This window comes from Danio rerio, chromosome 4 (genome assembly GCF_052040795.2).
Source record: "Danio rerio strain M-AB ecotype USA chromosome 4, GRCz13ab, whole genome shotgun sequence".
Classification (NCBI taxonomy): Eukaryota; Metazoa; Chordata; class Actinopteri; order Cypriniformes; family Danionidae; genus Danio; species Danio rerio.
The window spans coordinates 66,979,777-67,051,865 of NC_141024.2; the positions used below are offsets into that span (position 1 = coordinate 66,979,777).

The window sequence follows — 72,089 nt, forward strand, 5'->3', positions numbered from 1 at the left end:
AGAATCATGCTAACAACATGCTAATTCATGCTAGAATCATGCTAGTAACATGCTAATTCATGCTAGAATCATGCTAACAACATGCTAATTCATGCTAGAATCATGCTAGTAACATGCTAATTCATGCTAGATTCATGCTAACAACATGCTAATTCATGCTAGAATCATGCTAGTAACATGCTAATTCATGCTAGAATCCTGCTAGTAACATGCTAATTTACGCCAGAATCATGCTAGTAGCATGCTAATTCATGCTAGAATCATGCTAACAACATGCTAATTTATGCTAGAATCATGCTAGTCACATGCTAATTCATGCTAGAATCATGCTAGTCACATGCTAATTTATACTAGAATCATGCTAACAACATGCTAATTCATGCTAGAAACATGCTAGTTACATGCTAATTCATGCTAGAATCATGCTAGTCACATGCTAATTCATGCTAGAATCATGCTAGTCACATGCTAATTTAATATAGAATCATGCTAACAACATGCTAATTCATGCTAGAATCATGCTAATAACATGCTAATCTATCTATCTATCTATCTATCTATCTATCTATCTATCTATCTATCTATCTATCTATCTATCTATCTATCTATCTATCTATCTATCTATCTATCTTTTCATAGTTTTAAAAACTGTTTAAACTAAATAAACTATTACCGTCAGGCTTTCACAAGCCAGCCTCAAAGTTTGTTCTCAAACTTTAAGAATCTAGTTATTATTCTATATTATTATTCTTCTTCTGAGACTAAAAATTAAACTCTATCTCGTCCTAGGCCTTTCAAGCTATGACCATCAAACTTGGGTCAGACCTCCGAACTATTCTGACTCGAGTTGCTATATCTTTTCCGACTGATCCGACTTTCGGTTTTCCGAAAAACGTCCCGGGACCGTCGGAAAAATCCCATAGACGTAACATTGGATCAAACTTTGCGACCTCATAACTCCGCGTCAGAATGTCACACAGACTTCTAACTAGGCTCATTTAACTCAGACCATCAATCTGCCAATGACTGATCACCTTTAAACTTTCTGGCCACGCCCTAGCAACCACTTTTGGACCCTAGAAACCGTCCCATAGACTTCCATTGCAAAAGACTCTCATTGACTTTACATTGGATCAAACTTTGTGAGCTCATAACTCTGCATCAAACTGTCCTACAGACTAATGGCTGAGCTCATTTAACTCAGTCTAGCCAGCAGCCAATCACCGATGGCCTTTTAACTTTCTAGCCACACCCTAACAACCAGATACTGCACCCTAGCAACTGTCCCATAGACTGCCATTAAAGAGGTTCAGACTGATATTGTCATGCTGCAGTGTGATAGAGACATGGGGATTGTTTTTAACTGTTCATACTGGCAAGAAGCTTGTATACATCATCAGTCTTAGCTGTCAATCAACTCCATAGCAACAAAACAGACTAACCTAGCAACGATATGACACCAGCTATATCTCAGCATCAGAACATCGTAGAGAGGCGGGGGTTGGCTTGTTTGACTCATGCTCATACACCATCTATCTATCTATCTATCTATCTATCTATCTATCTATCTATCTATCTATCTATCTATCTACATCTTTCTATCTATCTATCTATCTATCTATCTATCTATCTATCTATCTATCTATCTATCTATCTATCTATCTATCTATCTATCTATCTATCTATCTATCTATCTATCTACCTCTACCTATCTATCTATCTATCTACATCTTTCTATCTATCTATCTATCTATCTATCTATCTATCTATCTATCTATCTATCTATCTGTCTGTCTGTATCTGTCTGTCTGTCTGTCTGTCTGTCTGTCTGTCTGTGTCTGTATCTATCTATCTATCTATCTATCTATCTATCTATCTATCTATCATGCTAACAATATGCTAATTCATGCTAGAAACATGCTAGTTACATGCTAATTCATGCTAGAATCATGCTAGTCACATGCTAATTCATGCTAGAATCATGCTAGTCACATGCTAATTTATACTAGAATCATGCTAACAACATGCTAATCCATGCTAGAATCATGCTAGTAACATTCAAATTGATGTTAGAATCATGCTAACAACATGCTAATTCATGCTAGAATCATGCTAGTAACATGCTAATTCATGCTAGAATCATGCTAACAACATGCTAATTCATGCTAGAATCATGCTAGTAACATGCTAATTCATGCTAGAATCATGCTAACAACATGCTAAATCATGCTAGAATCATGCTAACAACATGCTAATTCATGCTAGAATCATGCTAGTAACATGCTAATTCATGCTAGAATCATGCTAACAACATGCTAATTCATGCTAGAATCATGCTAGTAACATGCTAATTCATGCTAGAATAATGCTAGTAACATGCTAATTTATGCTAGAATCATGCTAGTAACATGCTAATTCATGCTAAAATCATGCTAGTAACATGCTAATTCATGCTAGAATCATGCTAACAACATGCTAATTCATGCTAGAATCATGCTAACAACATGCTAATTTATGCTAGAATCATGCTAGTAACATGCTAATTCATGCTAAAATCATGCTAACAACATGCTAATTCATGCTAGAATCATGCTAGTAGCATGTTAATTCATGCTAGAATCATGCTAGTAACATGCTAATTTATGCTAGAATCATGCTAGTAACATGCTAATTCATGCTAGAATCATGCTAACAACATGCTAATTCATGCTAGAATCATGCTAACAACATGCTAATTCATGCTAGAATCATGCTAGTAGCATGCTAATTCATGCTAGAATCATGCTAACAACATGCTAATTTATGCTAGAATCATGCTAGTAACATGCTAATTCATGCTAAAATCATGCTAGTAACATGCTAATTCATGCTAGAATCATGCTAACAACATGCTAATTCATGCTAGAATCATGCTAACAACATGCTAATTCATGCTAGTAGCATGCTAATTCATGCTAGAATCATGCTAGTAACATGCTAATTCATGCTAAAATCATGCTAGTAACATGCTAATTCATGCTAGAATCATGCTAACAACATGCTAATTCATGCTAGAATCATGCTAGTAACATGCTAATTAATGCTAGAATCGTGCTAACAACATGCTAATTCATGCTAGAATCATGCTAACAACATGCTAATTCATGCTAGAATCATGCTAATTCATGCTAAAATCATGCTAGTAACATGCTAATTTACGCTAAAATCATGTTGTAACATGCTAATTCATGCTAGAATCATGTTAAAAACATGCTAATTCATGCTAGAATCATGCTAATAACATGCTAATCTATCTATCTATCTATCTATCTATCTATCTATCTATCTATCTATCTATCTATCTATCTATCTATCTATCTATCTATCTATCTTTTCATAGTTTTAAAAACTGTTTAAACTAAATAAACTATTACCGTCAGGCTTTCACAAGCCAGCCTCAAAGTTTGTTCTCAAACTTTAAGAATCTAGTATTATTATTATTCTTCTTCTGAGACTAAAAATTAAACTCTATCTCATCCTAGACCTTTGAAGCTATGACCATCAAACTCGGGTCAGACCTCCGAACTATTCTGACTCGAGTTGCTATATCCTTTCCGACTGATCCGACTTTCGGTTTTCCGAAAAACGTCCCGGGACCGTCGGAAAAATCCCATAGACGTAACATTGGATCAAACTTTGTGACCTCATAACTCCGCATCAGAATGTCACACAGACTTCTAACTGGGCTCATTTAACTCAGACTATCAAACTGCCAATGACTGATCACCTTTAAACTTTCTGGCCACGCCCTAGCAACCACTTTTGGACCCTAGAAACCGTCCCATAGACTTCCATTGCAAAATACTCTCATTGACTTTACATGGGATCAAACTTTGTGAGCTCATAACTCTGCATCAAACTTTCCTTAAGACTAATGGCTGAGCTCATTTAACTCAGTCTAGCCAGCAGCCAATAGCTGATGGCCTTTTAACTTTCTAGCCACATCCTAACAACCAGATACTGCACCCTAGCAACTGTCCCATAGACTGCCATTAAAGAGGTTCAGACTGATATTGTCATGCTGCAGTTTGATAGAGACATGGGGATTGTTTTCAACTGTTCATACTGGCAAGAAGCTTTGTTACATCATCAGTCTTAGCTGTCAATCAACTCCATAGCAACAAATCAGGCTAACCTAGCAACGATATGACACCAGCTATATCTCAGCATCAGAACATCGTAGAGAGGCGAGGGTTGGCTTGTTTGACTTATGCTTGCACACCATCTATCTATCTATCTATCTATCTATCTATCTATCTATCTATCTATCTATCTATCTATCTATCTCTATCTATCTATCTATCTATCTATCTATCTATCTATCTATCTACCTCTTTCTATCTATCTATCTATCTATCTATCTATCTATCTATCTATCTATCTATCTATCTATCTATCTATCTATCTATCTATCTATCCATCATGCTAACAATATGCTAATTCATGCTAGAAACATGCTAGTTACATGCTAATTCATGCTAGAATCATGCTAGTCACATGCTAATTCATGCTAGAATCATGCTAGTCACATGCTAATTGATGTTAGAATCATGCTAACAACATGCTAATTCATGCTAGAATCATGCTAGTAACATGCTAATTCATGCTAGAATCATGCTAACAACATGCTAATTCATGCTAGAATCATGCTAGTAACATGCTAATTCATGCTAGATTCATGCTAACAACATGCTAATTCATGCTAGAATCATGCTAGTAACATGCTAATTCATGCTAGAATCCTGCTAGTAACATGCTAATTTACGCCAGAATCATGCTAGTAGCATGCTAATTCATGCTAGAATCATGCTAACAACATGCTAATTTATGCTAGAATCATGCTAGTCACATGCTAATTCATGCTAGAATCATGCTAGTCACATGCTAATTTATACTAGAATCATGCTAACAACATGCTAATTCATGCTAGAAACATGCTAGTTACATGCTAATTCATGCTAGAATCATGCTAGTCACATGCTAATTCATGCTAGAATCATGCTAGTCACATGCTAATTTAATATAGAATCATGCTAACAACATGCTAATTCATGCTAGAATCATGCTAGTAACATGCTAATTGATGTTAGAATCATGCTAACAACATGCTAATTCATTCTAGAATCATGCTAGTTACATGCTAGAATCATGCTAACAACATGCTAATTCATGCTAGAATCATGCTAGTAACATGCTAATTCATGCTAGAATCATGCTAACAACATGCTAATTCATGCTAGAATCATGCTAGTAACGTGCTAATTCATGCTAGAATCATGCTAGTAACATGCTAATTTATGCTAAAATCATGCTAGTAACATGCTAATTCATGCTAGAATCATGATAACAACATGCTAATTCATGCTAGAATCTAGCTAGTAACATGCTAATTCATGCTAAAATCATGCTAGTAACATGCTAATTCATGCTAGAATCATGCTAACAACATGCTATTTCATGCTAGAATCATGCTAGTAACATGCTAATTAATGCTAGAATCGTGCTAACAACATGCTAATTCATGCTAGAATCGTGCTAGTAACATGCTAATTCATGCTAGAATCCAGCTAACAACATGCTAATTCATGCTAGAATAATGCTAGAAACATGCTAATTCATGCTAGAATCATGCTAACAACATGCTAATTCATGCTAGAATCATGCTAGTTACATGCTAATTCATGCTAGAATCATGCTAGTAACATGCTAATTCATGATAGAATCGTGCTAAATCATGCTAGAATCATGCTAACAACATGCTAACTCATGCTATAATCATGCTAGTAACATGCTAATTCATGCTAAAATCATGCTAACAACATGCTAATTCATGCTAGTAACATGTTAATTCATGCTAGAATCATGCTAACAACATGCTATTACACGCTAGATCTATCTATCTATCTATCTATCTATCTATCTATCTATCTATCTATCTATCTTTTCTTACTTTTTAAAACTGTTTAAGCTAAATAAACTATTACCGTCAGGCTTTCACAAGCCAGCCTCAAAGTTTGTTCTCAAACTTTAAGAATCTAGTTATTAGGCTGGCTTGTGTAGCAAGCCAGACTACTGAAATCCTATTTAAACTTATTATTATATTTTCTTCTTCTGAGACTAAAAATCAAAACTCATCTCCTCCTAGAGCTTTCAAGCTATGACCATCAAACTCGGGTCAGACTTCCGAACTATTCTGACTCGGGTTGCTATGTCTCCTCAGACTGATCCGACTTTCGGTTTTCCGAAAAACGTCCCGGGACCGTCGGAAAAATCCCATAGACGTAACATTGGATCAAACTTTGTGACCTCATAACTCCGCATCAGAATGTCACACAGACTTCTAACTGGGCTCATTTAACTCAGACTATCAAACTGCCAATGACTGATCACCTTTAAACTTTCTGGCCACGCCCTAGCAACCACTTTTGGACCCTAGAAACCGTCCCATAGACTTCCATTCAAAAGACTCTCATTGACTTAACATGGGATTAAACTTTGTGAGCTCATAACTCTGCATCAAACTGTCCTACAGACTAATGGCTGAGCTCATTTAACTCAGTCTAGCCAGCAGCCATTCACTGATGGCCTTTTAACTTTCTAGCCACGCCCTAACAACCAGATACTGCAGCCTAGCAACTGTCCCATAGACTGCCATTAAAGAGGTTCAGACTGATATTGTCATGAGGCATTATGATAGAGACATGGGGATTGTTTTTAACTGTTCATACTGGCAAGAAGCTTTGATACATCATCAGTCTAAGCTGTCAATCAACTCCATAGCAACAAATCAGACTAACCTAGCAACGATATAACACTAGCTATATCTCAGCATCAAAACATCATAGAGAAGCGGGGGTTGGCTTGTTTGACTCATGCTCGCACTCCATCTATCTATCTATCTATCTATCTATCTATCTATCTATCTATCTATCTATCTATCTACCTCTATCTATCTATCTATCTATCTATCTATCTATCTATCTATCTATCTATCTATCTATCTATCTACCTGTATCTATCTATCTATCTATCTATCTATCTATCTATCTATCTATCTATCTATCTATCTATCTATCTATCTATCCATCCATCATGCTAACAATATGCTAATTCATGCTAGAAACATGCTAGTTACATGCTAATTCATGCTAGAATCATGCTAGTCACATGCTAATTTATACTAGAATCATGCTAATAACATGCTAATTCATGCTAGTATCATGCTAGTAACATGCTAATTGATGTTAGAATCATGCTAACAACATGCTAATTCATGCTAGAATCATGCTAGTTACATGCTAATTCATGCTAGAATCATGCTAGTAACGTGCTAATTCATGCTAGAATCATGCTAGTAACATGCTAATTTATGCTAGAATCATGCTAGTAACATGCTAATTTATGCTAGAATCATGCTAACAACATGCTAATTTATGCTAGAATCATGCTAGTAACATGCTAATTCATGCTAAAATCACGCTAGTAACATGCTAATTCATGCTAGAATCATGCTAACAACATGCTATTTCACGCTAGAATCATGCTAGTAACATGCCAATTAATGCTAGAATCGTGCTAACAACATGCTAATTCATGCTAGAATCATGCTAGTAACATGCTAATTCATGCTAGAATCGTGCTAACAACATGCTAATTCATGCTAGAATCGTGCTAGTAACATGCTAATTCATGCTAGAATCGTGCTAGTAACATGCTAATTCATGCTAGAATCGTGCTAGAAACATGCTAATTCATGCTAGAATCATGCTAGTCACATGCTAATTCATGCTAGAATCATGCTAGTAACATGCTAATTCATGCTAGAATCATGCTAGTAACATGCTAATTCATGTTAGAATCATGCTAACAACATGCTAATTCATGCTAGTAACATGCTAATTCATGCTAGAATCATGCTAACAACATGCTAATTCATGCTAGAATCATGCTAACAACATACTAATTCATGCTAGAATCATGCTAGTCAAATGCTAATTCATGCTAGAATCATGCTAATAACATGCTAATTCATGCTAGAAGCATGCTAGTAACATGCTAATTCATGTTAGAATCATGCTAACAACATGCTAATTCATGCTAGAATCATGCTAGTAGCATGCTAAATCATGCTAGAAGCATGCTAACAACATGCTAATTCATGCTAGAATCATGCTAGTAAGATGCTAATTCATGCTAGAATCATGATAACAACATGCTAATTCATGCTAGAATTATGCTAACAACATGCTAATTCCTGCTAGAATTGTGCTAATTCATGCTAAAATCATGCTAGTAACATGCTAATTCATGTTAAAATCATGCTAGGTACATGCTAATTCATGCTAGAATCATGCTAGGTACATGCTAATTCATGCTAGAATCATGCTAGTAACATGCTAATTCATGCTAGAATCGTGCTAACAACATGCTAATTCATGCTAGAATCATGCTAACAACATGCTAATTCATGCTAGAATCATGCTAGTAACATGCTAATTCATGCTAAAATCATGCTAACAACATGCTAATTCCTGCTAAAATCATGCTAGTAACATGCTAATTCATGCTAGAATCATGCTAATAACATGCTATTTCACGTTAAAATCCTGCTAATAACATGCTAATCTATCTATCTATCTATCTATCTATCTATCTATCTATCTATCTATCTATCTATCTATCTATCTATCTATCTTTTCATACTTTTTAAAACTGTTTAAACTAAATAAACTATTACCATCAGGCTTTCACAAGCCAGCCTCAAAGTTTGTTCTCAAACTTTAAGAATCTAGTTATTATTCTTCTTCTGACTCTAAAAATCAAAATCTATCTCCTCCTTGAACTTTCGAACTATTACCACCAAACTCACACCAGACCTCCAAACTATTCTGACTCGGTATGCTATATCTCCTCAGACTGATTGGACTTTCGGTTTTCCGAAAAACGTCCCGGGACTGTCGGAAAAATCCCATAGACTTAACATTGGACCAAACTTTGTGACCTCGTAACTCTGCGTCAGACTGTCGCACAGAACTCTAACTGGGCTCATTTAACTCAGACTATCAAACTGCCAATGACTGATCACCTTTAAACTTTCTAGCCACGCCCTAGCAACCACTTTTGGACCCTAGAAACTGTCCCATAGACTTCCATTCAAAAGACTCTCATTGACTTAACATGGGATCAAACTTTGTGAGCTCATAACTCTGAATCAGACTATCCTACAGACTAATGGCTGAGCTCATTTAACTACGACTACCAAACTGCCAATAACTGATGAGCTTTTAACTTTCTTGCCACACCCCTAACTACCACATACTGCACCCTAGCAACTGTCCCGTAGACTTCCATTACAAAAGACTCTCATTGACTTTCCATGGGATCAAACTTTGTGAGCTCATAACTCTGCATCAGACTGTCCTACAGACTAATGGCTGAGCTCATTTAACTCCGACTACCAAACTGCCAATAACTGATGAGCTTTTAACTTTCTAGCCACTCCCCTAACTACCACATACTGCACCCTAGCAACTGTCCCGTAGACTTCCATTCAAAAGACTCTCATTGACTTAACATGGGATCAAAATTTGTGAGCTCATAACTCTACATCAGACTGTCATAGAGACTAATGGCTGAGCTCATTTAACTCAGACTACCAAACTGCCAATAACTGATGAGCTTTTAACTTTCTAGCCACACCCCTAACTACCACATACTTCACCCTAGCAACTGTCCCGTAGACTTCCATTACAAAAGACTCTCATTGACTTAACATGGGATCAAACTTTGTGAGCTCATAACTCTGCATCAGACTGTCATAGAGACTAATGGCTGAGCTCATTTAACTCAGTCTAGCCAGCAGCCAATCACTGATGGCCTTTTAACTTTCTAGCCACACCCCTAACTACCACATACTGCACCCTAGCAACTGTCCTATAGAATGTAATTAGGTGTGCTATCGAATGCTTATAATTCTAACATGCTAATGACATGCCAATCATGCTAGCAACATGCTACTCATATGCTAATCATGCTAATGACATGCTAACTCATACTGGAAACATGCTAATGACATGCTAATTTGTACAAGAATCATGCTAGTAACATGCTAATTCATACTAGACTCATGTTAATAACTGGCCTACATGCATATCTTTGCTTAGCAGTGTCCTATTGACTTGGGGGATGGCTCATCTGACTCAGACAACCAATGAGCATCTCAATATGATAATGAAGCTCACAAGCCACGCCCCCAAATTGATTCCATAGACTTCCATTAAAATAGGCCAAGATGCATATCTTTGCATAGCAGTGTCATAGAGACATGGGGGTTGGTTCATTTGACTTAGACAGCCAACCACATTCAAGTGCACTCTGTAACCTCGCCCATAGCAACAAAACAGAGTACCCTAGCAACCATTCATCAACAGCTATATCTCAGCATCAGAACATCGTAGAGACTTGGAGATTGGCTCGTTTGACTCATGCTAGCAAACGGAACTTCCTAAATGCTACACATGCTAGCAGTGATTAGCTACATGCTAATATTGACTAGCCAAGTACTGTAACTTGCTAGAAATGCTTACTAAAAATAAATGTTTTATCAAGCATGTATGTAAGGCTTGCCTAGTAACCAACCAGGGTACCCTAGCAACTGCCTAGCAACCACCCAATTTACCCTAGCAACCGCCTAGCAACCACCTAGCAACGGCCTATTAATGCCTTAGTAAGGGCCTAGCGACCACTCAGGACACCCTAGCAACCGCCTAGCAACGCCTTAGCAACCACTCAGAATACCCTAGCAACCACATAGCAACACCTTAGCAACCACCTAGCAACCACTTGGGACACCTTATCAACCGCCTAGCAACACCTTAGCAACCACCTAGCAACCAGTCAGAACACCCTAGCAACCGCCTAGCAACGCCTTAGCAACCACCAAGCAACCACTCAGGACACCCTAGCAACCACCTAGCAACACCTTAGCAACCACCTAGCAACCACTCAGGACACCCTAGCAACCGCCTAGCAACGCCTTAGCAACCACTCAGAACACCCTAGCAACCACCTAGCAACACCTTAGCAACAACCTAGCAACCACTTAGAACACCCTAGCAACTGCCTAGCAACACCTTAGCAACCACTCAGAACACCCTAGCAACCACCTAGCAACATCTTAGCAACCACTCAGAACACCCTAGCAACCGCCTAGCAATGCCTTAGCAACCACCTAGCAACCACTCAGAACGCCATAGCAACCACCTAGCAACAGCCTAGCAACCGCCTAGCAACATCTTAGCAACCACCTAGCAACCACTCAGGACACCCTAGCAACTGCCTAGCAACGACTTAGCAACCACTCAGAATACCCTAGCAACCACCTATGCATGCTATGTGACATGCTAATTCATACTAGAATCATGCTAGTTACATGCTAATTCATACTACAATCATGCTAATAACATGCTAATTCATACTAGAATCATGCTAGTAACATGCTTATGCATGCCAGAATCATGCTAATAACATGCTAATTCACGCTAGAATCATGCTAGTAACATGCTAATTCATACTATAATCATGCTAATAACATGCTAATTCATGCTAGAATCATGCGAGTAACATGCTAATTCATGCTAGAATCATTCTAGTAACATGCTAATTCATACTAGAATCATGCTAATTCATGCTAAAATCATGCTAATAACCTGCTAATTCATACTAGAATCATGCTAGCAGTATGTTAATTCATACTAGAATCATGCTAGTGACATGCTAATTTATTCTAGAATCATGCTAGTAACATGCTAATTCATGCTAGAAGCATGCTAATAACATGCTAATTTATACTAGAATCATGCTAATAAAATGCTAATTTATACTACACTCATGCTAATAACATGCTAATCCATGCTAGAATCATGCTAATGCATGCTAGAATCATGCTAATAACATGCTACTTATACTTTTTCAAACTTTGAAAAAACTTTTTCAAACATGCTAATTTATACTAGAATCATGCTAATAAAATGCTAATTTGTACTACACTCATGCTAATAACATGCTAATCCATGCTAATCCATGCTAGAAACATGCTAATGCATGCTAGAATCATGCTAATAACATGCTACTTATATTTTTTCAAACTGTTTTTAAACTAAACAAACTATTACCAACAGGCTTTGTCAAGCCAGCCTCAAAGTTTGTCTCGACGAACTTTACTGTCTAGTTGTTTTTAAATCACACAACATATACAGTCCTTTTTTATCCTATAATATAAAATGATAATTCTTTTAAACTCACTCTTATTGCAACCATATTTCTAAACACAATCATACTTCTCACTCATCCTAACTCATCTCTTACACTGTGTAACCTGAACCTCACCTCTATTCTAGTCTCTCTAGAGCAAGGGTGGTAGCTTCTGCATACCAGTATCTTCAGTCCAACACAGACAAATACACAAATACTTACAATTAAATAAATACAATCACAATACAATCCTCTTGAGTGACCTGTTACTTCTGCTCCCGTCTTTACTGCTCTTCAGTAAAAATAGCATTTCACAGGATTTTTGCCTTTTTTCCCCCAGCCTCCTGCATAATATTTATTATTATTAAAACAGAACGGGTACTCCGAGGTCTTTGCGCGCTTCTCTCTATACTTTTTTAATCTGTTTTAATCTCTTATCTGTCACCACTCTTTAAGAACTTCCTCTTAAAACTTAAAAATGCTCTATGCATATTCTTCATCATTAAAAAATTTCCCAAACATGAGTAACAGTTACTAGTTAACGTTTATCCTATCCGTCAAGGCCCTCTTATGAAAACACAGATCATTTGCATGCAAATTGTTATTTTCTTCTGGTATTCAAAACCCCTTTGTTTCCTTTTATATCTTTTTAGTTTTATTTGTAGTTCGTTATAGCTGGAGAAACAGTTCAAGTGACTTTTTACCATTACAAGCAGGTCCTTGGTAGAAAAAACACAAACGTATAAGCTTAAAATTGCTTACCGTTTTTTATTGTGGCCACATATTTGTGTTTTTCCTCCAAGCCCAGCATGTCCAGTGTCACCTGTCCATCTCTGTCCAGCCCCACGTTGGGCGCCATTTGTCGTGAATTCGACTTCTCATCAATTAGAAATTATCAGACCGGAGGTTTTGAATATCAGACAATAGACTTTATTCTCCATAATAAAGCCGAGAAAGAGCAGAGCAGACCCCAGAGCATTCTGAAGTCTCTCCTGGACACCTTCCAAAGTCTCTCCTGCTCCTTCTAAAGTATCTGTGTTCTCCATAATCTTTATACAGGTAATTATGACACACCCCTTTGTGTCTCTTTTTAACTCTTGACCATTTTTGAATAGGTTTTCTAGTCTAAGGGGTCCTGCTATTCTTGGCTCTCAGCCCACTAGCTCATGTCAACAGAGATGTTACAGGTCTATGTCAGCAAAGTATAGATTCAACTTATGCAAAGGAACTAAGTGTTTACATACATTGTTATGATAGGATAATAACTTGATAATATGTTACTCATTCTAACTTCTGCAACATATAGCTTCATACAAGTATTTAACATATATGATCAGTGCTTTACATATTCAGTTATTCTACACAATCAGCCATTCAGTAATGGCCTTCTCCTAGTGTTGCTCCTGAGCAGGCATACTCATATTACACAGTATTTTTAACACATGCTGGCATGTTTGCTGCAAACACTACACACATTTTGTGAAGAGAAAATTAACTGCTTTACACTTAGAAAATACTACACACTGAGACAATAAAATCTTCTTCAAATTTATATACACTGAAGAAAGACCTTGATACTCTTAATGTGGAGACGTGATTATTATTGACATGTTTCAATAATATCCGTCTTGTTTTAGACCTTTTAGATTGCTCAGAGTTGGTGAACGATGATGCTCTCATTTTGTGTTTAGACTTTTACAAGGCCTTCGACGCTGTCGAGCATCCCTTCATGCAGACACTTTGAAGCATTTTGGCTTTGGTCAAGAGTTTGTGAGAACTGTTCAGACTCTGTATAAAGACTTCACTAGTAATGTGTCTTTGCCTCATGGAGCTTCTCCACGTTTTGTCATTGGAAGAGGAATCAGACAAGGTTGTCCTGTTTCCCCTTTTCTGTTTCTGGTGGTTGCAGAGCTTCTTCATCTTTATGTGGTCAATTGCTCAAATGTTGAAGGTATTCAAATAGTGCAGATGATGCATGTGTCTCTATACATAATAAAAACAAGTCCCTGAAATATCACAGCCATTACAATGATTGTCGAATGCTTCTGGCCTTTCTGTTAATCAGAAAAATCTGTTGACAATTCTTCATTCTGATATCTTAGATGTTTGTCGAATTAAGGTCAGGCACACCATCACATATTGAGGTATTACAATTAATAAATGTTCTTCTGAAAGGATCAGAACTTTTCTAAATGTTTAAAGAAAGTCAACTTTGTTTAATTGCTGGTCTCAGAGGACTATCCATGGACGTCTTCTACTTTCCAAAGCTGAAGGAATATCAAGGCTGGTCTATTCCGCTCTCTCCTTACAGTATATGCTAATCCCGAAATGTGTACAGAGATTAATAGAGCTATATTTCAGTTCATCTGGAAAAACAGGACAGAATATGTCAAAAGAAAAACAATAAGCTTTTCTAAAGGTGGACTCACTGTTCTTGATTTGACAATGTTTAAAATGAATTGGATGAAACATTGCCTTTACCAAAGTCATTCACTGGTTTTATATTACAAATCTCTTCTTTGACAAATGTGCTGGATTAAAACGGTCATGTTCTCTATTGTGTTTAGTGTTGGTCAACTGTGGCAGCATCTTTTAATTAGGAAAAAATATTTTATTATTATTTTAACTATTTTTTATTTTTGCTCTTTTATTGATAATTTTTCTAAGTTCCTTCCTATTATGAGCCTATTGCTATTTTTACTGTTTTATGCTCACATCATGTGTTTATTTTCTCTCTGTAAAGCACTTTGTGCAGCCCTGTGGCAGTTGGAAACGTGCAGACAATCAGCAGTCCCGTGCGGACACACATAAGAGATACGAACGTGCTCGTGGAGTGAGTGTGTGTTACAGCAGTTTGGCTGATGGATATGAATTTGTAGCTAAATCGTTTGCCCGCAAAGCAGCATTTCGCATTGTTTACATCATTGCTACAGCATACCGTTAATGCTAGACACTGTACATGTCATGATCAATTTTAACAAATAAAAACACTTACTTGTAGCTTACAACTTCTGCTTTGAGGAGATTTTAGCCGAATCCAGCACTGAACTGGGAGAGATTCTGGAGCTGTTTTGTCAAATCATGCTTGCTGAGTATTTAATAATTCTCTGGAAGATAAGTAATATTGAACTTTAGGCACTTTTTTCTTTGTGTCGTGTCCTTTGGAAGCCCAAATACAGAAACAGACGAAGCTCTGTGGAAACAGCCGTGTTTAGACGCATTTTTAGCTTCATCTCGCTATAACGTTAAAGTGCTTCTGGCCACGGCCTTTACCTGCATGCGCAGTGTGGGATGCACAGTAAATGAACTTGTGATGTCACAGGGGGCGGAAGTATTTTTTTGTAGTCCCTAAAATTTGTTCATTGTAGGATTTGCTAAGCTAACTCTGTAAAAAACAAGGCCTCCCTTTGCATTGAACTTAGAACTTTTTACATTCAGAGACGTTGTTTATGTTCACACAGCTACATTACACATCGACTTAAGTTTAAAATATGAGATCATAGTGGACCACCCCTTTAAATTAAACACACGTGGGAACAAATCAATGATTTCTACAACCGTATCAAAAGTCTGTAATGTTAAACAGGGTGCGGGTCGTGACCTATGCGCATAACACTATGCACAAAACTGTGAACTTAGGGTGACTTTTGTTAAAACTCTTGTCATACAATAATAAATCAGTGTAGGAGGCCAAGACTGTGACATAACAAAAGACTACAATCGACAAAACAGCTTTTATCAGTAGATTTAAATGATGACAAAAAGAACTTACCTTGATCTGTTATATTGTGCTGTGCACTCATGAGAATACAGCGGTGTTGTTATTCATTTGCATATGCCGCGACGCGATTGGCTCTCATCCATTCTGACAATAAAGAGCGAGAGCGGCGATTGGCTCCAGTCCATTCTCACGATGGAGAGCGAGTGCGGTGATTGGCTCTCGTCCATTCTCACAATGGAGAGCAAGCGCAACAATTGGACGAGGAGAGAGGCTGAGACAGACGATCCTGATCCAGGTAGCGCCACAAGGACTTAGTGAAAGGTCACCTACAGTGGTAGAAACGCTGAACTTTGCTATATGAACCCAAATTAAAGTTTGCTGAAAGAGAGTCAAAAAGGTCACATAAACGTGGAGCTTGAACATAAGACCCTGTGATTAAGAGTCTCATGCTCTACCAACTAAGCTAGCGGGGTTGTTGAGGATTTTGTTCAAGAGCTAGTTACCATTTACATCAATACCTTCCCTACCCATACAAATTTTCAGCTACATCCTGATTTCATCTTGCAACGCTGGACAGAATATGGCCCAGGATCTATGCTGAGTGCACATGTTAGCAGTTGCAAGGCAGGATCATTTTTAACTCGTCACTGGATGGGCTTGAACCACCAAACTTTCAGGTAACAGCTGAACACGCTAACCAAATGCACCACAGAGACTTAGTAAAAGGTCACCTACAGTGGTAGAAAGGCTGAACTTTGTCTCTAAAGGTCTGCTATATGAACCCGAATGAAAGTTTGCTGAAAGAGAGACAAAAGGTCACAGAAACGCCCAACGTGGGTCTCGAACCCACGACCCTGAGATTAAGAGTCTCATGCTCTACCGACTAAGCTAGCAGGGTCGTTGAGGACTTTGTTCAAGAGCTAGTTACCATTTACATCAATATCTTCCCTACCCATGAAAATTTTTCTGCTTAATCCTGATGTCATCTTGCAACGCTGGACAGAATATGGCCCAGGATCTATGCCTAGGTCACATGTTAGTAGTCGCAAGGCAGAAAAATGCTTAATTCGTTTCTGGGTGGGCTTGAACCACCAGCCTTTCAGTTAACAGCCGAACGTGCAAACCGATTGCACCACAGAGACTTATTGAAAGGTCACCTACAGTGGCAGAAATGCTGAACTTTGTCTCTAAAGGTCTTCTATATAAACTCGATTGAAATTTTGCTGAAAGAGAGACAAAAAGGTCACAGAAGCGCCCAACGTGGGGGATAAGGCCACAACCTTGAGATTAAGAGTCTCATGCCCTACCAACTGAGCTAGCCAGGGTGGTGAGCACCTTGTTCAAGAGCTAGACACTCTTTACATCAATACCTTCCCTACCCATACAAATTTTCTGCCACATCCTGATTTCATCTTGTAACACTGGACAGAATGTGGCCCAGGATCTATGCCCAGTGCACATGTTAGCAGTTGCAAGGCAGCAAAACGCTTAACTCATCGCTGGATGGGCTTGAACCACAAACCTTTCAGTAAAGAGCCGAACTCGCTAACCAATTGCGCCACAGAGACTTAGTAAAAGGTCTCCTACAGTGGTAGAAATGCTGAACTTTGTCTCTAAAGGTCTGCTACATGAACCCAAATGAAAGTTTGCTGAAAGAGAGACAAAAAGGTCACAAAAACGCCCAACGTGGGGCTCGAACCCACGACCCTGAGATTAAGAGTCTCATGCTCTACCGACTGAGCTAGCCAGGCTGGTAAGAACTTTGTTCACGAGCTAGTTAGCGTTTACATCAATACCTTCCCTACCCATGAAAATCTTCTGCTTAATCCTTATTTCATCTTGCAACGCTGGACAGAATATGGCTCATGATGTATGCCCAGTGCACGTGTTAGCAGTTGCAAGGCAGCAAAATGCTTAACTCCTCCCTGGGGGGGCTTGAACCACCAACCTTTCAGTTAACAGCAAAACGTACTAACCGATTGCGCCACAGAGACTTAGTGAAAGGTCTCCTACAGTGGGAGAAACGCTGAACTTTGTCCACCAGGTGGCTCTGTTGTGCGTAATTTTTACACATTTTTGTATCTAGTTAAGTCTGGTTTCTAATGATAAAGAAATTTTCATTTTGTTGTAACTGTAGAGGAAAAAAGTGTTTTCCTATACATTTTAAATTGATAATTTCTCAAAGTGTAAAATTATAAGAGATTATGTGTGTAATTGTGTATAAATTGTCAAATTTACCAAATGTAATTACATCAATTATTAAGAAAATAATTCATTCGACCTCACAATGCTGCTCTGTATTGATGAGGGGGTGGAATGTGCAGTAAAGCCAAAAGACAACGTGTTTGTGTTAAATTGTCTTCTGCAGGACTAAATAAAGTGGAGGAAAGCAGCGCTTGGTGTCATTTGAAGTTATTGAGTGAAAAGCAGATCAGTTACAAATGGTAATACACAGGTCTGTGCTTATAAACATATAATGTACTGCTGTACAGTAACGTGTCATTTGTTTGTTTCGGTTGTCTTCATTTTAATGGTTTTTAATTTGTTTTTTAATTCGTGGGTCTTTCTGGGGACGCGCTGCGACTACTAGCCCGACAGTGGAAACGCAACATAATTTTGGCCTCATTACTCATCTCCCGGGCGATTGGCCCGGCCCGATAAAAGCCCTGGCTCGCACTGGCCCGATAGTGGAAATGCGGCTACTGGCACTTCCCCGCCAACACTTCAAGAACTGTACTCTTCCAGAGTGAGTAAAAGGGCTCGCAAAATCACCCTGGATGCCTCATTTGATGTTTGATAAGTAAATTAATAAACAATTCGGAAGTGTGGAATGTGCACAAATATGGTTATCGGTTCATAATAGGTTGAAACACATTGTTAGATTTTGCTGTATTTGGCTTAACCGTTCTTGCATGTCTTGTCAATGTATAGAATGTTATGTGTTGGTTTCATTTGAGGATTGAACCCAGTTTCTTGGACTCAAAGCTGGGGCTTGTCCCAGCTGAGCTAACTCCTCAACATATGAACCCAAGAGCACAAAATTAAAAAGGGAACTTGAGGCGTTTAGCTTCAGAAACAACTGATCTTTATTTGAAAAATAGAATACAAAGTACAACAGAAATGACGGAAGCAGAGCTTCCAGTGAACAGGCAAAACAAATCTGACACAAGGGTAAAAAAAACAACAACAACAACAACAACAATAAAAATAAAGTGTCACTTAGCTTCTCAAGAGAATCGGGCGAGCACTGGGCAGAAATGGCTCAAGACTGAACACACTAGCTTTTTACACACAAACTTTTATAGGGCAAAACACAGGTGTTGCTAATCTAGCTTGAGTGGTGGCACAATGTAGATGGGAAGAGGAGTAATACAGCTTAATTAATTTTTACATAGATGACTTCAATACATAAAATAAGTAAGCTGACCAAAACTCTTACGGGGAGAAGACTTTATCGAAGACAATGAATAGTGCAGTTCCTCAGCAGCGATGTTAACTCGTTGGTAACTTAACCCAAAGTGAGACATTACTTTATAACAAAGGATGTAACCCTCGAAGATCAGCCTACTTCTTTGGTTGGGTCACAACTCTTGAGTTCCTGTAGGTCATTTGGTTCACACCTTTTCAGATGCAGATACTTGTTTGCATATGAAACAAGTCATACAATCTATCAACATATAGTTATTTTGGGTTCTTGCAGCCCTGCAGGTGTTCAAAGGGTTTCATCTTCAGAAAACTTGATATGTATTCAAAAGTTCACACTTGTCCTGGTAAGAAACTCTGGTTATTTATAGTGAGTCAGGAATCATCTGATTGGTAAATCATGTGTTGGCTAATGCAGGACCAGCCGTAGACAATCATAAGCATGTGATCCTCTCAAAAGTAGTATAAATAAACTTCACTTGAATGAACAGCCAAACTACATGAAAAAGCTGCTGTTTTGAATATACCCGTGTTTGTGTGGACAAGGCCTCAATTTTGGGGACTCTGCTCTCCATTGTGAAGCTTTAGGTGAGTGTTGAGGCTTCTTTTACGTTTAAAGCCCTTTCCACACTCACTGCATCTAAAAGGGTCCTCTCCTGTGTTAATCTTCCTGATGTGTTTCCTGATGGATTCTTTGCGTGTGAGACTCTTTTCACACTGATCACATGTCAACACTATGGTTCCAGTGTGACCATCCATGAGGTTCTTGAGGCTAGCTTTGGTTGTGAAGCGCTTTCCACACTGAGTACATGCAAACGGCTTCTCTCCAGTGTGAGTTCTCATGTGGTGTTTGAGTGAGCTTTTATGTGGGAAAGTTTTCCCACACTCTGTGCATCTGTAAGGTTTCTCTCCAGTATGAATACTCATGTGGTTGTCAAGACTTGTTTTTTGAGTAAACCTTTTCCCACACTGTGTGCATGTGTGAGGTTTTTTTCCAGTGTGAATCCTCATGTGGATGTTAAGGTCATGTTTTTGAGAAAAACGTTTCCCACAGTGTGTGCAAATAAAACTTCTGTCTCCAGTGTGTGTTCTCATGTGGACTTCAAGGGTGCAATTTTGTTTAAAACTCTTTCCACACTGGATGCAAGAGTACGGCCTCTCCCCAGTATGAATTCTCATGTGCACTGCAAAATTTCCTGATTGGTAGAAGCTTTTTCCACACTGTTGGCATGTATACGCCCTCTCTCCAGTGTGAATTCTCATGTGCACCGCAAAGTTTCCTGGATGATAGAAGCTTTTTTCACACTGTTGGCATGTGTACGGCCTCTCTCCAGTGTGAATTCTCATGTGGGTTGTAAAGCCTTGTTTATAAGTAAAACTCTTTCCACACTGTTCGCAGGTGTAAGGCCTCTCCTTCGTGTGAACTCTCATGTGAACATCAAGGTTTGCCTTTTGAGTGAAACTCTTTCCACACTGTTTACAACTGAAAGGCTTCTCTCCAGTGTGAATTCTCATGTGGTTTTTAAAGCCTTGTATGTGACCAAAACTCTTTCCACACTGTTCGCAGGTGTAAGGTTTCTCCCTAGTGTGAACATCAAGGTTTGACTTTTGACTAAAACTCTTTCTACTCTGTTTACTGCCGAAATTACACGCAGATTTGGATTTCCGAGGTCTTCCACGTGATGAAGTTTTTTTAGTTAGTGTAGGTTTTTCATCAGTCGTTATTTCTTGGAGTTTCTCTTCCATTTCATTCTGTTCATGAGCTTATTCTTTCAACACCATCAGGTCTTAAAAAAACAAAAAAAAAAAACGTTAACTTTAGTACGAAGACACAAAGTGACAAGCAAAAGATGGATGTTTCATCCAGATATAAAAATGAGCTTACCATTTACTCTGCGTCATGTGGTTTTAAACATTTCCTTTCTTATGGAACACAAAGTAAGCCAGAATTTTTTTCACAATATCTTCTTTTGTGTTCAACAGAATCAAGAAACTCAAAGGTTTAAAACCACATGTAAACATGAGAGTAAAATGGTATCCCTTTAAAGAGTTCCTTTTATGAGCCTTTTTTTACAAGATGTAAAATAAGTCTTTGGTGTTCTCAGAATGCGTCTGAGGTTTTAGTTCAAAATCAGATTATATACCTTGAAGAAAATATAATTTTGGCGGTCAGAGGAAAACCAAGCTCTTTTTGTGCCTGTGGCTTTAAATTCAGATGATCAAATGCACTCGCTCTAGATTATTCATGTTGTGTTCCCTCATATGCATCTTTCACTGGATTTAAACATTTGTAACTTGCTTGGAAGACCTGATTGAGACAAATACTGCATGTTCATAGCAAGTACACATAACTTACGCCTATATTTCTGAGTTTGAATTATTGTAGATAAATTATGTTATATAACAAATGTTTCCCAGTACTGGGTTGCAGTTGGAAGGGCATTCACAGTTTAAAATAAATGCTGGAGAAGTTAGTTGTTCATTCCGCTGTTGCGACCCCTAATGAATAAAGGGACTAAGCCGAAGGAAAATGAATGAGTGAGCACATGCAAATGCTTAATGCCATGTTTGCTGTAAACTGGAGTGATGATGAGATGGCAAGATGACATACTTTACTACTTCATTTCATTTATTTCAAAAGTTTACACTTAACGAGCCTAGGGCTCCCATTTGCAAGACGAAAGGGGAGTTCTCGAGAACTCTTCTGTAGTAGCTAATGAACAGAAAGTTATTGTTCTTAAGAGATGACTACTTACTAGGAGTATGTCTATGGTGCCGATTTGGATTAGTCAAGTAACTTAAGTTGCATGTTTTTAGCCAGTGGAAAGAAAACCCATGTGAGCACCGGGAGAATGTGTAAACTCTGCACAGAAACGTCATGAGGCAACAGTGCTAACCACTGGGAAATCGTGCCACCCTTCTAGGAAAGGAGGAGTAGGGGTGGAAGGGGGATTCTCTAAACGAAGATGGCTGTGACATGGAACTCAGGTTATTTATAGTGGTTTAGGAATTGTCTGATTGGTGAATCATAAATTGAGTAATGCGAAACCAGCTGCAAGCAATCATAAGCATGTGATCCTCGAGATTAGTTTATAAATAAACTTCACTTGTACTTGTCTTTGTGCATGACCTGATGCTTAGATAAAAACCTACATAAAGACATTTAGATAAGACATTAAGATATTTTATATACCCGACAAGATGCAGAAATGCCATCTAAAAAAGTTAACTACAGTTTGTCCCATCAGGGACAGTGACAACGTAAATATACAAATAATAATGTTAACCCGGGGGTTTGTGACCTACACACGGCTTTCAGAGTGCATCTCAGTTACAGAGAACACTCAAAAAAATGAACTTTCCCTATTGTTAGTTTTACTATACCCATCCTTGTTCACATTACATAAAACATAAAAGTAATTAAATTTACACAAGTTAACTATGTTATTTCTACAAAAATTGAGTACTGTAGGCTTTACCTAATAAGGGTTTGACTGGACAACTTAACATTGAGGAGTAAATCGCAAAACCCTCTTAAGTTTGGATATTTGCGGATACCGTAGCTTACCTATGGGTGGAGCACCGGAACAGAACAGAAGGCAGACGAACGTGCAAAGCACATTGAGGAGGAGAAGATGGTGGCTTTTTCAGGTAAGAGTATTTTATAACTCTTTACTGTTAAATATCGCTAGGAAAAGTGTTCACAGAATGATGTTATTTTATGTTATCAGTGTATTTCAGAGTCTTTTGAGCTTTAGCATTTTTAGCTAGCTCTACTGACTTGTGTTTCTCAAGGAAAGCATTTGGCAGTGCAAAGACTGCAAAATAACTGTCACGACTAGATTAGAGCATAGATATTATAGTTGTGTTTTTATGCACTTATTCCGAGTTTCTCTGTAGATTTAAAACATGGAATGTGCTACACAGCCATCTTAACTGTAGATAGAGGTAAAGTTGGTTTTATATTTGCACATTCGGTCATTTAGAAGTCTCTATTGTTTACCATTTTACTTTGAGTTATTCGATCAGAATTACCATGCAAGTATAACTTGAAAACAAAATTAACACTGTTTATTTGACTGTGAAAAATGTTGTACTTTGATAGTCATTGGCTGCAAATATGATTTCACTATTTAGGGTTTGCAAATAATACTTTTATGAAATTTTATTATTATTAAGTCTGAATGTGCAAATATAAAACCAACTTTACCTCTGTCCAAGCAAATGAGAACACTGGGTTACATCCAAATGTAACACTAGCCAAGTTCAAATGCCATGTGTGTTCTTGCAGCAATATAGAGTCAGAAATATTTTTAGTAACATGCATAACCACCTAAGAAACAGTGATACAGTGCCTTGTATGAAAGCTATCTTTACTATAATCTTGTGTCTTAAATCTACAGATTGCTGCTGAATTCAGTTGAATCACTTCTGTCCCACTAATTCAAACATGTCAAAACTGGATAGTTACTCCAGCAAGCTGGCCAGCATCTCCCGTAGAGAAGGAGGAATTGCATAGAGGTAAAGTTGGCTTTATATTCGCACATTCGGACTTTCCCCTTAATAATATAATTTCATAAAAGTATTATTTGCAAACTCTAAATAGCAAAATCATATTAGCAGTAAATTTCTATCAAAGTACAAAATTGTTCACAGTCAAATAAATAGTGCTAGTGTTGTTTTCAAGTCATACTCCCATGCTAATTCTGTTCGAATATTCAATTTAACATGGTGAACAATATAGAGACTGCTAAATGAACAAATGTGCGAATATAAAACCAACTTTACCTCTATAGGAATCGCAGATAGAGATAACATTGGTTTTATATTCGCACATTCGATCATTTAGCAGTCTCTATATTGTTTACCATGTTACATTGAATATTCGATCAGAATTATCATGCATGTATGACTTCTAAACAACATTAACACAGGTCTAATTCAATCTGAACAATGTTGTACTTTGATAGTCATTTAATGCTAATATAATTTCCCTATTTAGAATTAGCAAAGAATACTTTTTCTGAAATTCTCCTTAATAATATAATGTCTTTATATCCAAGTATAAAACCAACTTTATCTTTATGAATTGCAGGGCATAATATTTGGAAAGTGATGGCTACCATTGATGAGGTTTGTTAACTGTATTTCATGATGCTTGTAAATAATTTCCACTTTAGTATGGTGTTTTTTCATTGTTTATACTTAATGTCTCTTCTACAGAATGATGGAGAGCTTGCATTCTCGGAGCATTTTCTCTGTATCTTAATGAAGATTATGAAAACCTCATGAAGAAGTATACTGTAAGTGTTTTCAAGCACTGAATGTTTAAAGTGCCACCACATAAATTCACATAATATAATCAAGGAATATCAATACACAAAGTATATTTAACTTGGGGTTATCAAAAGTACAGACTAACCCTAACAAACACAGTAAAGTTGTTTTGTAAGTCACTGCAGGTGCGTTATGTAAAAGATTGAGGAATGGACAGTTGATACAAAATTTACAATCTGTATTTTTGATGGAATTAAACTGACTTAACAGTGGTACTGTTTTTGTGTTTTATAGGACACAGGCTTTGAAAACTCTGAGAGAGAGAGAGACATGGCCAATACTCTCATTTATAATCTACATCGTCAGACCTGAAGGTGCAGAAACCTGTGACCCACCATCAGGTGTTGGACTGATTGTTGAGGGAGTAAAAGTGCTTCAGAACCTTGGCGATGTCACCAAGACTTGTGCTCTTCTTTTGGGAGTAATATACAGCTTGAGTTTTAGTTATCCTTCAGACCTGAAATACACCCGAGTTTTTTCCAGAAAGTGTTGCTGGGACTTGAAGAACTCAAGAGCAAACTTGGCTGAATCAGTACATCATTCTGGACAAATGAAAGAAATAGAGGAAGAAGCTTTTTTGTGACATTTAAATTGTTTTATGGTTTTAAAATTAATGTGATGTTATCTTTGTTGATGGCACCAAAGTTTTAAATGAAGTTCTGCAACTTTAAATGGCTAAATGGTTTGGTTATTTACAAAGATTAGAGGTCAGTTTTAATCTTTTCTTTACTAATGGCTCGAACGATTTCAGATATCCAAAATTGAACCCTGTAGCAGTTTGTGTCATGCTGCCTGCCTTAAACTTTGCTTTTCGTTTTCCAAGTAAAATGTATTATTTGCAGTTGCATATAGTAAAATAACATTTTGGTCAATAATAAACTTTTTTTTTTTCGTGTTTTTTTCTGTCTTTTTGAAACTAAATGTTATTTTGGTGGGGGTTGTCATAAAGAGGCCAGTTGTATATTTTAACAATCGCTTAAACATTTTAAAATATCAGCAATGTTGCATTTCATGACAGTATTGAAATAAAATGTCCTTACACATTTTCTTTTGAAAATTCTTATTACAATATTTGAAGGAAGTAGCACATTGTAAGAATGTTCACTATTGACCAAAGTGTTTTTAAAAAAAAAAATCCTCTTCAAACTGCTATTTCAACTGTTTGTGGATGTTTACAAAAATCGAGGCCAGTTTGAATGTTACTTTAACTATTCTTTGTAAAGATCAGAAATAGAGTTTAGCAGTATTTTAACATTCCATGTATTTAATTTTTCAAATTAAGATTATTTCAAATTCTTAAAGCCAGTTACACTTTGAAAGACCTTGTAAATGTTTACTGTAAATCCTTTGTTTTTGTGTATTTGTTTCAAAGGACCTGTGAAATTGAAATTATTTTATGGATTTTAGGTGTTGTATGTTGCAAAACCTTGCAAAAAAATAAATTAATTTTGTTTCTAAAAATGTTTCATTATTTAGGTTTTACACTTGTAGAGCACATACTTTAAAAGTGAATAAAAAAGAAAAGAAAGTGTTCACCTTACATATTGAAAGTTCATAATTTTTACATAACATTACTAAGTAAAATATACATATAACTAAAATGTAATAATGACACATCTAAATTGGGTTGTAGGTACTAAGAATTATTTTGTAAACTTTACCTGAATTTCTTTTGTTCATTCAACTATATTGTTACTTGTAGAAACTACTTAACACAGTTACGTGGAACCACTTGACACTCTTTTTTTTATGTAAGTCCAACAAATCATTTTTTTGAGTGAAGTGCAGAGGTTTTTTTCTCTTATATGACCTGCAGTATCAAACATTTTACTGTCATTAAACACACTGTCTTTCTCCCCTGCGTGTGTGTTTGTTTGTCCTCTGTCAGAAGCGCGTGCACAAAAGGCAACTCCCTTTTTTATTCAAAACCTGCCTATTTTACCTCCACCGACACTCCCACCCAAACAGAGCAAGAAACACCCACTTTCCTGACTTTTTCCAAACTAGAGGTATGCAAACATCCTGCTGAAACGGGGGGTTTTATGGCCCTTTAAAGTTACTAGTGACTCGAACAAGCATGGCTGGTTCAAGTAGCAGCTCCAGCGATGGAGAAATGATTATTGTTCACAGAGCAATAAGCAGCTCCACGTTGATATCGACTCTGGGCATTTTCTTCAATGTGCGCTCGCATTGACAGTTTTGAGCTTGAGCGCCTCCAAGGGCTGTTTACTGTAACTTCAGCAGCTCCGTGCACATGAACAAAAGTGCCAACCTGATTAGTGAAGTTTTTAACGCAGCGCATCAAATTAAAAAAAAAAAAAAACGAGCATGAGGCGTTTCTTTAAAAATTATTATTTTTTTTTTTATGCCTGGCGATTTGCGTGTGGTGTGCACCATCACATTGATGCCCTTTATATAGTCACAAGGTGTTAAATGTCGACAGAAAACGCAAAAAACATCTTGGTGTGCGTGGGTCTTTACACTGTTTTCAGGATCTAAAAATTCATTCTGTAAAAAAAGTCTCAAGCAAAACGATTCCAAGGCGCCGGCTGGTACGTAAAGAATATGGTCAATACTGACGAACTTCACACTCAAATGTTTGCATATCATCAGCATGCTGTAATCCATTTCTTAAACTGCAAAAGTCATTTTTAAACTAGTTTGTTGGCCTGTTGTAGTTAGTGCAATGCTAAACGTTATTCCACTATAATTTGTTTTGTCTCATGTCGTCCCACAAAATCGTCATATAATTTAGAATACTGTAGTTCAATGTTTTAAAATAATAAATATTTTTTGTGTCCATTTTATCCAGCATATTTAAAATTAAAGCATCTACATTTTCTGACATACTTTAAACCAGGGTTAACATTTTTGACTCAAGAAGAGTTAAAGTATAAGGAATTTTTCAAATACCCCAGATGGAAAAGGGTTTTATTTGCTCTATATATAATTATGTTATATATAAAAATAAATAAATACATTTAATAATACAATAATAAATTAATATAAAAACACAGTATTTTATATATTTCTTAGCAAAAAAAAAAAAATTATATTGTGTAAAAACAAGCTTTACCTGTATCCGTACACTTTTCAACCTAAACTTTTTTAAAATGTAAAAAATAATAAAAAAAATAAACAAAGGTTTTAAATGTTTTAAAAACTATAATTAACTAAATCTTTGCACAATAATCTGTCCAGGTCGATGTCCTCAGCAGTAAATACAAGGAGCACATTTATGCAAATATTATTGTAAGGAAAATAATTAAACCATTATGATAAACCGAGTTAAAATGACAATTTTGAATAAAAAGTTTTATTGAGATGGATTGCTGGTGATTGAATGGGTTTTGGCCAGATTGGGTAGCAAAACATTAACAAAGGAAAATTAGGACTTGTTTAAAAAGACTTAAGACCTACAACACAATATTTCAGTAAATTTAAGAGTTTTTAAGGCATTTTTAGATTTAGATTTAGGAATTTAAGACATTTTAAGACCCTGCGAAACACTCTGTTTAAACACAATAGCCCTGGTAATTAGTTATTATAATAATGATTTAATTCTAACTCTAGCCAAAACTATCACTGTAATAGCAGATATCTTCTATGAGAATACTGTAGGTCAAATAGTGTCAGCTCAGTTAAACTTTTTTAATTGATTGTTTTTATTTATTTTATATAGTACTAGTGCTCTAGGATGCTTAACAAACAGTAGGAGAACAAGAAAAGCAATAACCTTAAGAAGGTAGAGAAAATAGGAGACTAATAATACATAAAATAATGACAAAAAACATGAGAACAAGTAACGAAAGAAACTCATTCTGTCTTTTAATGAGTGCTTTTGTGCATTTAAGAGAACTAGGCAGCACACTCAGGGCTGCAAGATGGATTTAGTATTCTTATTATTAAAATATATCTGAATGAGGATCAGATGACTGCGTCGGTCTTTGAGAATAAAAGTCAACCTGTTTGTTCCTGCAGATCTTCCTGTTTGACTGTGAATGTTTCTTCAATCTTCAGGTCTTCACTTTCTACTTTAATAAATGCCATCTTTATAACAGTGTGGAGATCAGTCGCTTCAGCAGGAGTTTTTCTCTGAGTTTGGACACTTTATCCTGTTTAAAATGAACAAAACAGAAATAACAGAAATAAGATAACTTCTCTTCAACACTTGCTTCAAATGAGCAGATTAAAGCTAGTACTTTATTTCTTACATATATTGATGTAAATTTAGAATGGACTAACATTAAATTAGACCTTCATTAAAACACTTATTACACAGTTACATCTCTGTAACTTTTTTGAAACTTTATTCAGGTATGTTCTTAATCGTGTTGTTTGTTTCATTTACTTTATTGTCTGCTTACAGCAACGTGTAAATAGAGGTAAAATTGGTTTTATATTCGCAAATTCTGACTTTCCCCTTAATAATATAATTTCATAAAAAGTATTATTTGCAAGCTCTGAATAGTGAAATCATATTAGCAGCCAATGACTATCAAAGTACAACATTGTTCACAGTCAAATAAATAGTGCTAATGTTGTTTTCAAGTTATACTTGCATGCTAATTCAGATCTAATATTCAAAGTAACATGGTAAACAATATAGAGACTTCTAAATGAACGAATGTGTGAATAGAAAACCAACTTTACCTCTATAGGTGTAGCACTTTTTTGCACAAGACAAATTTCCTCTCAGGGACAAAGTTTATCCTATCTTTATTCAAACAACAGATCTCATTACTGTGAGTGAAATAGTACTTAGTTGTATAAAATGTTAAAATAATATTGTCAACAGCAGGTACATAATTTAGCACTTAATTAAAAAAAAACCTTAATCAATCGTTTTATATAAGGGTAAACGCTTTAAAGCAAACCTTTCTCCAGTTAAATCACAGCGCGGGAGCGGCGCATGCTTGTGACGTCACACACCACGCCAAAATAAAAGTCTTTTTTTTGCCACTTACTGTTGCAGTCATGACTTATTGACACATTTCTCCCTCCACTTTCTGACATACACAGACACACGTATTTGGAGTTAATCAAATCCTCTACTCTAAACATTTTAAGACAATTTAAAAAACGTGTTTAATCACTAAGTCGAAGTGTTTAAAGCAGAAAATCTCAACGGTCTAAAATGTATAACAAATAATCTGATGGGTGTTTTAAGCTGAAACTTTACAGACGTAAAAGACTTAAATTATGAAAGGGAGGTAAAATAGGTGCCCTTCAAGTAAAAACTATTCATTACTACTACATGTTTTAACTAGTCATTCCTTATTATATATATATATATATATATATATATATATATATATATATATATATATATATATATATATATATATATATATATATTCTCTGCGTTTGGACACTTTATCCTGTAAAAATTAACAAAGCAATAAAAATGTCCTGTTTAAAATAAATAAAACAATGAACAGACACAAAATAACTTCTTTTCAACACTTGCTTTAACAGTTTCTTTATATGAGAGTAATTAACAAAAATAAATCAGGTAAGTGCGAGCAAGAAACAATAGCAACAAATAAGCTGATTAAAACAAGTAACATTATTCTATTTCTATTATATAGTGATGTATATTTAGAATAGAATGACATCATGCAATTTAACAAATTAAACCTTCATTAAAACACTTATTACACACTTAAATGTTGCTTTATTTAAACTTTAACAAATGTTGTTAATTATTTTGTTTGTTTTATTTATTTAATTGTCTGCTTACAGCAACGTTGTAGCACTCTTTTGCACAAGACAAGAATTTCTTCTCGGGGACAAATAAAGTCTTATTCAAACAATAGACCTTATTGTGAGTAAAATACTACTTCTTTGTATAAAGGGTTAAAATAATATTGTCAACAGCAGGTACATCTAGCATTATATGAACAACCTGAAATTTTAATCAGTTGGTTTACATTGGTGTAAAAGCTTTAAAACAAACCTTTCTCCAGTTGAATCCCAGTGCGGGTTTTTTGTTTAGCTTTTTCCCCTACTTACTCTTTGTCATGAATTATTGATACATTTTCCACTTTATACTTTATCTGCTTTCTGTTTTGTATTTGTAAGACCATCAATCTTTATGTTAATTGAAAAAAATAAAAATTTTTCAAAAATCCCCCCCCCCCAGATCTTCACCTTCAGGTAGGTTGGTACGAGGTTGCATTTTCTTTAAACGATTGCATTTCTTTATCCATAGCTTTAACTCATTCACTTGCATTCAACTGATGTTGCCACCTCTTTGTATGTTTGAATGGGGAAACATCAAATTCTCCAAAACTGCCTGCCAGGTTCCAACTTATATATGTAATAGGTTGAAACTTAACTAGGTTAACTTAGGTTGAAACTGGGCTACAGTCCATTTGTCAGGATAAAAACAATATTCATAACCAAATAAACAAACAAACAAAAAACTAAATAAATAGTTGTATAGAAGCTTTTAAAAATGACTGAAGAACTTTAATTCAATGTTGAACAGTGCATCCACACATGTTTAGATTTTACATTTTATAATGTTAGCAATCAGATATTTTTAAGAGTAAATTCAGAATGTGCAACTCACCTTTCCAGTCTTCAATGAATATGTGGGATGAGAAATGGCCTCAGTGGGCTTTTCTTTGTAGGTTGTTGTTGGTAATGATCCCAATGTAGGAATCAACAATCGTAGTTTGTCATCCAAAGTTGTTCTCTTTACTTAGCAAAATAAGCCAATGACGTTTCTGTTAGGAACCCAGAATATATAGATACAACCCTGCTGAGCTACAGGATCTGGAATGTGTTTGGATAAGACTCAATTGGCCCCCATTAATGCTGGTATAAAGATGCAAATGAGCAGTGGAGAGCAGTGAAGACTCAAGACACATACCGTGGGGGATGGAAAGTTCAGTAGCTTTACAAACCAGTTTTACAGAGAAATAATGATGTATTGGGAAAATAAGTTGACTTTAGCCATCTTCATTTGATTTGTTGCTTTTGTTTTATTGACCTTATTCTAAAACGCGGAAGTGTGCCTGTTTTCGCGATTGTCTTAGAACTTCCGATTCAGTCGCATATGGGAGAAATGACTAGGAATAATAAACGGCAGAAAATGGCCAAACTACTTGCTCAACAAACAAATGTTTGCATGACTACACAGACCAAGAAGCATAATATAATAAGAAAATATTAAATTGCAACATCAAGCAGCGTAACGAGCAGTTGTTAACGTCAAAAAATGAATGGAAGTGAATGTGACCGGAAGTCGCGAGACAAAAAGATTCAAATGGCAGCGCCCGCTCGACAGCTGAGAATAAGGTGAATAGGACTATTGATGGAAGCTTATTTTTTAGTTTGGCTGCTGCATGTTGTTGATAATATTGACACACTTATGTTGAGGTATTTTGATTTGAAAGACATTTCAATTTATTTTTTCCCAAGCCTGGTTAAAAGGTAATGCAAGAGTTGTGTGTTGTTTTTGTAGAAGCTTCTCAGAGTTGCTTGGCTGAAGTCTTTGTGTAAAGATGCAAATGACCATTGAAGACTCAAGCCACACTGATGTCTCAATACATACAGCTACATTCACTTATATAATAGTCATGTAAGTCTTATATTATTATACAGTGATATATTATCATTTTTTAAAAGAAACAATTTCTGAACTTCACATTGAGGTTTTATTTGTCAAGTTTAGTCAATATATTGAAATGAGCTATCTATTAGCATTTTTTTTGTCATTTATTTATCACTGAACTTGTTCTTTATGTGAGTTTAGAGTCCTTTATTTCTCTTAAAGCACATGCAGCTCTTTACTGGTTTCTGTAAGACAGTCAACACACTCTTAACAGGTCAATTATTTCTTTCCAAAAATGTCTTCACATTTTAACAATCAAAATGTAACTTGTTTCTGTGCCAATTTTGTTTTCTTTCCTTCGTTTTTTAGTTGAACAGAACATGCGTGAGCAGCTCAGCTCTCTCGAAAACCTCTTATTCACCTGGTATGTAACAAAGATGTTTTCCCCTCTGATTATCACTTGTGTTTGTGCATACAAATATGCATAGATATTCACAAGAGAATATAAAAGATACTCTGTGACAAAACCTTTTTTTCTTTTAACACAGTAAAGCGATCACATACTGTCGATTATTTGCTACTTTTGGTCTTTGTAGATAATTGTTTGTACATTAATCACAAATGGATGAGACACTCTGTAACTTCAAACTCATTTGTGTTAATTTCAGGTGCTGTGAAATGTTATGTATAATCTGCAGAGGCAATCAGGTGTGAGTAAAGTGCCATATATCTGATCCTGTCCTCCAGCATCTTTTTTGCTTCAAATTTAAGTTTTTTAAACTAGGTTGGGTTTATTTGATTTTGTCAACTTCCGGAGCTTTATCTCTTTACCTTGAGAAGGAGGGAAAATGCACTCACTCTGTGAAATTCTGAAATCAAATTGAAAATAGCCTAATAGACAAAGGAATCAATGCAGTCGAGTCAATGCGCAAAAATCACAACACTTTAAAGGTTCAACCAACAAGTAACACAAACAAATCAAGAAAGCAACTTCTAGTCAGGAACTTCCACAGCACAGCAGCTTCTAAATGCACCCACTCTGCCTAGTAGCAGCTGGACAGAGGTAATCTGAAAGCAAGTTGCCGTGTCCACACTAGTTTGTGCTTTTGAAATTCTGTTGTATGATGCTGTAGAACGGGACGGGATAAAACAATAGGATTAGAGGTTGATAAAAGTGAGCGATTGCTCCATATTGAAGTTTTTTGTACAGAGAGGTCATGTTTTGATCTTTTATAGGTCTCATGCAATCACGTGATGCGATTTTAAGCTGTGGTCTTACCCTTGTGGAGTCCAATATTAAATCTGTCATGCATCTATATATTTATAATTAGAAAATAATTACATCACAAGTTAAATTATTGAATGGGCAGTTTATACAGAGTAATTCAGGCTGGTTAACCTGCTCCACCTACAGCAACTACACCATTTCTCAGAATAATTTTTTACCATGGTGTGTTTAAAGTGGTGGACATCACATACAGCAACAACTGCACTTACTCCTGTAACTTGTTTGCAACAATGAAATTTCAATATCTGTGTCACATATTCATTTAAATAAATGGATCATCGTCATGTGCAGTCGTATTTATTAATAGCTGCATGATAGGCCACACCATTAACTGAATAGGACTGTTTTACATATAAGAAACCGGTTGACGAGTATAGCTGCTCGTTCCAATACCAACTTGATAGCCTAAAGCATATTACATGAACAAGACCTGCCTTACATCTCTTAAGACAAATAAGAATAGGTGTCTATAACAATACATGCTTGATTGCCCAGATCAATACAATTGCTACATCTGAATGGTGCCTTTTCACACATTTTAAAAATAACAACCATTTTTAAGCATAGTTATTCACCAATACCAGTTTAATACCTTAAATAATTATATATGTGAGACGTCACAGTGGGTAGCACGATCGCCTCACAGCAAGAAGGTTGCTGTTTCGACCTTCAGCTATGTCAGTTGGCGTTTCTGTGTGGAGGTTGCATGTTCTCCCCTTGTTCGCATGATGTTTCCTCCGGATGGTCTGGTTTCCTCAAAGTCAATAGACATGCGGTATCCATGCAGTGCATGTGAATGAGTGTATGTGCTTGTTTCCCAGTAACGGGTTGCAGCTGAAAGGGCATCCGCTGCGTAAAGCATGTGCTGGATAAGTTGGCGGTTCATTCCACTATGGCGACCCCTGATTAATAAAGGGACTAAGCCGTAAAGAAAATGAATGAATATATGAGTAATATCACACGAGGAGCAGTACTATCAGTTTTTGTATTTCTATTTGTTGTTATGGCCTGTTGTTATTTCAATAAAAAAATGTATAAATTAATTTTAATAAGCAGTGCGATGTAGCGGTTTATCAGCAGTGGTGGCAGGCGTGTGTTAAAGTGTACACTAGGCACTTGTGAACAATTGTCCCTCTACCTGTTGTTTCAATCTCCTGAGAACTTTGCTCATCTTCAGAATGCGAATGAAGACACTTTAGATAAAGTCAGAGAGCTCCCTCATCTGTCATTGACAGCAAGAGTCCCGGTGCTCAAAGTCCAGAAAAGGAACCAAAAACATTGTCAAAACCTGTGACTTGACTTTAGTGGTTCAATTGTAATTGAGTTCCAAGAACATTTTGTTTGCAAGAAAATGTTGAAAAAAGCAGCCATGTCCAAAGTAGGAACTGTTGAAGCATATAGTGGCTGTTTTTGCTCCTGTATTCTATTCATTTGCATTCAGCAGAAGAAACTCGAACAGGTTTGGATCAAGTAGAGAATGAGTAAATGTCAGAATTGTAATTTTTGTGCGAACTACCCCTTTATTGCTTCTGAAAGTAAAGGTAAATTAAATATTATTACTGAAGATATTGCTAAAAATGGCAGGAAACGTGGAACACAGATAATAAGAGACAACGATTCATATGAAAAAAGTGAAAAACATGGGAGAAATGTATGAATAAGTCATAACTGCAACAGTGAGTGGCAAAAAAAAGCTAAACAAAAGACCTTTATTTTGGCGCGTGACGTCATCAGGCGGCGCCGCTTCAGCGCTGTGATTCAACTGGAGAAAGGTTTGTTTTAAAACAATTACAGATATAAACCGATTTAACTAAAGTTTCAGTTTTTTTTATCTGATGCTACATTATGTACCCGCTGTTGGAACTATTATTTTAACCATCTATACAGCGTAGTACTATTTTATTCTCAGTAACCGAGGGCTAGGGTGTAAAATGTGTTTTAAAGCAGTGTTTCCCAAACGTTTCTGCCCGCGACCCCCAAAACAATGATGCCAGTGACCTGTGACCCCCAAACAGAGGTAAAGTAGGTTTTATATTCGCACATTCAGACTTCCCCCTTAATGATATAATTTCATAACAGTATTATTTGCAAACTCTAAAGAGTGAAATCATATTAGCAGCCAATGACTATCAAAGTACAACATTGTTTACAGTCAAATAAACAGTGTTAATGTTGTTTTCAAGTTACACTTGCATGCTAATTCTGATCGAATATTCAAAGTAACATGGTGTACAATATAGAGACTTCTAAATAAACAAATGTGTGAATATAAAACCAACTTTACCTCTATCTATATTGCTTACTATGTTACTTTAAATTTTCGATCGGAATAAGCATGCAAGTGTGAATTGAAAACAACATTAACATTGTTTATTTGACTGTGAACAATGACAACAATTGATAGTCACATATGATTTCACTATTTAGAGCTTGCGAATAATACTTTTATGAAATTATATTATTAAGGGTAAAGTTCGAATGTGCAAATATAAAACCAATAAATACAGAAACCTTGCATGCAATGGTGCACGCACACCAATAGAATCAGGTCTATTCTTCGTTTAATTTTTTAAATGTATGTGAGTGCTGTAAATGTGCCAGAAAGTTTGACCTGGTATTCTTAAATCAAACTGCTGCATCTGTGTCTTTAATATAATGTAATTACCTCAGGGCTCGCAATCCAATAGAACTAGTAACTATAAGCTACAATAGTAACTAAATATAGTATATAGTAACTATAAACCTTTTTCAGTAGGTTATGGAAAAACAATGGTAATTCTTATGGTTTGCTAAAAATAAATAGATTTTTGGAAATCACCAGGCAACCCCCTTCATTGTCCCGCAACCCCTCAGGGGGTCCCGACCCTCACTTTAAGAACCACTGTTTTAAAGAAATGTTTTACCTGATTTCTTTTTGTTAATTACTCTCATTAATAGAAACTGTTGAAGCAAGTGTTAAAGAGAAGTTATTTTGTTTCTATTCATTGTTTTATTTATTTTAAACAGAACATTTTTATTGTTTTGTTCATTTTAAATAGGATAAAGTGTCCAAACGCAGAGAAAAACTCCTGCTGAAGCGACTGATCTCCACACTGTTATAAAGATGACGTTTATTAAAGAGGAGAGTGAAGATGTGAAGATTGAAGAAACATTCACAGTCAAACAGGAAGATCCACAGGAACAAACAGGTTGATTTTCATTCTCAAACACGAACTTAGTCATCTGATCCTCATTCAGATATATTTTAATAATAAGAATACTAAATTAAATCCATCTTGCAGCTCTGAGTGTGCTGCCTAGTTCTCCTAAATGCACATAAGCACTCATTGAAAGACAGGAATGAGTTTCTTTCATCACTTGTTCTCTTGTCTTTTGTCATTATTTTATGTATTATTAGTCCATTTTCTCTACCTTCTTAAGGTTATTGCTTTTCTTGTTCTTTTACTGTTTGTAAAGCGTCCATGAACACTGGCGCTATATAAAATAAATTAAAACAATAAATCAATAAAAGGTTTAACTGAGCTGATGATATTTGACCTACAGTATTCTCATAGAAGACTTAACATTTTAGGCTTTAAACATTTTCATTCATAATGGTCTTAAAAATGTCATAAAAACAGATCCCCTGGTCCTAAGTATGTCAAAAAAATGTGGATGCCCCCAATATTAAACATGCTGAGTGAAATGGACACTAAAATAGTTGTTATAAAATATTGTACAGTCTCAGAATATTGACCATATTCTTCATGCACCAACAGGCATCGCCATTGGAATCTTTTTGCTTGAGAAAATTTTTTTTTAAGAATAAATTTTTAGATCCTAAATATCAGTGTTATGCTGCTTAGGCAGGGGACGATAACCATTTTCAAGGTTTACCGCAGTTTGGAATAGTCAAGGTTTTAAAACCGCCAACATTTTCTGCTGCACCGTTCCTACAGTATATGTAAGGTTTTTTTATGTTTTAAGTTTTTTAGGACAACAGTATCTCCAGCAGAAAAGATATCCAAAGATGCTGTTTTAAATCGTAAAGAAATCTGTGATTCATTTGAATGATTTAGCCTGACATGTTTACTGCTCCAAAATACTTTAAAAGTTTCTCAGAAGAAAATATATTTTAGGTTATCATACCTTCAGAATCTTAAACTGGTCCATGCCTAATGCTGCTTAATGTTGCAAAGTCTTATTTTCTCATTTCATTATTTTTCTTTGTATGTGTAGTCATGAACACATCTGTATGTAGAGCAAGGAGTGTGTCTGTTTTCTGCCATTCATTATTTCTGGTCATTTCCCTAATAGGCAACTGAAGTTCTAAAACAAAAGCATGAGATTAGGTCACAACTATGACATGATTGACAATTGTTGCTGTTTGTCATTGTGCTCTGTTAATCCTGAGAGCTGATGCTGAGTAGTTTTAGGGCTTTTCACACTTCAAATTGTTAACCCTGAGGCCCCGTTTACACTTGTGCGTTTTAGTTTGAAAACGCATAAGTTTTGCTACGGTTACGCCATCCGTCCACACTACGCCGGAGTTCTCGAGCGCCGAAAACGGAGCTTTTTGAAAACGCTGGAGAGGCCGTTTTCATTCTGAAACGCTGCTGCTCCGTCTCAGTGTGGATGGGGAAAGACGGAGACATCTGAAAACGGAGGCGGGGCTGCAAACGTTCACCTATCTGATTGGGGCTTTTCCTCAATATTAAGTAGCCCACACACAGTTCAGTCTAGCATCCTCTTCTTGTAAGTTAAGACTTCGCAAGTTTGATCAAGGCTGCAGTCTCCCCCTTCTCAGTTTGATATGGAAAACATACCGAGGACACGGGTAAATCTTCAAAGGGAACAGTGTACTTTATAACTTCATTCACATCACCCTGGCTACGTTGTTTCACTTTCTCAACAATAAAATGTAAACATGATTTAAGGAACTGCCTATTTTCTTTTTAATATTAGCAACTTAACAGACAGCAGAAATGTTGAGGCGCCGTGCTGCATATATGAGCGTCATCTTCACTGTGTGGATATTAATAACAAAACTGAGCCGATAACAACTGCCTCCTTTCAATTTCAGTGAAATTACGAAACACACCCTCTCTTTTGCTGAATATCAGTTTTAATAATCGATAATTATAAAAGTATAACATACAATAAGTTTATACATTGTAGGAAATAAAGGCAAGCGATCAGTCAATGTACCTGGATTAATCATTAACTTATCTTTGCGTTTAACCAAAACATGTTACCCGTGAACAAGTAACTTAATAGATTCCAATGACCAAAGTCAGGGAATTGGCCTATGTCGTTAGATAAAGACAAAAACATGAATGAAATATCACGTTTAGCAAATATAGTGAGATTAGATCCAGCGGGAGATGCTTGATGAGCAGTCCGACAAGCAGAGCTCTCATCTGGGTAGAAATGCTGGAGCGCTTGCCCGAGAGTGTGTGTGTGGTCACGTGATGTGCGTTTTCAGCGTTTTGGTGTGGACGGAGAGCTGTTCAGAAACACTGGGTAAAACGCGAGTGTGGACGCGGATCGTTTTCATTCTACAACGCCGTTTTAAAACTAAACTAATAACTAGTTTAAACGGGGCCTGAGTCATTTTATTCCTGGATGAAGAGAATCTGGGTTATCTGTAATCACGTTCCACAATGATCATGCTATACCAGGGGCCTGTTCCATAAACCAAGCTTAGAGAAAATGCCAGGCTTATTTTGGTAAGTCAGGTTTATTAATGGCGGATTCAGTTTCATAAATCAAATTTACGATAGTTCAAACTCAGTTACTCTGGCAACCAGGGCTGGACTGGACAAAAAATCGGCCCTGGCATTTTGGGCCAGATCGGCCCACTACATTCATTCAAAATGCTATCTATCTGTACATGTCAAATATTTTTATCAACTCCTGTTTTATAAAACACAAAAGCCATATATATGAAATAAATAAATACATACATTAATATCAATTTAATTCTGTATAGTGTCCATAAAGATATTTGTTCAGTTCTAAAAAACACACTGTTCATTCATTTATTTTCCTTCGCATTAGTCCCTTATTTATCAGGGGTTGCCGCAGCGAAAGGAAACTGCCAACTATTCCAGCATGTTTTATGCAGCAGATGCCTTTCCAGCCACAACCCAATATTGGAAATCACCCATACACACTCATTCACTCACACACGTACACTACAGCCAATTTAGCTTATTCAAAACATTATTCACTCAGCCTATATTCGATAATAAACATAAAAAAAACTGCCTGCTAATGCATGGGTAAATCTTCAAAGGGAACCGTGTACTTTATAACCTTATTTAATCTCATCCTGCTTGCTGTTTCACTATCTAAACAATGAAAACATAATATAAGGAAAATTTGTTTCATTTTGATATTATGATTAACAGACACCAAACAGCCTCGTGAAGCTGCATATTTTTATGACCATCATCTTTACTCTGCATATTTGTAACAAAACAGGGCTTAAATATAACTGCCTCCTTTCATTTTCATTAAAAAGAACAAACTTTAACCTGTCTCTTTTGCAGAATATCAGTTTTAATAATCAATAATGGCCATTATAACAGTATAATGTACATTAAATTTAAACAATAAAGGTAAGCAGTCAGTCAATGTGCAGAATCAGTGTATGTGGTTACATAAATTAATATATTAGCTTATCTTTGCACTCAGCCAAAACAGTTAACTGAGAACAAGTGATTCAAAAGACATAAGAGTTGTTAGATAAACAACAAGATGAATTCAATATCACGTTTAACAACTATAGTGAGATGGGATCCAGCAGATGAACTGTGTGACATCCACTATGCTCTCACCTGGGGTATATGCACACCCGCTGGACTACTGGCTGCAGCTCTGGGCAGAGTGTGTGTGGTCACGTGATTTGCGTTTTAGCCGTGTACTAGAATGAACAGAGAACTTTTCAGAACCGCTAAATGAAATGGCGGTGTGTTTCCCGCGATTTCTCTGCTCCTCCCTTCCGTTTCTTCTGTCTGATTCTCGACTATTTTGACAAATACACACAGACGATACATGCTCACAAAGAGTCCAAAATAGGAGTTTGTGATTGGGCCAGCCCAATGTCAATACAGAAAGGCCAATGGGCTGCAGAGTGTCGCAAGCGCCGGCCCGGTCTGTCTGTCGTGGAAAAAAAACGTCTTACTTTCAAAGAGTCACAGATCACAGCAGCGTCAATTAATAAGGCAGAATAAAATGATAGGCTGCTAAGCCTTTTATGGGCCGATCAGATCATAAGATGATGATCAGCCCGGCCCAAAAAGTACGTCAGCCCAGCGGGAAACTGCCTGGTCTGCCAGATGGCCAGTCCGCCCCTGAACTTAAAGAAACATTAGAGCGCACATGGAATCATTTTAAAGGCAGACGAATGCAGATGTCTTCGACAGATCGCGACATCATCTGGCACTTTTACTGAGTACATTTATATGGACACCAATACTGCCATTTTAATATGATTAATACTCTTATTAAGAGTCTACCTTGTAAACAGTTTTTTTTTTTTTTTTTGATTACCTTAAAGCAACACCGAGCCACGAATTGCGGAGGTTTTTTCTTTCCGTTCGGCATGTGGTATCAATTTCTATTACAGCAAAAGTCTAAAGATAAAAATGAAACGTACTAAATTAGATGAAATGCTGGAAAGCCTGGTAATGCGACAATAATTGTTTTATACTGAAAGGTTCCTTCTAAAAGTGTTTCCTTGGTCTTATCCATATTTCTTTGCATGTTGAACACACGTTGACTTAAACAGGAAATATAACAGCAACTGCGTAAATTTTTTTAACACATTATATATATCAAATTAATCGCATGAGTTAACGCTCTAATAATAATCAAAGGGGAACAAATGTTTTCAAAGGGTAAGCAGTCATTTGCAGCAGTTTCGAGAGCAAATAACAAATCCCACTGCTTGTGTGTGCACGGCTCTTTGTGGCCATTATTTTAAACTTATTGTGCTGACGTTAAGTACATTTTGAATGTTACAGTGAGCCTGCTAGGCATTAAGACTTTTCCTTGCAAGCTACAATTGGCAGTAAGTGCATATTCTCTCTTGCACACAAGTACATATTTCAATGTATTGTGACAAATATTTATCTTAACGTTAATAGGCCTAAATAATGACCTATATTTTAAAATCTGCAGTTTCCTGTCAGCCCTTTTTCTTGTATTGTTTCAAGCCGTACTTTTTGATTATGTTTAAATTATTATATATTTGAACTCAAAAATCAAATGCTATGCCCTCGCTGTGAACATTGTGGTGTCTTGTTTAAGAGCTCTTTCTTTCATTGTAGTTGCCAGGGTAGCATACAACATAATCATAATGATGCATCTTCAGGGTTTCATGACAGTTACGTGCACGAGTAGTTATCTAGAATATTTCAGCTGATCTCAGATTAGTTACATCAAATGATCTTCAACTTGCTGTTATGGAACCAATTAAAGTGTGGACGTTTAGTTCGGCTCACTAAAGTCAGGTTTTTACTTTAATCCCCGCTTTTTTGAACCACTTTTATGAAACAGCCCCTAGGGGTTATAAAATAATCATGGGTGTTCATCACTCAAGTTTACAGCAAATGTGGCATTAAACATTTGCAGAAGTTTATTCATTGAATGAACCACCAACTTATCCGGCATATATTTTAAACAGCGGATGATATACAACAATGCAAACTCACTAATATGAGCATGAATTATGTGCACTTGCTATGAACATGCAGGATTTGTCTAAACCAGGTCTTCCAAACAAGTTAAAAATGTTGAGTGGAAGATACACATGAGGGAACACAACATGAGTAATCTAAAGCGAGTGCATTTGATCATTTGCATTTAAAGCCACAGGCACAAAAAGAGCTTGGTTTTCCTCTGACCCCAAAATGAAATGTTCTGCAAGGTATATGATCTGATTTTGAGCCGAAACCCTAGACCCATTCTGGAAAAATTAAAGACTTATATTACATCTTGTAAAAAAAGGTTTATAATAGGAGCCCTTTAAAGGGATAGTTAACGCAGAAATGAAAATAGCCTCACCATTTACTCTCCCTCGGGTGGTTTTAAATCTTTGAGTTTCTTGATTTTGCTGAACAAATAACGCTGGCTTACTTTGTTCCAGAAGAAAGGAAATTATTAAAACCACATGACGGAGAGTAAATGGTTAGGTTGTTTTAATTTTTGGGTGAAACATCAATTTCATGCTTGTTGCTTTGTGCCTTCATACTAAAGTTCACTTTTCTTTTTTTTAAAGACCTGATGGTGCTGAAAGAAGAGACCCATCAATGGAATAAAAGGGAAGAGCAACACCAAGAAATAACAGCTGATGAAAAACCCACACTGACGGAAAAGACTTCATGCAGCAGTCAGAAATCCAAATCTGAGTGTAATTTCAGAAGTAAACAGTGTAGAAAGAGTTTCATTCAAAAGCTTAACCTTGGTGATCACATGAGAGTTCACATTAGGGAGAAACCTTACACTTGTGAACAGTGTGGAAGGAGCTTTGGTCAAAAAAAAAGCTTAAAAACCCACATGAGAATTCACACTGGAGAGAGGCCGTTCACATGCCAACAGTGTGAACAAACCTTCTATCATGCAGGAAACTTTGCAGTGCACATGAGAATTCACACTGGAGAGAGGCCCTACACGTGCCAACAGTGTGGAAAGAGTTTTAAGCAAAGTGGCAACCTTAAAGGCCACATGAGAATTCACAGTGGAGGAAAAAAAATTACTTGCACACAGTGTGGGAAAAGTTTGGCTCGGAAACAAGAGCTTGAGATCCACATGAGGATTCACACTGGAGAGAAACCTTACATATGCTCAGAGTGTGGTAAAAGTTTTACATGTAAAAGCTCACTCAATAACCACATAAAAACTCACACCGGAGAGAAGCTGTTTGCATGTGCTCAGTGTGGAAAGAGCTTCACAACCAAAGCTAGCCTCAAGAACCACACAAATGGTCACACTGGAACCATAGTGTTCACATGTGATCAGTGTGGAAAGAGTCTCACACGCAAAGACGCTATTAAGCAACACATGAAAACTCACTCAAGAGAGGATGGTTTTAGATGCAATGAATGTGGAAAGGGCTTTAAATATAAAAGAAGCCTCAACACTCACATGAAGCTTCACAATGGAGAGCAGAGTCCTGAAAATTGAGCCCTTGTCCAGCGGAGCTTAGGGCTCTCTCCCGGGACAGCATGCCAAACAAGTGTGAACTCTTGAATACATGTCAAGTTATTGGAAATGAAACCCTTTGAACACCTGAAGATTTAAACTCAATAACTGAAGAGGGGTGAAGATTTTTTTTTTGTAGTGTAGATCATGGGTCACCAGGTTGTTAGAGTTCCAACTTTATAATGAACCGAGAACCATATTTTTGCACATTGCACACTTCCATCAAATGGTCGGCACTGAAAAGAAAATTAGAAAGATTAGGGAGGAGAAACTGTCCTACACCCTTAGATTGTGTTTTTGATCATTCACATTGTTTAAATGTCACTCGTGTGAACAAACACAGATTTGCCTCCAGTTTTGGGCTTTTGTCTGCAGTTTCACAAAACTTGTTGGCGAATGAAAGTCCAGGTAAACTCTTGCGGTGTGAACTCGCCATAAGTCAATGACAGTGAGCCACTGATGCAGACTCCCTAAAGCCCTGTTCAGACTACACAATGCCATTTGCCAGCTACCACCGATCAGATTTGTGTCAGATTATGAGATTTTGACTTGATTTAATCTTGATTGTGTTGAGTGTTGAAATCTTGAGTGTTGTGGGTACAAATGAAAACTTTGGTTTCAAAACACTACACTTTTATTTTGATTGACTGATTTGAGAAAAGAAACAAGTTTTCTTCATGAAGACAATTAAACTTTCTGTAGACAACAAGATACGTTTGTGTGAAATCTCCCACATTACCACAAATAAATCTGTGTATGGGAAACCCACACTGTAAAAAATTGCTGTTAAAAAACGGTCAGATTCTACGGTAAAATAATGTTTTTTCACTAAAACATTAATATTCTGTTAAAAACAGTGCTTTCTGGGTAACATTTTTGTCTTCGAGAAAGTAACCAACTGCAGAAAACTGTGAGCTAACAGAGTTCAGATTCGATGTTTTGAAGTCTGTGTTTGAAATCACACTTTGTGTCCTTGTTCACTATTTCATACACTAGTTAACTAATATATTTCACCTGACAGTTTTAATGAACACTAATGAGTGAATTCAGACACTGATGAACACCTGCTGTTAATAATTACAATTACTGAAGAAAATAAACAAGAAACACAAACAGTGACTTGAGTTACAACATTAAATAAAATAAAACAGCTTCAGTCTCAGCAGAGGATCATTAAACAACTCCACAAACAACAGCAGAAACACACTTAATACTGACTGATTTGACTTCCATACTATTCTCATTGAGATCCAACAGAAATTAAGGTGTTTTTTGTGTCACCGTAATGGAGTGAGGGGCTGGTTTAGTTGGGCTCTTCACCCTTGAACACATTTAAGAAGACTTTCCAACTGCTGTAATACAGAGTTTACAAAACGTTTGTACTATAGCAATAAAGTTGGGAAGTCAATAAATAGAGAAATCTATTTGTCTGAAATTAGTTCTGATAAATGTTTTGATATAAATCTGGAGGAAGGGCCTCATGCAATAGATTTTATGCTTAGTTGCAGGTATTAATTTAATTAATGAGAAGTGGAAACAGAAAAGATACCTCCGTAATTACTTAACAGTTAAGAAATAACAAACAAAAACAGTTCAGTTATGACAAATACACACTCAGACCTCATGAATCTGACCTTGTATGTCAACAATGGTAACATCTCAAATGTTTCATGCTGCAATGCATGCTGGGAGTGGCACTGTACAAATATCCCAGCATGCATTGCGGTATAAATAAATGTTGTATAATGGTCTAATGGTTTTCTTTATTTGTGTTCGATTCTGCTGTTGTTTATGTTTAGACTTTCAGTTGCCTGTTTGTGAGTTAAACTGTTAATTTTGTTAGTCGTCACCATTATTGAGGTTCATATGCTGATTATTGATGTCTCTTTGAGTGCGAATTACACCATAGAGCAGTGTTATTGTCCAAGATATTCTTAAAAACTTCCAGAAATCATTGCCATATAAAGACATATAATGTAAAACAATAGATTTAACATTGAATAGGAGCAGTAAATTTTATTATACGAAATGAGAAGAGACTCTGCCATTTAATAGCAACATGAACATCACCAGATCTTATTTAGGTTTTTGGCTGGCTTGCCACAACAAAAGAGCTTTTAAATCAAAGTTCTTAACAATTGCAGCAGCCAAGATTTATAAATGTTAAATGTTTAGTTGAGCTAAGAGCCCAACTAAAGCAAACTCTGTTCTCCATGATGGTGACGTAAAACTTTAACTTTTTCTCAAGAAGAACTTTAGTAGATGTTATACAAAAATACATGTATTAAGTAATAAGTGTAGCTGGTGATGATGTTTGTAGAGTTGTTTAATCATCCGCTGATCATTTAAATGATTTAATCATTTGTTGTTCTTCAGGTTATTTCATTATAAAGCTGTGACTAAAGTTTTGTATGTTCTGTTCTTGTTTTTTCCCTTCAGTATTTCTTCATTTATTCATTGTTAATCCTCAATTATCATTTAATTAGTCAGTTAATTAATGAATTTACTTCAGCTTTGCTCCATGTTTCTTGAACACTCAGTAGTGTGGACACTTCAATTAAAACTGAAGTATATGCTCTGGGGTTTAAAGGGTTAAAGGTGTGAGAGGTAAAAACACAGTGTAAAAATGTATTTTAACAGTAATATACTGTTAATTTACACTACGGAAATAGACTGTAAAAAAACAGTATATTGCTGGCAACCACAGCTGCCAGTAGATTACTGTTAAATCAAGGAAAAAACAGGATTTTACTGTAAAACCTGAAGCTAATTTCTTCTGTCTGTCACCGTTGTGGAGGAGAGTAGAGCCAGTGTATGAGTTAAAGATGAACAATGAGCTGCTGATGTTATTCTGCATGTTTCTCTATTTAAAGATAGCGGCTGTTTAGTTGCTGATGCAGTCAGAATCTCTCTGGTGATTCCAGATTTACATGTATGTGTGCTGTTGTGAAAAATAAGACATTAGAGTTAAACCGAACTTTTCTAATTAACTAAAATAAGTTATCATTATAAGTATGCTTCTAATATAGCACATTACTTCATAAACTCATTCAGCAGTTGACCAAGTTGAGGCAGTTGCTTTCAGTGAGCAAAATGAGTTCACTTGAGTATTGTGTAAATCAATGTAGTCCATGTATTTTTACAGCAACATACTCTAAAATAACAGTACATTGCTGGCAACTGCAGCTGCCAGTATTTTACTGTTTTTTAACGGGACAATTTTTAACAGTGTAGATAAAGGTAAAATAACCCTCTCGGCGTTAGAAGCTGATTTGCCTCCTTGTCATTCAGAGTAACATGTATCTACCTTTGTAGAAAACCCCTGTTTTTAAGAAACTAATCAGAGTGTCTGATCTCGCCACACCCTCATTCACCTGGCCCTTAAATTAGTCAATTAGTTTAGTCCACTAGACAGAGTGAATGACCACAAATAAGTGAATTCAGACACCTGCTGTTGAACACCTGCTGTTAACAAGCACAATCACTGAAGGAATAAGAAATAAATCTACAGACAAAGCCTCACACCAAACCAACTGAATTAAAACAGAGAATTAAACAACTCCATTAAATAATAGCATAAGCAGCTTCACTGATTTTCTGTAAGAATATTTGACAATGAACAGAGGTTTATATTTTTTTTATTAAAAATATTTCATTTGACCTCACCATCATGGAGATCAGAGGCTGCTTATTTGAGCTCTTGAAGCTTTACTCATATCCTAATGTTTCTCTGTCTGTTATAGCTGTGTTTCTAAAACTCATCAATCATAGCAAGAAAGGTCAAGAGAAACTATACTGTTTACGCTTAATTATTATAGATTTAATTTCTGGTGTTTATTAAGTTGATTCATAAAGATATGCAAATATAGTTATATTAAAACTGCATGGGACAATACTACTGGCAGTCTGCTGCTCTTCATAGAGGATTCAACAATCAATTAGGATGCAATTAATAATTAGAGTGTCATGCACTAAACATTCAAGCACCAGCTAACTCTTTATGACACACAGGCATCAAGAATCAGGACATGAACCTCAACCGTGGTTGCTAAAAAAAAAAAAAAGCTGCATAGTTCATGCCGCAATGCATGCTGGGTGCCAGCATAGTACAAAGCTCCCAGCATGCATTGCAGCAAGAATAAATTATGCAGCTTTATGTTCTTACAATCTCTTTCTTTTCCTTTATTTTGTGTTGTTTTTGGGAGGTGATATTTCAGTAGAGTGTTTTTTTTAATTGATTTTTATTTTTTCGTTTCTCACCATCATTGAGATTCAAAGACTAATTGTTGATGTCTGGGTGTTTTTAAGTTCTGCTGTAGATCAAACATTCTTATTGTAAATTGTGTTTTTAAACCTGTTATAAAGTCAATTATTGGAGCTTCTGTGGTTTCATTATGTATTTTATTCATTCCTCACACATAATTAATAAGATACTGAATTATAAAACAAGCAGGAAAGGATGGCTACGATATCATAAATAATCTCTTCAGACTGACACTTAATTTTCTTTTGGCTTTCCATGCTGTATGTATAAATAGTGTGATTAACACTAACTATAGCAGCCAAAATAAAAGACATTAACAGTGAGAAGTTGAAGAGCTTGACTAAAGCAGACTCTGTCCTCCATCATGGTGACTTTAAATGAACAACAGAAATTTTATTAAGAGCTTTTGTTCACATGACAGAAATAAAGTCAAAGGTCAGTAATAGGTGAAGCTCCATGATAAGTTGTTTAATGTGATGAGTTTTTTTTTAAAGATGTTGAAAAATAACATTTTTTATTGTGTAATTTGTTTTATTTTTATTGATTATTATTTTATTTAGAGTTTTTTTTTCTCAGTTGTTTCATCTTTGGTTTTAGTTTGTGTTTTTCTTTCCTTCAGTGATTCTGCCTGTTAACAGTTGTTCATCAATAATTCTCAATCCTCCTTTAATTAGACACTTAATTGTCTCATTAACTTCATCACTGTCTGAGTGTTCAGCCCTCTGTAGTGAGGACACTAGTTAGGATTTTGGTCTGGAATTTAAGGCTTAAGTGTGTTCGAATGAAAAATACAGACTATGGGATTTGTTTTTAACAGAAATATTCTGGAAACTGAATTTACGAATGTAAAATGTTGAAAACAGCAGATTACTGGCAACCACTGCTGCCAGTATTTTGACATACATTTAACAGATATTTTACACAATAAGAGTTTGCTAATTAACACTCTAGTTGTTAAAAATTTTAACACTTTCAAAAATGTTATTTTAACACTTATAGTGGTTCCCATATAAACACTGAGGGAGTGTTAATTTTAACTCTAAGGTAGTTAAATCTACCAAATCTAAAATTTGCAGTGGAGATCGATAAAAAATACAGACTGTTGAATGTGCTTTTAACAGAAATATTCTGTAAACTGAATTTATGAATGTTAAAAACAGCAGATTACTGGCAACCACAGCTGCTGGTATTTTTCCGTAAAATCTAAAAATGAAAAAAAAAGAAAGAAAAACAGCAAAACGGTTTTTGTGTCACCATTGTGGAGGATAGTAGCGTCTGTGTTCAAGTCCAAGATGAACTGAGAGTATTTGATGTTATGCTGCATCTTCTTTTGTTTAAAGGTAACTGTGTAGTTACTAATGCTGTCAAAATCTGTTTGCTAATTGCAATCACACATGAAAACATTATTGCATCTAAAGAATTTACATTTTTTTGCACTAAGCTATGATTTTGTAAAATGAACAATGTATTAGTTCATGAAATATGGTTATTTTTTGTAAATTTATACAGTTATATAAAACTTCCATGTTTTTCACAAAAAGGTTCTGGCAACCACAGCTGCTGGTATTTAATCGGAAATTTAACAGATATTGTACACAGTAAGAGTTTGCTAATTAACACTCTCTTGGTGTTGACAATGTTAACACTTTCAAAAGTGTTATTTTTAACACTTATAGTGGTTCCCATATAAACTCTGAGGGAGTGTTAATTTTAACTCCAAGGTAGTTAAATCTACTATCTAAAATTTGCTGTGTACTGCAAGCTCTCAGTGGTGCAACATTGGTATGGCTGATATGGCTTATATTTTAGCATCTATTTCTGTAAATTAATAGTAAAACGTGCTGGATAAGTTGGCAGTTAAGTTGACCCTGATTAATAAAGGGATTAAGCCGAAAAGAAAACGAATAAATTAATGAATGTGTAGTAGCTAGTAACCAATTTAGACACAGAAACATGGTTGAGAATCACTGGCTTAGTCAATACTGACAGGTCTTTTTTATATTCCAGATATTTAAAAATAATAATGATAATAATAAAACTACTTACCACTGCACTGTAGCAGGCCTCCTCCCTCAGCTTGTTCTCTAAACTTTCAAGGTCCTGTAGGTTTTCTAGTGGCAAATTTACACCCTCTGGCAAATTTGCTGAGGTGCTTTGGTTTGTCAGTGCGAGAAGCAGTTGCTTGATGACAGCAACCTCTTCTTTTAGATGTTCCAGTTGTCTTATTATGTGACGCTCTGTTGCTGTTGAGAAAGAGAGAGAGATATATGCAAACAAGGGGACAATGAAATGTAAAGAAATTGTAAACTTAAAAAAAGAAAAAATAACATTAGCTACTGTTTACTATCATTCTACATAATTTACATACTTTAACTTTCAATATCCATGATAATAAATAATGATGATAATACTTAAATAACTAAAATAATGCTTACGTGTAATTGTCTGTCGTGCCAATGGTGCAGGTGGTGCTGGGGGTGCAGGCCGGGGTGATGGTCCTGGTCGGGCTGGTGATGTCAGCTGAGAGGGTGGAGAGGGAGGAGAAGGTGGTACGGATAGAGCGCGTTTGCATCTTTTAGTTATGTCCTCTTCATCTGAAGACTGGCAAGGATTTGGGTATCGTGAATTTGGTCTGATGCAAATAAAAAGAAATAAAAAGTTACAAGCTAATTTCACCATAATAAAATTATTAACTTTGCTTTACTTTAATGGTTGTCAAATATTTAAAATATTTTAAAGCCATTGCGGAGGATTCCTTTCTTATATCACTGCTGAGACTGGTTGAAATAAATGCCCATATACCCTTATTAAAATAATGAAACCATATCATGTGCTGTGGAGGACTGATTAATGTGTTCACTAATTTTTAATTTTGAAAAAAAAATAAAAAATTCTGGTTTTGTAAAATTAAATACAACATACTTACTTTGAATATTACACAAAATTTTATTCTGGAGAAAGTCTGATTTGTTTTAATTTTGGCTAAAATAAAAGCAGTTTTTAAAAAACAACAACATTTTAAGGTCAATATTATTAGCCCCCCTAAGCAACATTTTTTTTAATTGTCTAGAACAGGGGTCACCAATCTCGTTACTGGAGGTTCAGGGCCCTGCAGGGTTCAGCTCCAACTTGCCACAACACACCTGCCTGGGTGTTTCAAGTATACCTAAGACCTTGATTACCTTGTTCAGGTGTGTTTAATTAGGGTTGGAGCTAAAATCTGCAGGACACCGGCCCTCCAGGAACAAATTTGTTGATCCCTGGTCTAGAACAAATCACTGTTATACATAGACTTGTCTAATTAACATAGTTAAGGCTTTATATGTACTTTTAGCTGATTATTTAAAAACAATTTCAAATAAAAAAGTAATCAGTTATTATAAATGAGTTATTAAAACTGTTACATTTAAAATTTTTTGAAAACATCTTTCTTCCGTTAAACATAAATTAGGGGGTGGGGGTATCTGTCTGTCTATCTGTTTTATCTGTGCAGGCTCATAATCAATGAAAGGATACTCACTTTCTTTTGCGATTAAGTTTTCCCACATTGCTGTCATTTTCGGAAGTAAGGCAAGTAGTTGTTTCAGCTTTTTTTGCCTTTTGTCTGGCTTTCTCATAATCTGCTATAAAACATGAAATAAGCAGAATCAGGACACTGAGTTATAATGAACATTTGGGATTGGTGATTGAGTGTGAATGATGGCTTTAATGTCGCTGAATGGGAAATGACAGGAGAGGATGATTAGAATAACTTGGGCTATTGGGAGTGTGCAGAGCTTGTCACTGATTCAAGCTTATAGCTGGACGGATGGAGGCAGATAAATAACCAGGTGGCTAACCAGACCTTGGGTCCATTCTTTGTATGTGGATTACTCATTTAGCTGGATTTGGTTATTGATGATTTAGCACAATCAATCAAACTTTAAAATTTATTTGAGATTTGTTGTCATTGCAACATGTCTGGTAGCTCAAACCTGTTCAGGAGCAGCACCTTATTTCATATAAACAGGATTAGATCAGCTCATTTCAAGCATACAGAAAAGGCAGTTTGTAACAGCTGATATTTTCTTACAATAGTAAAATAGGTTATATATACTGTATACATTTGAGGAAAACAAGAAAATAGTAAAAACATATTTTATAAAAATAAAAATCAAATTAGTAACTAATAATATTATTATTTGAATCAGACTGTTATGTTATCTACACAAAAATAAGGGTGCAAAAACCGTGATGGTGGTGATCCTCCTCAAGGACTTTAAAGAGAACATGTATGGTCTAATTTTAAGATACCAATATGGACTTTTTAGATACAAACACATACTTTTAAAAGGTACGGACCCAGTTTCAGTAGTTTCTGTATGTTGATATGACTAATAATGCCATGACTAATATTCTTGTTTCTTTTAAAAGAAAAAAATATAGCAGTCCTGCACATGTTTTTACAGCTATAATATTTTGATGCTTCACAAAAGTAGGATACACCTTTTTGATATCAAAATGCTATTTAGTTATATCACCGGATTAAGAAACTACTATCATAAAATCCACCCTAAAAGTAAAGCTAAATAAATTGCTAATTACTCTTGACACCTGAAAGTGTAAAGCCTGCAGCCTACAACAGATGTTAAAAGTTATTGCGTATTATTTAACAAACTATGTACTGACAATTTTATCCCATTTTTGCATACCTTTTATTTATTTATTTCATTTTTGCATACATGGATAATTGAATATTAATCTGATGATGTCATTACGCTGCTGTGCCGTCGGCCAATTGGTGCATTGCGGATCATGATTTTGAAGAACGATAGATGTGTGTCACAATAATCACAAGCAATCTCTCGAATTATTAAATCATTTAATTTAATCTGATTCGCGAGCCTTTTTTAAGAGGAAATCCTGTTTTAGTTCAAGTCGTTTTTTTAATGCAGGCTACAGTTTGATTTTCAGATAGGCTTGAGGCAAACAAGCTTGCAGGCTGCACTGAAGAGAATTAGAAGTAAGTAGGCCTAAATACATTTTTGGCTGCTGCAGTAGGCTATTATTATAATGCAATATTGTCAATAGATGATCAATTCTAGCACAGCTTCACCTAATTTATTATTCAATTGTTCATTATCGTAACTTCTAGTTTAAATAGGAGAACAACACCAATACATTTTGAATCTTCATGCGTTGACTAAAACGTATTTGATCGTGCGTTTTGTCTGCGGAGGCTCTGGATCAGCTGTCAGATTAGCTATCTCAGCGTACGTTCAACACCGCGGTAAAGTTAGTTTGACGTTTGACATTCATTAGACATTCGGTTTCAAACCAAGTAAAATCTTTGCTCCTGTTATAGTTTGAGCCAAGAATATGTCAGATGGACATAAATATGTGCTCTTTATGCTGCACAAGGCTTAATTTCTCAATTAAGCAATAATTAACCATTCAAATGAATTAAACAATTCAACCACATGAAATTATACAACAAAACCAGGACCAAAATGTTCAGAGAAACATCCTAGTTATTGCACAAGACTCTGTTTTTGAAATAAGCCCTTTATTTATTTTATAATCATTTTTAAATCCATATTTTCAGTACATTAGATGCACTGTTAACACTTAAATAAATTAAACTCTGACACCATTTGAGATAAAAGATTCAAATCAACTCTAAAATATTATTCTCTATAATTCACAAGCTTTGTTTTGTACAGTTATGCCTTTGTTGATTTTATATATAGTACTGAATCCATATATTCAGTACATTGGATACACCTTAAACACTTAAATGAATAAAGAATAAATTTTAGAAATTCTAGAATTCAAGAAATTTTTAGAGTTGATTTGAATCTTTTATCTCAAATGGCGTCAGTTTAATTAATTTAAGTGTTTACAGGGTATTGGATGTACTGAAGATTTGGATTCAGTAGTGTATATAAAATCAACAAAGGGATAACTTTGAAAAGCAAAGCTTGTGGATTATAGAGAATACTATTCAGACATTTTTAGAGTTGATTTGATTATTTTATCTTAAATGGCATCAGAGTTTAATTTCTAATTTACTTTTATCATTTTTACATTCAAAGTTATCTCAAAACTATTATAAAACTAATAAAGTGCTAATTCCAAAAACAGAGTCTTGTGCAATAACCAGGATGTTTCTCTGAACATTTTGGTCCTGGTTTTGTTGTATAATTTAATATAGTTAAATTGTTTAATTCAATCGAATGGTTAATTTTGTTTATTTATTTAATAGAGAAATTAAGCCTTGTACAACATAAAATGCACATTTATGTCTTTCTGACGTATTTTTGGCTTAAACTATAACTGGAGCAAAGAATTTAATTGGTTTGAAAATGAATGTCGAATGAGTGTTGCTCCTAATTAAGCTGCATTAATTGGTAGGCTTTCACGCTGCAACATATAGGATAAGACATTTTTTGAGCATTTTTGTAACTAATGCACGATCGTCTCAATATAATAGCTCTTTCCTTTGACTAACAGGCGTTTGCAGGTTGTATTGATGGAGTTTAGTGAATGAGTCACTGGTCAATCACATGTTTATGTGTACCAGTAGAAGGGTTGTGTGTCAATTTGTAGTACTATTCTAATAAGTGTTGTGAAGACAAGCGTATTTATAATGTTTATCCTTATTTTTAGAAGCTGACGTTGGTAATTGTACGATGCAGAGAGTCTAGTAATATTCATGTTTAATATGCATTCAAAATTGACGTCTTTTTGGTTTCACTGTAACACAGAAGAGATTAGCTTTATTTTTCAATGAGACTTTCTCGGCAGAAATCACAATTTGATTATTTGCTGTAGATTGACTTATAATTTATTAAGTCACATTGAAATAAAGGGTTACAAAATAATTCCCAATCCTGCATTTTCAAATACTACTCTAAACAGTAAACGTAAAAAAAGTACATTTTGTGCTTCAAATAACTCTACAAATTGGCTTTTTTATTCATTGTGGATTTTTGTATTTATATAACCACTAATTCAGCGAGTAAAGTCAATGCTGAGTAAGTTCAAACTGGTTTAAACATAAGCAGTGCATAAATACAAGTATTTTATAGCGGGGTAAATTTGTTTATATCTAAACAATTTTTAAAATCTGGGATTATTTGAGTGAATGTATGTACAGCAAGATTTTCTAAATAACTTACTTGTTTTATAGAGTGAACGCACTCTATAAGTTTCCCAGTCTGCTTCGGGTTTTTTATGCTGCAGCTGAGCTCTTTTTATATTATTGGGAAATTTATAAGGTGGCCAACAGCAGGCATCTTCCCCAACCATCCACATGCTACTCACAACCTCCACCTCTCCCCATCCCAAGAAATCCACCACATGAAAAAATGGTGATTTCATTTTATACCTTAAAGAACAGATGAAACAGAATTAATTTGGTACTACAAATAGCAAGTATGTAAAAGTAGAATTACTTAAGATAAATTCTAACTTGTTTTTAAACCTGTGTAATTTGCCTTCTTGAAATGTATCTGATGTATTCAGACATGCATGATGTGTACATTTATAATGAGATGATTCTTTTCCATTGTTTTTCTTGAGGTCCAACTTGCAGAACTTGTGGTGTCATACGAGATCTTTTCAATTAAGCCAAGTTGTCCATCAATCATCACGCAGTTGTCTCCAGTTCTACATTTTATTGTGACATTTTCAAGAATGGCTTTATTGTACTGCACTCTTGGTGTGCTGTCTTGCACTGTTGGGCCATTTAAGTGTTTTCCACTGAGTTTGAGTATTTTTGGCTGAGAAGTGGGTTTGCTCTGTGTGGACCGCCGCTCCACAACACGAATCAATTGCTGGAGAATCTGTTGGGGGTTTCTGATCTTCCTTTTAAGCTGACCAAGGAAGTTTTTAAAGCAGACACACAGTCCAAAGGACCAAACCTCCTCACATCATCTGCAAGATGACACAGAGAGTGGACATTATAGACCATCTCCTCAACCCCATACAAGGTTGAACTGTTCAAGGAAGTACCTAATCAAGTTATCAGCATAGTCACAGTAATGGGCACAGAGGGTTGGAGAAAGCATCAGATAGATGCTAACCGACAGTGATTGGAAGTTGTTGTAAAGTGGTGTTGGAAGAATATCCTTCAGTACTACTGGACCGGTGTACAGAAGAAACTGCCTAAACTCAGTAGCTTTCCAGCGATCCAGTTCAGAGAGTGATCGTCGCTTTCGTGCAAATTCAGAGGGTATGTATTTTGACGTTCCTACAAGACTCTCTGAGATGTTACTTATTATATGGGTGCTCTGTCTGTTTTTTAGGTTGCCCTTGGTCCAAAAATTGATCATCTTCCTTGTCACACCAAGGCAAACAACATGCATATAATCCAGCACGAATTGTGTGACCATTCCCAAACTTTATGTACTGAGTATGGAGTGACCTCTGTGGTGGTTTTCATCATGCATTTCTGTAAAGGACTCATCTGTCCTGAGTGGGGCATGTGTTTCTGGGAATGTCATTTTCCACTCCATTTAAGATCCTTCCTGCGTGCAACGATCACAACCAATATAACCTCCATGCCCCTTTGTTGTTTTATGAATGATCGTGCAGGAGCATCACAGATAAAGCAGTCCAGGGAAAGATGAAACACCCTATCATTCACAGTGAAACCTTGTCCTAGTGCGGAAACCTCCTCTGCAAAATCTTGGAGATATTGGTTAGGATTGCGAGGTTTGCTGTTTCCACAGAAGACACCAATGACAAACGGGTCCCTTTCAAAAGAAACTTTTCCTAAAATTGGCCAAATTTGCTTTTGTGAGCTCTTGAATAATGGCAGTCCATCTATATTGACCTGCATCTTAACTTTGTCAGTTTGTGACATCAGGCCATCTCTGTTTTGCAGCAAGTGTTCCAATATTCCAAAATGGACATACTCCCCACCATCCATTTTTTTGATTTTAAGTGTGCGTGAAATTTTTGTCAAAGTTCTCACACATTTAGGAAGTGAGGGGATGTGTTTATTTAAAATTTTAAGTAGGCTGTCAGCTGCATTTTGTGTCACACCAGACTCTACAACCCACTGACGCAGCTCATCTGGCAAGTCATCATAGGAGCCTCTGTCTTGTGTGTTACTAAAATCTAAATCTTCCTCGCTGATATTGCTGAGGCAGTCTGTAAATCTGTCATCATCATCATCATCATCAGTGACATCATCATCAATGTCCCTTTCAAGGTCAGTGTTGGTGTTTGTGTTGTTTTGAAAAATTGAGGTGTTATCCCAGATCATTTCTTCATCTTGTCCTGTTTCAGAATTTGCCAGAAGATATTCATTGAGACCAGCCACTTGGTTGTTGGTGTCAAATGTTTGTGTAGTTTGGAGATCATGAAGTATATTCTGGACACGCCTCCATGTGGTAACTGAACTCACACCTCCAAATTTTTCCATGTTTCTACAAGAATTAAAGCACAAACATTTACATAAAATGTTTTTTTAAATAACATTTTATGTAAATGTTAATGTAGAGCACCAGTCTGGTCACATTACCATGATAATATTTTCGAAAGAAGATTCTTATGCTCATCGAGCCTGCATTAATTTAGTGCATTAACATTAATATAATAACATATTTTTCTATTTGACATTTTTATTTACTATAATTACATATTATATATATAAAAAAAAATCTTTTTTTTGTACATTTTTTTTTTTTTTTGGTCAAAACGTTCCATAAATGTATTGCTCAGTCTGCATTAAATGTCTTGTCAATTCAAAAATACAAGTTGCCAACTAGTACAGCTTAACATTTTATGTTGCCTTAACTAAAAGCAGCAAGAACAATAATGTTTTTACAGTGTAGATAAGAAATTGTTCAAAGACTTTGACTAATTTAGCTGCCACATTAAATTATTATCTAATTAATTATGTGAAGTCTGTCTAATTTGCCTATTTGATAACTAGTCTACTTTTGGACTTTGTATTCTCACTATAAAAGCTAGCCCCTTTTATATTGCCTAACCTAACTTAAAGTATAATCATTACTCACAATAAAAAACTGTAATGAAGCAAAGAACAGAGGTTTCTCTCTATCTTCCTAGTGCTAGTGCGTGATTGGAATTTCTGAACACGGCAATCAAATATACTTGAACAGCACTGTTTTAAAATCCCAATGATTTGTTCAGACGAATAAAATGGGGAAATCCCTAAATGGGATCCGCCTTGAATACGTGCCTGGAGCAACTAGCAGTCACATCACTGGAAGATAGATAATCTCTAATAAAGGTAAGTTAAACGTTGTTTCATTCTAATTGATAAGATTTTATGTTTTTTTGACGCACAGCGGCTTTGAACCAATTGAAGTTTTAATCACCAGTGTCCAGTCGCGGAGACAGCGATGTAGACGCTAAAACTTTAGTTAAACTACAAAACAACGATGCAAACTACTCAAACACTAGTAAATAGTTAACTTAATGATTATTAGACGAACACTTGATCAGCAAAAATCTTAACGTTATATATGCAACCTACACTAAGTAAACTACAAACCTTAACCCATCAAACTGTACACTAAAACTACAAATACTAACAATACATGAACAATATAAACACTACACAGTATACTTTAACCTAAAACTGAAATAACTAACTTTATCTACACAATATTTATCTAAAAAACGCAAATTCAATAGGACCAGGTCTATTTCCACCACCGTCTGCAATCAACAAACGTTAATGTCGTTTTTTCTGTTATAAGTACCGCTGACAAGAAGCATTACGTTTAATTCAAATATTTCCCCCTCTCGGTCAGGATCTGAATCGCATAACCACATAAGTATCACAGCATCACATAATCAGTTCAAACAACTGGTTATCTTCTGCAAATTAGGGAAATAGTGTGTGTGTGTGTGTGTGTGTTTATCTATACAGATACACAGCTGTGAAGTCAAAATTCCTCCTGTAAAGAACAAAGGAATCTTCACAGTAATTCTTATAAATGTAAAAAAAAATATTTCTTGTAAAAGTCAGTTTTTATAGTATTCCTTTATTTTAGTTTGGCTTAAATAAAAGCAATTAAACTATTTTAAGGTCAATATTATTTGCCTCCTTAAGAATATATTTTATTGTCCACAAAACAAAGTTATCCAGTAACTTTCCTAGTTAACCTGCTTAATCCTTAAAATTGCACTTTAAGCTGAATGCTGGAATCTTGTAAAATAACTAGTAAAATATTATGTACAGTCATCATGACAGAGACATAAAAAAATATTTCCTTTTTTGAAAAATTAATATAATTTTTTTCAGAGCTTCATCCAGTATAATTCTTTAATTAAAGTTAACCTATACACTCTCTCAGGATATATTATAAATGTTATTCAGCAAAACAAAGAGCAGTGGCGCCCCAAGAAAAATTTCTTAGTGGTGGCCAGAAAAAGCCACAACGAATCTTTGGGTGGCACACAAAAAATAATGACTTCAGTGTAATGTTATATTTTTGTTTCTGGTAAATTAAATAATGTGGTTTTAATTTATTTAATCAATTAATCTTAAAATATTCCAATTTATTCCTTGAGGTAATTCAGCATGTACATGTGCAAACAAAAAAAAAAATCAATATTTAGTTTAAAAATAATTTTCATAAATATATATAACACCTTTCAGTTATTTTTCACATACTTTTATTGTACAGCATACGGTATACGCCATGTCTAAAATTATAGAAGATTAATGAATTACTCAATAAAACAAACTGAACAAAAGAAATTACTATACACACACTCACTATACAGGCCCAAATATTAAAATTTATCCATATTTGCCCAAAAATGAAAAAATGACCAAAAAATAAAAAATTGCCCAAAAATGTAAAAATGATCAAAGAATGAAAAAATGACCAAAAAATTTAGAAATTACCCAAGAATGAAAAAAAAAACAAAAAATGAAAAAAATACCCAAAAATGGGATGAATAAGTTATTTTTATTTCTATTAAAGTGAAATACGTTAACATAAACATATGAGGTTGAGAAAAATGTTCATTTTAGGAGAAAACTTTGAATGGCATTTAGAGGTTTATGAATGCTTCATTTGAGTACACAAGTCAGGATTTTTTCACACAACTTAAAAGTAACCCAACAAACACAACCCAAACAGGACTTGAATGCACAATCCCCAGCGTCGAAGGGTGATGCTTTATCCATTAGGCCACTGGGCCAATACTAGCATTTACTATATTTGTTGTATGACTCAGGAAGTTCTTGTAACTCAGAGAACAGGACTTTAGGATCCCTATTGCATTCAGACGATCTGGTGTGTGCAACTAATGACAAATCAGCTTCTCTGAAGAGTTTTCCATTACCATGTCTTTTTGACCTAAGAGTATGAACCTAGCTTTTTGAAGGTCACACTGGATTGTGCTGCACAGCCAACTTCAAAAAACTGCATCAAAGACAACCCAGGTGGCACTTGAACCCACAATCCCCAGCTTCGAAGGCTGGTGCCTTAAACATTAAGCCACTGGGCCATTTTTTACTGCCTGTGAACTGTAATATGCATCCAGGGAGTTGCTGACGCACGTAACAAAAACAACATGAACAAAAAGTAGATTGGACCGGTTTCACTGAATTTTTTTCTGGCACTGCCAAACGCTTCTACAGTTTACAGGACCAAGAGTAAAAGCATTTTTGTTTTCAGATAATACATACACCAACATAAATCAGCAATTCACAAGGATCAGATTTATATTAAAAGTCATGTTAATATAGAATTAGAGCATCTGAACTTCAATTAACTAACAAACCAATGTTTTTGCAGTAACTAATCTTAACTTACCTGATTCCTGCACAAGAGTGTCCGCAATTTCTCTTCTTATTTTGTCTATGCCCTTCTTTGAATTAGAAAAGGTGATCACGTCATCCTGTAAGATTTTTTCTGCAAACTTAAAAAAAAAAAACAAACATTAAAAACAAATACAAGTCAATTTAGCAACCTTATTTCCCATACCTTGCATACAAAAAAAACACAAGATGTGCTGCCTTTTTGCAGTGGATGAGGAACTTTGTCACAGGTCCACCTTGACACTTTGCAGCCTTTACTCCTCATAAAAGCTCTTAAAAACAAATATCATTATGGTGTCTGTTCCTATAAAAAATAAATAAACATTTCTTAACTTGTTGCTTCCAGACACCTCTTTATTTTTTCGGGGGACTTTCCCAATGGATCAAAAAAAAAGGTTTTTTTTTAGGAAAGGAAAAATTACCTATTAAACAAAAAATAAATAAATAAGCACACACACACACACACGTTTAGATGTACAATTAATACTCACAGCAAGAGTCCAGTGATTATGTTAATTTATCACCCCCAGAATCAGCTCATATTTGGCTGGATCAAGCTACAAAATAGACCAAATCAATTATTAAAAAACAAAATCACATTGCTACATACAAATCTTGTATAAAATATTTAGCACATAGATTCAATTTAGAATTTCAAGAACATACCTTCTTTAAGTCTTTGTATGACCCATGCCAGATTTTGGTCATTTCAAAGCAATCGATCATAAATGCCTTCCCTTTTTGACATTGGTTATGTCGCCGTACGCTTAAAGAAATGTATGCATTGATAACCTACACATTTAAAAAAAAAATCATTAAATAAAACCCTCCAGCATTTTACGAGGATCTTGGTTACTTCAGAATTACAATTAATCCTCAGGCAAGATTGGCATTATTCGATTACAACGTCAAATTTGGTAATTTACTCTACCTGATCTTCTAGTTCTTTGCCAGGGTTCAGCCGTGCCAAGTCCATAGATAAAATGTTGTATGGCCTAATTTTAGCCACCAAAATGCAAACATTTTGGTTGTGGACAAAAGAGTCACTATGGCCTGGTAGTGATTTCCCAGAGACTGGAAAAGATGGCAAGGTGACCAGAGGTGCGACACTCAAATTTACAGGGCTTGTGCATGGGGCTGGAGAAGGTGCAGCTGAATAAAGTGCTGAGCATGGGGCGGGAGGAGTTGCGCTCAGGTCCAGAGGGCTTGTGCATGGGGCTGGAGAAGGTGCAGCTGAATAAAGTGCTGCGCATGGGGCGGGAGGAGTTGCGCTCAGGTCCAGAGGGCTTGTGCATGGGGCTGTAGAAGGTGCAGCTGAATAAAGTGCTGAGCATGGGGCAGGAGGAGTTGCGCTCCGGTCCAGAGGGCATGTGCATGGGGCTGGAGCAGGTGCAGCTGAATAAAGTGCTGAGCATGGGGCGGGAGGATTTGCGCTCAGGTCCAGAGGGCTTGTGCATGGGGCTGTAGAAGGTGCAGCTGAATAAAGTGCTGAGCATGGGGCAGGAGGAGTTGCGCTCCGGTCCAGAGGGCTTGTGCATGGGGCTGTAGCAGGTGCAGCTGAATAAAGTGCTGAGCATGGGGCGGGAGGAGTTGCGTTCAGGTCCAGAGGGCTTGTGCATGGGGCTGGAGAAGGTGCAGCTGAATAAAGTGCTGCGCATGGGGCGGGAGGATTTGCGCTCAGGTCCAGAGGGCTTGTGCATGGGGCTGTAGAAGGTGCAGCTGAATAAAGTGCTGAGCATGGGGCGGGAGGAGTTGCGTTCAGGTCCAGAGGGCTTGTGCATGGGGCTGGAGAAGGTGCAGCTGAATAAAGTGCTGAGCATGGGGCAGGAGGAGTTGCGCTCCGGTCCAGAGGGCTTGTGCATGGGGCTGGAGCAGGTGCAGCTGAATAAAGTGCTGAGCATGGGGCGGGAGGAGTTGCGCTCAGGTCCAGAGGGCTTGTGCATGGGGCTGTAGAAGGTGCAGCTGAATAAAGTGCTGAGCATGGGGCAGGAGGAGTTGCGCTCCGGTCCAGAGGGCTTGTGCATGGGGCTGTAGCAGGTGCAGCTGAATAAAGTGCTGAGCATGGGGCGGGAGGAGTTGCGTTCAGGTCCAGAGGGCTTGTGCATGGGGCTGGAGAAGGTGCAGCTGAATAAAGTGCTGCGCATGGGGCGGGAGGATTTGCGCTCAGGTCCAGAGGGCTTGTGCATGGGGCTGTAGAAGGTGCAGCTGAATAAAGTGCTGAGCATGGGGCGGGAGGAGTTGCGTTCAGGTCCAGAGGGCTTGTGCATGGGGCTGGAGAAGGTGCAGCTGAATAAAGTGCTGAGCATGGGGCAGGAGGAGTTGCGCTCCGGTCCAGAGGGCTTGTGCATGGGGCTGGAGCAGGTGCAGCTGAATAAAGTGCTGAGCATGGGGCGGGAGGAGTTGCGCTCAGGTCCAGAGGGCTTGTGCATGGGGCTGTAGAAGGTGCAGCTGAATAAAGTGCTGAGCATGGGGCAGGAGGAGTTGCGCTCCGGTCCAGAGGGCTTGTGCATGGGGCTGGAGCAGGTGCAGCTGAATAAAGTGCTGAGCATGGGGCGGGAGGAGTTGCGCTCAGGTCCAGAGGGCTTGTGCATGGGGCTGTAGAAGGTGCAGCTGAATAAAGTGCTGAGCATGGGGCAGGAGGAGTTGCGCTCCGGTCCAGAGGGCATGTGCATGGGGCTGGAGCAGGTGCAGCTGAATAAAGTGCTGAGCATGGGGCGGGAGGAGTTGCGTTCAGGTCCAGAGGGCTTGTGCATGGGGCTGGAGAAGGTGCAGCTGAATAAAGTGCTGCGCATGGGGCGGGAGGATTTGCGCTCAGGTCCAGAGGGCTTGTGCATGGGGCTGTAGAAGGTGCAGCTGAATAAAGTGCTGAGCATGGGGCAGGAGGAGTTGCGCTCAGGTCCAGAGGGCTTGTGCATGGGGCTGGAGCAGGTGCAGCTGAATAAAGTGCTGAGCATGGGGCGGGAGGAGTTGCGCTCAGGTCTAGAGGGCTTGTGCATGGGGCTGGAGAAGGTGCAGCTGAATAAAGTGCTGAGCACGGGGCGGGAGGAGTTGCGCTCAGGTCTAGAGGGCTTGTGCATAGTGCTGGGGACTGTGTTAGGCTAAGCCTCTTTATCTTTTGTGGAATTCTGGGTTCCTCTCTTATAAAAGGGAACTAAATGATCTAAATTAATTTTAGGAAATTCCACGCCCTTGTCATTTATTAAATGGGCACTTTTCCCCTCCAATTGCAAAATTGTGAATGGCCCCAAAAAAACCAGCATCAAGTTTCCCCCCTTTCCTCTGCTGACTTCCCACATTTTTTCGGAGCACTCTTTCCCCAATAGCAAAAGTATGCACAACAGCCCCAGATGTTCTTTTCTTGCCCTTGACCTTTTGTCTTGAGGCGTGCATGTTTTTTTTACAGCCTCAAATACTTGGTCCTGCAGCTGTATGGCAGGCATAACTATTTCAGTCTGCAGGACATCTTCCACAGTATCATTGACCTGATAAATAAAACCAATAAGAAATAAACATATAATACAAAATGGAAGCAAATAAATTTGTGAATAAAACTTACATCAAAAGACACAGGAACCTGTGAAAAATAACGAGCCTCCCTTCCAAACATCAATCGGAATGGGGAGAACAGCGTGGTTAGCTGTTTTTTGGTTCTGATATTGAAGAGAACGGCGTCAAGATACTGGTCCCATGTCTGCGGTTTTTCCTGACACAGTTTTCCAAGAGCACTTTGGGGAAAACACTTAAATGATAATACCCACTTGAAATAACCAAGCCACAGCCATGCTCGACGTGACGCAATCTTACCTCTGTATTGTGCCATTCATTTTCTCCACCAACCCATTTGTTTGTGGGTGGTATGGGGAACAAAGACTTCTCTCAATCCCAAACAGTTTACAGATTTCTTTGTTGATCTGAAAGTAAAAAATAATTATTGATACAGACATAACATTACTAAAATGCTCAAATGTTGAGCAAGTTACCATACAGACCTGATTAACGAACTCCCTTCCTTGATCTGTAAGGATTCTCACTGGTGCACCAAATCTATAAAATGTTTTCACAATGCACCAGGAGACCTCCTCTGCGGATTTTGAGGTGAGGGGATATGCTTCTACCCATTTTGTAAAATAGTCTATAAGCACACACATGTATTGGTGCCCTTTAGATGTCATGGACAGCTTCCCAACCAAATCCATTCCAACCAATTCCCATGGTTCATTCACCTACACAGAATAAAGGTATACAGAGGGGTAGAATATCATATAATATATAATATAATATAATACAATATAGGGGTGTAACGATACACTCAGCTCACGATACGATGTGTATCACGATATAATGTTCACGATTCGATATGTATCACGATATTTGGAATAAAAATTGAAAATTTAAGTGAAATGCAAATTTTACCAAGTAAACTATTTTTTATGTATTTCTTTTGTTTCTAATTGTTAAACTGAACCTTCTTTTAGAAAATAAATTAAACAGGCCTGTCTCTGGATAATAAAACAATTTAAAAACTTCTCAAAAAAATATTATTGAAATGACAGAGACAAAATTAAGGAACAATTTAAGTAAAGGTGCAAAAAAACACTTTCTATTCAATTGAATTTAACAGTAAGAGCTTAAGGCTTTGCTTGGTCACATGCGTTTTTTGTGTGTGCAAAAAAAAAATCCACATTTCCAGGTAATCAACAGTTCTATAAGATAATCCTGAACTGATGTGTATCTGTCTGAGAGGTTTTTATGGATGGCTGTCTTCATGTTGGGCATGATGAGTGACAGGGTGGCCGTCTTTTCATTACACAGGACAGTCGTGGCTCTTTTTAGCAGTTTAGGCAGGTTTACTATTTCTTCGGCGTCGCTGATGTCGGCGCTATCAAGTGTATCATGTTGACGTGCATTTTTGTGTACCTCTGTACTCAAGGGTTAATGCTCGTCGTAATCATAACTCTAAAATGTGATATGATTGTTTAAATAATGTGTACGTTTTCGGTTTCATTTCCACTGCTAAGTGCTGTTCATACTTCCCACGCGGCTCCTGAAAGATCACTCTGTTCCACAAACTGAATGTTGTTTACTACTTTATTTGTCACAACCTGCAGGTTCTGTTCACTGAAGCAGACGCGCGTATGGCAAGCCGTTTTAGCATTTAAACCTTCTGACTATCCATAAATATATTTAATTCATATTTAATTAAATTCATTTAGAGATATCTCTAATTATATTTTGACTAGTCGAATTATAATTATGACTAGTCAAAACATAATTAGAGATATCTCTAAATATATTTATGGATAGTCAGATCAAAGGTTTAAATGCTAAAACGGCTTACCATACGCACGCGTCTATCATAGTCCGCCCTTTGTAGTAACAGCTCACGTCATGTGTGATTTTGCGGCCGCCAATACATCATTATATGAAAAAAAATGTACAATTTTTTTTTTAAAAATACATCATTATATGAAGACAGAATGATATTTTAGGGTGAATTGTACCTTATAAATACAGTATGTGACTCTTTCAACACCATTAGGAGGTATCCATGTCGCTGTGCAAAGTATGTAAATCACTGTGAAGACTTTAAAACTTAGGACCCAGATAGCAAATTACATCTGGCCCAGATATGGCCCACATCCCCCATTTTCATCTGGCCCACATACCGCGCGGAATGACGGCGATGACTCAACCTGATTGTGGCTGACATAAGGATCCAAAAGTCAGCCACAACTGAACCAGATCTGGGCCATATCTCAGAAAAAGCATGGTCCATATCTGGGCCAGATGCGGCCCATGCACTTTCTCAGATCTGGCCCAGATGCGGCCCATGCACTTTCTCAGATCTGGCCCAGATGTGGCCCATGCACTTTCTTAGATCTGACCCTAATGTGACCCATGCACTTTCTCAGATCTGGCCCAGATGCAGCCCATGCACTTTCTCAGATCTGGCCCTAATGTGACCCATGCACTTTCTCAGATCTGGCCCATATGCGGCCCATGCACTTTCAGAGATCTGGCCCAGATCTGGTTCAGTTGTGGCTAACTTCTGGGTTAGATATGGCTCACATCTACACTAGGTAGCTAAATATAAAACACATTAAAAGGAATGCTTAATTTTAATTGCTTTATTTAATGAAATGGCTTGAAAAAAAGCAAATAAATTGATATATACAAATATATAATTTGTATAAATTAAATAAACAGATCCATACAAAATAAAATAAACAAAAAATAGACTAATGCATATAATTAAAATACAAATAAATATATGTAAATTAGATAAAGTTACATACAGAATTATCAGGAATTACATGTAAACATTTAACAAATTAAATGCAAATAAACAATTATAAATATAAAAATTAGGTAAATGTATATATACAGATTAAAAACACAAACAAATACAACAATGCATGTAAATGTATAAAAGTAAATGGATATATACAGATTAAAAACACAAATACAAATATAACAATGCATGTAAATGTATAAAAGTAAATGGATATATACAGATTAAAAACACAAACAAATACAAATACAACAATGCATGTAAATGTATATAGCAATGGGATAAATAGATAAATACAGAACAAACACAGAAACTACATTTTTTAAAAATAAAAAATGCATAGTAATTAAATTAACAATTAATATAGATCTACACTGTTAGACCTTACCGGGGATTTTTACAGTAGAATACTGGCAACACTGTTGCCAGCTACTCACTGTAAAAGTCCGGTTACAGTAAGTAACTGGCAACAGTGTTGCCAGTTAATTACTGTAACTGAACCATTACAGTGAGTGGCTGGCAACAGTGTTGCCAGTTATTTACTGTAACTGAACCATTACAGTGAGTAGCTGGCAACAGTGTTGCCAGTTAATTACTGTAATAGAGCAGCAGTGGTAACTAACTGGAAACTGTGTATAGTTAATTATCGTATTGTAGTGTTACAAATCACAGCATTATACTGCATACACATTAATAGTATGTCATATATAGTTATTGTAGTTACTAAAATCAATCAGTATTCTTAGCTGTTATTTAAAAATAGAAGGCATAACATTTTTCAGACAAATTTATTTTATTGTTTTGGCACCAAACAAATAAATAACAGAAAAAGTATAACAAAATTAAGAAATCAGCAGATATAAATATTGTCTTGCATATTACAGGTCTGCACAGTAAGGCTGCGGTCACACTAACGTTTGAGCATGCAAAATTCTGTCATACTGCACTGCGAAGTGGAATTAAACAAAGCGAGTAGTGGAATTAAACAAAATATTTAGAGATTGAAAAAGCAAGCCAGAGAGGTCATGTTTTGATCTTTGATTGGTCTCAAGCAATCACATGATGTGATTTCACGTTCAGCGTTCTCCAAGCTTGAACTTTCCAATGCTGCGAATTATGAAATTTGTCGCGTGAGCTAGCATTCCAGGTCTGCAGTACTCACATGCGTATTAATGGAAGTCTATAGGGAGAAAAGTGCAGTGTGACCGGGACTTTAAGCTGTAACTCTAATTAAACACACCTGATCAAACTAATTTAGGCTTGTTAGAAATCTACAGGTAATGTTGAAGCAGGGTGGGAACTAAAGTCTTCTGCTCTGCGGTTCTCCAGGAACTTGGAGTTTGACCCCCATGGTATATAGCAGGGGTGCTCAATCCTGTTCCTGGAGATCTACGTTCCTGCAGATTTCAGTTGCTACCCATATCAAACACACCTGCCTGTAATTATCAAGTGGTGTTCAGGTCCTAATTAATTGGTTTAGGTGTGTTTGATAAGGATAGCAACTGAAATCTGCAGGAAGGTAGATCTCCAGGAACAGGATTGAGCACCCCTGGTATATAGCATACTTTTAAAGCAACTGCCAACATTTATCACAATCACAAATCCAATAAACACACACACACACACACACACACAAAGTGCTACAGTGAAATGTGTTACTCTCTCTTCAATGCTGACCATGCAAAAAAAAAAAAAAAAAAGAGCACAGAAAAAATAACTATTTTACATTTTAAAGTTTTCAATAATTAAAAATGTCAAATCTTAATAAAAAGTTTAAAATAATTGTAGAAAACAAAAAATAAAGTTGGCAACACTGAAAAACCAAAGGACCCAATCTTTTATTGTTATAATTATCTCATGACAACAAACTTTTTTATTGTTTCAAATATAAAAAAAATAGAAGTTATACAAGCCCAGGCATTAAGAATATGTTGTGGAGCTTATAAAACTACTCCAATCTCAGCACTTCATGTAGAAATGGGAGAAATACCACTGGAGCTAAGAAGGAAACAAATAATGATGAATTATTGGATAAATCTACAAGGGCAGGAAATAAATAGTAATCCAGCAAAAAGAGTTCTTATTCCAAGATGGGAATATGAAAAAAACAAAACTCTCTTTTTTGGAAGAGATAGCATGGAAGTAGCTAAAGAGATGGAATTAATTGATAAAGGCTTTAACAAAACAGTACCAATAGCAACAACACCACCATGGTTATATCCTTTAGGATTAGTTGATTTGGAATTACTTAGCAATAGCCAGGACTATAGAAACATCGCTAATATGTCTGGAATAATTGAAGATAAAATTATGACAAAATATAAAGAATATACAGAAGTATACACAGATGGGTCAGTAAATTTGGATTTGGGCAGAACAGGGTTTGGTGTATTTGTACCAAAATTAGACATATCAATTAAGAAAAGAACAACCAATTACCTAACAATATATACAGTAGAACTGATGGCTATAATTGCTGCGCTTTATTGGATAGAGGAAAGTGGATTAAAGAAAGTAGTTATATGTTCAGATTCCTATTCAGCATTAAGTTCAATCAAGTCAATGACATCAAAGAACAGACAGGATTGCATATATGAATGAAATATATGAAATTTTATTTAGACTTCAGAGAGCAAATATTAGAATAGTATTTATGTGGATTCCAGCACATATAGGAATTAAAGGAAATGAAACAGCAGATTTTTTAGCTAAGGAAGCATGCAAACTAGACGAAATTATGAATATCTTGTTAAGTAAAACAGAAGCAAAAGTTATAGTGAAGAAGAATATATTAAAACAGTGGCAGTATAATTGGGATAGGGATATAACGGGTAGACATTACTATAGATTACAAGAGAAAGTAGGAAATTGGAGGAAAGGTAAAGGAAATAATAAAATAGAAGGAATAATAACACGGTTAAAAATGGGACACACAGGCTTAAATAAAACATTACATTTAATAGGAAAACATCCAACTGGATTGTGTGATAATTGTCAGGAGGAGGATCAGTTGAACATGTTTTATGTTACTGCAAGAAATTCATAATAGAAAGAGAAATATTAAAGAAAGAAATTATAAAACAAAACTTTTCAGAAATCAGCGTAAAAATTATACTTGGAAACGATAACAATGAAAGTTTAGTGAAATATCTAAGGAAAACAGGATTAATTAACAGGATTTAAAAGAATAAAGATGTAGGTATGTTAATAGGATTTTTTTTTTCTCTCCGGGAGGTAGCAAACTCAGGCTCACACTCCAGTACAGTAGGTGGCGCACCAAAAGTTGGTTGCCGACTGCCATAAAACAGCAAAGAAGAAGAAGAAGAAGTAGCAAGTAGCAAAAAAAGCGAAACAAAAGAAAAGACTTTTATTTTGGCGTGATGTGATGTCATAAGTCTGCGCCGCTCTTGCGCTGGATTCAGCTGGAGAAAGGTTTGTTTTAAAGCGTTTACACTTATATAAAGCGATAGATTAAAGTTTTAGGCTTTTTTCATCTGATGCTAAATTATGCTGTTAATGCATAATGCTGCTGTTGACAACATTATTTGAACACTATGTAGTATTTTACTCACAGTAATGAGGGCTATTGTTTGAATAAACTAAATAAACAGAAACAGTGTGTAATAGGTGTTTTAATGAAGGTTTAATCGATTAAATAGCATAATGTCATTCCATTCTAAATATACATCCATGAGAAACGGAGTACTAGTTTTAATCAGCTCATTCTTTATAGCTCTGACTATAGAGGTAAAGTTTGTTTTATATTCACACATTCGTTCATTTATAAGTCTCTATATTGTTCACCATGTTACTTTTAATATTCGATTTGAATTAGCATGCAAGTATGACTTCTAAACAACATTGTTTATTGGACTGTGAACAATGCCGTACTTTGATAGTCATTGGCTGGTAATATGATTTCGCTATTTAGAGTTTGCAAATAATACTTTTATGAAGTTATATTATTAAGAGAAAAGTCTGAATGTGCGAATATAAAACCAACTTTACCTCTATGCTTGGACATACCTGATTTCTTTTTTATAACTGTTGAAGCAAGTGTTGAAGAGAAGTTATTTTATTTCTGTTAATTTTTTTTTACTTATTTAAACAGGACATTTTTATTGTTTTGTTCATTTTAAACAGGATAAAGTGTCCAAACACAGAGAAAAAACTCCTGCTGAAGCGACTGATCTCCACACTGTTATAAAGATGGCGTTTATTAAAGAGGAGAGTGAAGATGTGAAGATTGAAGAAACATTCACAGTCAAACAGGAAGATCTGCAGGAACAAACAGGTTGGTTTTCATTCTCAAACATCAACTCAGTCATATAGAGGTAAAGTTGGTTTTATATTCGCACATTCATTCATTTAGAAGTCTCTATATTGTTTACCATGTTAATCAAGCTCTTATGGACTGTTTCCACTAAGTGGTTCGGTTTGGTACGCTTTTATGGCCGTTTCCACTGTTAAAAGGCGTACCGAACCAAACCGTACCGTACCACTTTTTTGGCACCCTTTCGAAAGAGTCCCAAACACTAAGGCCGTACTCACACTAGGTAAAGTTGCCTCGAACCGGGCCAAAGCACGCTTGTCCCCCCTCCTGTCTGCCCCGACGGCCCGCACTCACACCACAAACGGGCCTCGGCACGCTTACGTCATCACTGCTGCGCTGTTCAGTGAGAAGCGCTCTCTCAGCAGCACAGTGGAGATTTCTCTTGTTATATCGTTTCAGTCGTTAGTTATGCAGTGACATGCAGTCAAATATTTTGCCAAACAGTCCTTAGGGATGCGGTGACACGCAGTCAGATATTTCGCCGAACAGATCTGCCACTTTTGGCGCTCATAAACAATCATTAAGCTCTCGTGCTGCAGGAATGAGGAGGTCTGCTAAAGGCGTGCAGCTGTCGTGCTGTGAGGAGTTCTCG

General features: G+C 36.3%; 3 protein-coding genes, 1 long non-coding RNA gene, 1 other non-coding gene and 2 pseudogenes across 9 annotated transcripts in view; 4 read left to right on the forward strand and 3 right to left on the reverse strand.

The window, feature by feature from the left end:
- Positions 1 to 17,690: 17,690 nt before the first annotated feature.
- trnak-cuu (transfer RNA lysine (anticodon CUU)) lies at positions 17,691 to 17,763 on the reverse strand. The gene has a single exon. It is a non-coding gene; the product is annotated as a tRNA-Lys (tRNA).
- Positions 17,764 to 19,080: 1,317 nt separating this feature from the next.
- wu:fa10h04 lies at positions 19,081 to 19,367 on the forward strand (annotated as a pseudogene). The gene is given in 1 exon segment (NR_023324.1): positions 19,081 to 19,367. The product of NR_023324.1 is annotated as a wu:fa10h04 (transcript).
- On the reverse strand, positions 19,081 to 31,499 carry LOC110437815 (uncharacterized). Its single transcript, XM_087250450.1, has 3 exons — positions 31,350 to 31,499; positions 28,738 to 28,887; positions 19,081 to 21,222 (listed from the first exon to the last, which is right to left on the reverse strand). Exon 3 carries the CDS (start codon positions 21,179 to 21,181, stop codon positions 19,985 to 19,987), a length of 1,197 nt encoding a protein of 398 aa, XP_087106576.1. The 5' UTR covers positions 21,182 to 21,222; positions 28,738 to 28,887; positions 31,350 to 31,499; the 3' UTR covers positions 19,081 to 19,984.
- On the forward strand, positions 23,037 to 26,233 carry LOC101886247 (uncharacterized). Its single transcript, XR_015484319.1, has 5 exons — positions 23,037 to 23,086; positions 23,839 to 23,956; positions 24,531 to 24,568; positions 24,659 to 24,738; positions 25,007 to 26,233. It is a non-coding gene; the product is annotated as an uncharacterized LOC101886247 (long non-coding RNA).
- A 3,846-nt stretch (positions 31,500 to 35,345) lies between the features above and the next one.
- zgc:174696 lies at positions 35,346 to 46,216 on the forward strand. 4 transcript variants are annotated; one of them, XR_015481790.2, is made up of 4 exons: positions 35,346 to 35,641; positions 36,663 to 36,812; positions 42,890 to 45,484; positions 45,527 to 46,216. XR_015481790.2 is itself a non-coding variant. In XM_087246090.2 (3 exons), exons 2-3 carry the CDS (start codon positions 36,728 to 36,730, stop codon positions 43,792 to 43,794), a joined length of 990 nt encoding a protein of 329 aa, XP_087102216.1. In that variant the 5' UTR covers positions 35,346 to 35,641; positions 36,663 to 36,727; the 3' UTR covers positions 43,795 to 46,216. The 4 variants fall into 4 exon arrangements, 2 of the variants coding, with proteins under 2 accessions (XP_087102216.1, NP_001108356.2); XR_015481789.2 differs by having other exon boundaries at positions 35,346 to 35,396; XM_087246090.2 differs by having other exon boundaries at positions 42,890 to 46,216.
- Positions 46,217 to 55,578: 9,362 nt separating this feature from the next.
- LOC147845224 (uncharacterized) lies at positions 55,579 to 57,488 on the reverse strand (annotated as a pseudogene).
- Positions 57,489 to 70,556: 13,068 nt separating this feature from the next.
- si:ch211-142b24.6 overlaps positions 70,557 to 72,089 on the forward strand; it is a 12,170-nt gene continuing 10,637 nt past the window's right edge. The window contains exons 1-2 of the mRNA XM_087250163.1: positions 70,557 to 70,596; positions 71,308 to 71,458. Of these exons, the coding sequence (XP_087106289.1) occupies positions 71,374 to 71,458 (85 nt within the window). The 5' untranslated portion in view covers positions 70,557 to 70,596; positions 71,308 to 71,373. The remainder of the gene's footprint in view (positions 70,597 to 71,307; positions 71,459 to 72,089) is intronic.

Bases quoted from the DNA above. Each gene is read 5' to 3' on its own strand.
- LOC110437815 (XM_087250450.1), bottom strand. From the start codon at position 21,181: ATGGAAGAGAAACTCCAAGAAATAACGACTGATGAAAAACCTACACTA.
- zgc:174696 (XM_087246090.2), top strand. From the start codon at position 36,728: ATGACGTTTATTAAAGAGGAGAGTGAAGATGTGAAGATTGAAGAAACA. The intron at 36,813-42,889 runs GTTGATTTTCAT...TTTTTTTTAAAG, and splicing joins AGATCCACAGGAACAAACAG to ACCTGATGGTGCTGAAAGAA.